This window comes from Carassius auratus, chromosome 3 (genome assembly GCF_003368295.1).
Source record: "Carassius auratus strain Wakin chromosome 3, ASM336829v1, whole genome shotgun sequence".
Lineage (NCBI taxonomy): Eukaryota > Metazoa > Chordata > Actinopteri > Cypriniformes > Cyprinidae > Carassius > Carassius auratus.
The window spans coordinates 14,318,649-14,390,737 of NC_039245.1; the positions used below are offsets into that span (position 1 = coordinate 14,318,649).

A 72,089-nucleotide genomic window follows, 5' to 3' on the forward strand; every position below is an offset into this window, starting at 1 on the left:
TTAAATACTGTTATTGTCTCCAGTTTGTCTAAAATGTAATAATATTTATCAAATATATCTTAAGAATGGGCTGACTTTGTACATATAAATGACCAACAGTAGGCCTATGTCTTAACTGAGTTACTATGCTGACTGTACTCGTTAAACCCTGTGCACGAGCGCCACGCGCAATGTCTCAACAGAGCCACGTGACGTGTTTACTGACACAGATCGGGAGCGCGCACTGCTGTAGCGCGGGTCTCTCCGCTCGCTCACGGATTTTCTTCGCGGACGCGCTTTGGCAATATCAACACATATGTGACTGTCCATATCTCTGTTCATATAGCATGCAAACACTCAGTTATAGTGCACTATAATGTAAAATAAATAATCCTGCTTGATTGATCAAGTTATGACATGTATGAGTAACATAAGCTATCTCTGTGTGCATCAATGTAAATATAGGTCTCTACAGTCATCTAGTGTTTACACGCGGTGTTACAGATGATAAATGTCCTCTTCTACAGCCAGTGTTTCTGTTTTCAGCTCCTGCTTCTCCGTCTCCTCTGTGTCTCTCCATTTAAACCAATAGACCCTGGCTTTAAAAGCAGAACGTTTTGGACACTTTGGTTTTTTTTAAGACGTGTTTTGTTTGTTTTGAAAGATGAGAGATTGATATTTGATATGTTTTTCCAGCTCTAGTTCTACATGTTGATTCATGCGAAGGGGAGGAGCGTTTTCATGTCAGAAGCAGAAGAAGAAAGAATCTGATCAAACCTGAACTGCAGCTGACTCCTGGTGACTTTATCATTCCTCAACCGCGTGTTTAATGCAAACCTGCTCCATTATTGTTCTTCTAAACCAGGACACGTATTAATGGAGATTGTGTTGATGCTGTGTTCTGTCAGAAGCATGTTGATGTTGATGTTGATGTGATCTGAGATGCAGTGAAGATGGCAGAAGCGACTAAAACTCTTCCTGGTGAGACGGTGTTTCTTTACTCTGTTTAAGAAAGACTCAGTGCATTCATTTGGTCTCAATGTCAGAATAAAATTCAGTTTGAAACCATGTTCCTCGTGAATCAGTTGTTTTCACTGAATATCATTATAAATGACTCAGAAGAGTGAAGATGTCGTCACATGGAGCTGACAGATGATTAGATCATATTTTCACTGACTGCTGTAATTGAAATCTGTTCATTTGCTGCTGTTACGAGTTCAGTTTTTGTGCTGTTTGTAGTGTTTCGTGTTGTTTTTTTTCCTTCGTTTAAAAGCCTTGTGTTTTTACACTCATATTTGATATTTTCTGTCACTTTCAGATATTTTCATTTTTGACTCCAGTCCAGATGATGCAGTGATCCGGATTCTTCTGATGGGCAGAAACACTTGTGGGAAAAGCTCGTCTGGGAACTTGATCCTGGGAGAAAAGAGGTTTAAAAGGCATGAGTCTGAAGTGTGTGAGGGTCAGACTCAGATCAGAGGGAAGCAGGTCTCTGTGATTGATTGTCCAGATCTACTGGATCCAGATCTGAATGAAGAGCAGCTGGAGAAGATGAAAGAGCAGCTGCTCTCTGGATGTTCAGCAGGTCTCAGTTCAGTTCTGCTCACCGTTCCTCTGGAGAAACCTCTGCAAAATGAAGAAGAGATCCTGGATTATATTGAGTGTTTGTTTGGTCCTGAAGTTCAGAAGTACATCATGATTCTGTTCACACATGGAGATGATCTGGAGGATCTGGATCAGACCACTGATGAACATCTGAAACCCAAAGATCATGAGGATCTGCAGCGACTCGTGACTGAATGTGGAGGAAAGTCTCACTGTTTCAGTAAGATGAAGAAAGTGAAGGCTCAAGTTGAAGATCTGCTGCAGAAGATTGAAGGAATGATGACGGAGAACGGAGGGAGATTCTTCATCAAACAGATGAAGAGGAGCGACAGCATGGACGTTCTTAATGTCAGCTGTACGTCTTGTTTCTGTTAATTACTTCTCAAATACACACAACACTGATCTTAAAGAGAGAGTTCTGCGATTGTATTAAACAGCTCATTTCTGTTGTAGTTTCAGGAAAGAGTTTACCATATCCAGTCTCCAGATGAAGCTGAGGCAGTTCCTGAGAGGAAAGACCAGATCAGACTGGCTCTGATGAGAAAAACTGGACTCTGTAATAGTGCTGCAAACACATCATGGATATCAAACAGTGTACGTGAGAAACTACAGTCTCAGTGATTACGAAACACAAGACTCCTAAAGCACTTCTGTTCTTATCAGCGATGTATTAAATCATTCAGCGATCACAGTAATACACGATCACTGCACGAGCTGCCAGTGACTCTGAACAACTGGAATAAACACACCCTTCTTTCTCATGATGTTCTCTGTTCATATAAAGTGCTTTCTGTGTCGCTATCCAGAGGAGTGAGTTTCCTTTCAGAGGGGAATCGGTCAAATATCAGAACACTGAAAGAATAAAGTGGATTTATTGTGATTCTGAGTGCTGTCTGTGTTTGCTGTTGAACTCAACTGTGTTCAAGACTCATCTGTCCATCAATCTCAGCACAAAGATATGAAGGCATGCATGTGTTGTTTCTGAGTTATTGTTTTCATCACACATCTTCACTCTTGCTCAGAGGAGCGTCTGAAGCTGTTCCCTGTTCTGGAGATGATCTGTCTTCAGAAGTCAAACGCTTCAGATGAACAGCAGTCAGAGCAGAGTCCAGCGTTATTTTCTGTCTGATATTCAGTCACCCGAGGGGCGTCACTCTGAGCCTGTCGCTGCGTGTTTGTTTGAAGAAGATCTTTTAGTAGTGATGGACCGAAACATCATGATTCACATCAACCTGTTAAACAAGTTTGTTAGACAGCCACACCTCTGATAAGAAATAGTAACATACTTTTTAAACGTTAAACTTCAGTCTAAAACACAGCACAGTGCAAACATTTATAATATCATATAGAAAATATTCTGAAGGTAAAGCATCTAACACTATCAAAGCAGTTTCATATAGATGAACATCTTCACAAGTGTTACTCTATACAAAAAGTTAATAATATTGAGCTGTAATGTAAACATGGAGCATGTAACAAACTGCAGTGAATTACAGAAAGTAAGGATGGGCGTTTTCCGCAAATATCACATTTTAATATTTGAGCTCACAAAAAAAGTTTTTTTTTTTTGAAGTTTAATGAGACAGACGTTATTTTTCAGCAACATTTATTGTTTCTGTCATTTTGAACAAGCACAATAAGCTCGAACATTACACATCGTGTTTTGTATCTGAAAACCTTTAACAATGCATGCAAACACAGATTAAAAGCAAAAAAAAAAAAAAAAAAGTGAACAAATAAAAAACGTAATGCAGCCTGCAGCAATTAGGCTATTGTAGAACTTAACTTTGAAACTTGTAAACTGTCAGCAAATCTTGTTTGCTTTTTTTTTTCTATTGTTTTACATGTTCTTGTTTAGAAACACGTGCGTGTAAACATGATCGGGGGAAAGTCGGCTCCTTAGTCTGTTAACAATAAGGCCCACCGCGGAGAAAACGCGCTCTGACGACACAGACGTCGGGACTCACAAATAACCCCTCGTTTACACTGAACACGTGTGCTGCGCATTACGGCTGCGACAAGGTTTTATTCCGTCCTCCACGCGGTGCCAACTCACACCGGGAGCATATCAGAAGCGGAGCGACTGGATGCGTGAGACCACGTGATTTGCCTGTCCGACGTGTTTTTCTGATTTGGGGGTTTCAAGTACCATGGATATATTGCCAATATACATGCAATACGTTTGGGAGTCTGCACAGGCTGTTTATTTTGAAATTGACAGGGATTTTTGACTTTTATTTTGTATTTCCTGTGGACGCGCGTCCGTCAAAAATAGACTAGGCGCCTGTATTTAGTGAAGCGGCGCGGAGAAGCTTCTGAAACGCGCCGCGTCACGGCCGGTGTAAACACAAGCATTGACTAGAATGGGCGCGATCAGCTCCGGTAGCCGTGTCGAAGCCGTAATGCGCCGCACACGTGTTCAGTGTAAACGAGGGGTGACGGTGTGCTTTTAGTGAATACGTTTTGTGAAGCACTTCGTACTGTATTTTCGTTTCACCACTGAATGGGATCCTCATCTGGTGGAATACATGGCTCCAGCAAGAACTGTCCCCACTCGTCTCGGCTGGACTCTCTGTAATCATCACTGAAGAACTGACTCAGCCTTTTCCGACGAGTGGGCATTGCATCCTCTTCATCATTGGTGACGCTCCACTCGCATCAAGGAAAATTTTCTGATAATGTTCAATAAAGTTTTTTTTTTTCTTACTTCTACATGTTTTCATCGAGAAACCTAAGATGTTTGTGCCGAGGCGGGTCTTGGGCAGACGCAAGAAGAGTTTTCACTGCATTCTCCAAGTTAGCGGTGTTTATTCGCTGCTTGAGGCCGGTGAGTGACACACTGGCTGCGTGGCTTGAGCGCCGCGTGTCTGAAGCGTCCCAGAAGCGTGGCGGATTCTGTGTCTTAACCCCTCGTTTACACTGAACACGTGTGCTGCGCATTACGGCTGCGACAAGGTTTTATTCCATCCTCCACGCGGTGCCAACTCACACCGGGAGCATATCAGAAGCGGAGCGACTGGATGCGTGAGACCACGTGATTTGCCTGTCCGACGTGTTTTTCTGATTCCAGAATGAATCTCTCGTCGTCCATTTCTTGTCTCCTACCAAGGATATATTGCCAATATACATGCAATACGTTTGGGAGTCTGCACAGGGTGTTTATTTTGAAATTGACAGGGATTTTTGACTTTTATTTTGTATTTCCGGTGCGACTTGGACGCGCGTCCATCAAAAATAGACTAGGCGCCTATATTTAGCGAAGTGGCGCGGAGTGCCGCTTTTGGGAAGCTTCTGAAACGCGCCGCGTTGCGGCCGGTGTAAACACAAGCATTGACTAGAATGGGCGCGATCAGCTCCGGTAGCCGTGTCGAAGCCGTAATGCGCCGCACACGTGTTCAGTGTAAATGAGGGGTTACACACCAGAAGCGTGCCTGACGCGGCGCTGGCGCGCTGCTGCTGTAGAGGGAGACTGTTGACAGACCAGGCTCTTGTCTTCATGACAACAATATCAACTTTTTTTTAAAAAAAAGAAATAGATTATGTTTGACAGGTGCAATATTTGAAAATCGATAATTATTTATATTTACATTTATATCTGAATTTATGTCAACCTATAGACTTTCAAATATCAAAATATCATGAATTCATATGTATTTGTGTACAAAATGACATAAAAACACATTTTCCGATTATATTTTGCCTGGAAACGCTTCCAACACACACGCGTGTCGCGGTAAAAATAGGCGTCGGTTCTATTTCTAGCAAGCAGGCGTTTTCCGCTCGTCTCACGCAGGCGGTCTGTAAGCTATAACCTGTTAACATAGGAGCCGAATTAAAAACGACACGCCATGCGGATGAGACGCTTGCGCCACGCATCCAGTGTGTCGCCGGCCTGAGAGATGCCGCAACACTGTTCTTGAATTCGGTCACTTTCTAATTCTCCACGGCATATTTGAAGTACTGTAGAAGACCACAGTTCTTACACACATATCGCGTCTTTTGCTTGCTCAGGTTCGTTATTTCCAATGTACGTGCGTGGTATGCGCGCTCATAATGGAAGTGATGCGGTCGTGATGCGTACGCGCTCGTTTTTTCCAGGCGCGTCCGCACCGCATCGAGTTTAAAAACATCTCAACTTTTCTGAATACCACAAGCGCACCGCAGATCATGTGACAAGAACTAAACATTCAGTTTCATCCTTTCCCGTAACAACGTTGAAAGCTCAGCTAAAATGAAAGGATTAGAGCAGTTCGAATGTTCGACTATCTGTGCACACCCCTAATATAAAACACTGTAAAACACCCACAGAAATCTTTTTCTCTGGTGGTATAAATATTGTAACAATTTACTGTTTTTAAACATTAAGATAATATACACTTTTCTTTCATAGTTCTTCAACAGGTATGCAAACAATGTCATCATTTTTCACTTTTTTCTCCTCAACAGGTAACCTTACAATAAAACACAACAGGTAAGTATCCACAAAAGTATTCAGCTAATCAACAAACAATGCTCAAAATATCAAAATCAGTTGTAATGGCAATTAACCCATAAATACACTGCTTAACAAATGGCAGTTTGTCCCCCCTCCTCGTCAATTCCCCGCCTTCTTCATCACAGTTATGTTATAAATTGCATGCCACATAACGTTACATAACCGAATTTAGTTATGCTGCTGAACAATATCCCAATAATAGCAATTAGCATTATGCTAAAAATGTAAATATAATACCTAAAACACTCGACATGTCAACAAAACGATAACAGAACATCTTCCCAAACACATATCAAGCTTATTTAAAACCTCCAAAGCATAAACACTCAAGGATTCAAAGTACCTGGAAAAGGGAGATGTAAATAACCATAAGCATAAGTTCCCGCCTCCTCAGCACAAGCAGACCGAGAACACCCCAAGAGAGGCGGGACTTAAGGCAGAACAGCCAATCATGATCCGGTCACACTCAAAGCCGGTGTCATGTCTGAGAGGGAGGGGGGAGGAGGCAGCCGCAGCGAGCGCAAGACACAGCTGTGTCCAAATTCAGGGTCTGCATCCTCCTTAGGATCCTTCCTACCCGGTTGAAGGAGGATGGGTCCTCCGACGACCGCAAAAACCGGAAGTCGGTGTTTGTGAATTTGGACAGCCTACACTTCTTTCAGTTCCCTCCCTTACCCGTTGCTCATATCCTGTCGCCTAGCAACCATGACAGCGCCAAACAAGACGCGGGTGAAGAGCTCATCGTTCTCTCCCCGGAGCTTTATAAACACTTCTGTCTGCTCTTTCGTCCTTAGAAGCGTTAAAACAGCTTCAATCATTAACAAATAAGCTGTGTATAAGGGGATATTCACACAGGCAGTAAGGAAGAAGCTAGTTTACGAAAGTAAACATTTTTTTTTTTTTTACATATACCCGTACAAATGTAAAACAAAACAAAAAATGCTAGAAAACCCACTGAAAATATATATTTTTGAAAAAAACAGTTTTTAAAAAACACCGAAAATAATACTCCTCCCCCACTCCGCTACCGCCCGCTTAGTCCTGCCGAAAAGAATTATGGGATAAGTAGGACGCAAAAGGATCCACCACACCCATCCTTCCAATTCGGGGAAAAGGAGGACGCATTTGTGGATCCTACGAATTTGGACAGCCTTCGTCGCGGCGCTGTGACGTAACATCCTTCGGAGGATTCATTTGACCTCACAGACACCGTAGTTACAGGAGGAGCGAAAGTGAAAGTAAAGCGGATCTTACAGTAACAGCTCCAATCCTTCATTAAAGCGCGTAGTTCATTCAAGTTTTGAGCACACAATGATTCAGTTGTACTTAAGTTAGTATTTAAGTTATTGTTCTGAGCTTCTGTCAAACAGAGGAATGAGCTCAGTTTAATGTAGTTTAAGTGAACTGTGGTTCTAGATGAGCGGAGAGCAGAGGAATAGACAGAATAAAGCCTGGGTACAAGTGTCTCGTGCTCCACAGACAGAGCTTTATATTATACTTTTGACAGATGCTTCATCCAAAGAGATTTCAAATACATTCACTTATTTAAGAAGTCTATGCACTGCCTTTGAATGAATCATTAATAGAGAGATATGAATCCTGCTTCAACTGACAGTCTTTGTTTAACTGAATTCTCCGTGGTTCAGGTGAAATATGGTGATTAATGGACGGTGTATAAATCAATCACCGGGGTGGAGTGTTTAAGTGAGTGAAATGGCATTCAGAGCACGTGACTGACATTCAGTAGTGTCTGTTTACAGCTGAACAGCTCGTGCGAACACCAGGATTCAGTCTGACTCACTTTAAACATCATCCTGACCGAGATCTGCTCTTTTGTTCCTGGCAGGAACACCAGTTCACATATCGTTGCTTTTTTCATGCTCTGAATGTCTTGCTGACACTAGCGATAATAATAATAATAATAATAATAATAATAATAATAATAATAATAAAACACCGCGTCATAGCTTTGTTCTAACTATTATATTGTATTGTCTTGTTTAAAGCATTATCTGTTGATTATTTATATTGCATATTATCTGTATATTTTGATATTAATTTAAAATAAAATGATAACTAAAATGTCTCGTGTAATGGATTAAGGGTTCAACCATTATATTAATAATATAAAACAGTTGTAATAATAGGTCTTCGTAATTAGAGGGCATAGTAAAACATTCAGTAAAGATTAAAATAAAATAATCTTGCTTTTAGTGATTATAAGATATTCAGGTGATTAGTTTTTCTAGTCACACACATCACACGCTTGTGTTTACACTCTTATCGCAGTTATCAGTCAAGAAAAGACGAGCGTCACAGTCTGTGAATGACTCATGACGTGTCATCGGTTTGTAGTCTTTCATCAACATCGCTGTTGCTATAGAAACCGCGGCACTAGTGATCGGAAGTCCGTTCCTCGTCACGTGTGTCATCAGATTCTGCAGAAACAGCAGCGGTGGGCGTGGCTGTTCACTCTTAACCCCGCCTCTCTTTGTGTGGAACATTATAAGAATCCTTCAGCTCACAGTGACCCATCACCTGCCTCAGACCCGCGTGCAGGTACGACTTTGATCTTATACCTTTGATTAACCTGATTATATTGTGAACATAGTTCTTAACAATTGGGGAGAAAGTGGGTTTGCAAATGTAAAATAGTGTATCAAATCTCTCACATGCATATTTTCTCTCAGTAAAGTTATGTAATTTACTTAAGAAAACGCGGAATGTAATTGAACCGGATGTTACTGTATTATTATTATTATTATTATTATTATTCAAGGAATGTAGATATGCTGTGGAATCAAGTGTGCACATATTTCCACACTCTTATTGTAGGCTACTGGTTTGGATTCATATTCACAAGTTTTCTACAGAGTGAATAAAGAGCTCCTCATCACTAACACAGAGAAAAGACATCAGTCGGTTTGATAACTCCGTTCGGCTCGTACGTGAAGATTTCAATAATTCATATATAGCCTGATTCTAGGTTTCCTTTGACTATGCATGGTATAAATATTATTAATAAACATTATTATCAATAATTAAAAGATGTCTTCTCTGCTCAGATGCCAAACGTCATGTGCATGAGTTTATTTGTGCACGTGTCTGTTAGTGTAATGTAGAGACTGATGCTTGTAGAAGAATTATAAGATCTGAAATGTAGAAAACAACAGTTTACACATAACTGCTTTCACTTCTTAATCAAATGTCTTATTAGAATATGCATTATTGAAGAAAAACATGAAACATGGGTGAACAGAACAGACACAAGGGTCAAGTCTCCTTTATTTATATAGCGCTTTAAACTAAATACATTGCGTCAAAGCAACTGAACAACATTCATTTGGAAAACAGTGTCAATAATGCAAAATGATAGTTAAAGGCAGTTCATCAAGAGAGCAAACTGTGTTCACAGTAAAGCCTGAATCTGATATAAACAATCATGTTCACTGGTCTGTGAGATGCTCAGTTTCATCTATGCACCTTCAGAAATGAAGAAGTATATTTGTGCATGATTAATTATAGAAGATGATCCTCTGAACATCTTCTCTGTGTCAGGTGACCTTTTGCAGAAATGTTGAAGTGTTTGTTGTAAGAGAACCCTTCCAATAATAATGATATACTGCAGTAATTTGTTCTGTGTTTTTAAAACAGGTTCTTCATCTGAGCTGAATCATGTTCAACGTCACAGTGTCGTGTTCAGAGATTCAGACTCCTGTGGGGTTTGTGTACGTGATTCTGTCTGTTTTACTGAATAAAACACACAATCCTGACTGTGATCAGAGCTGGTATTCACAGGTGAGTGTGTTTCTGTCCTCAGACTACACCATTATACACATACACACACACACACACTCTCTCTCTCTCTCTCCCTCTCTCTCTCTCTCACACACACACACACACACACACTCTCTGATCCTCGTGTGTTTGATTTCTCCAGGATGATCGTCTGATAGCAGATCCATCAGATCCTCAAACACTGATTGATCCTGTGACGTCTGTCTCTTCTGATCGTCTCGTCACGTCTCAGTGTGTGAATCTGAATCATGAGATCATCTGTCACGCTGCAGGAGTAAATGAACTCATTCACTCTCAACATTCTTCATATTTAAACACAGAAATGATGTTCATCTTGATTTGACTATGAATTATTAGAGCTGCAGTTCATCAGGACGTTAAACACGTACAGTAATGAAATGATCATGAACACTGTGAACGCTGCTCTAACGCTTCTGTCTTTCATCACAGTTCAGATGTGACACCGTGTTCAGAGGTGAGAGAAACACTTCAGCTCTCAGTGTGATGTTTGTGATGGACTTATGATCTCTAATATTAACAGTGAAACACATCCGGATGTCCTGATTCAGATCAAACTCTGTGTTTTTGATTGAATCTTCTGTGCTTCAAGTGAATCATGATGATTCTGAATGTGTTTTCAGTGTTTAATGACTCCATCAGTGAATCGACTCAAGCTCCAGAATCACGTGAGTTCAGCTGATGATCGACTGCATGAGATATAGTTCATTAATTCAGTCCATCTGATGATTTTATTGTGTTGTAGCTTGTGTAGATCAGCTGATTTTATATTGCATGGCTTGTTTAGATCAGTTGTGCTGGATTCCTGCTCTGATCTTCATTGTTCTTCTGGCTTTAATCTGTTTCTTGCTGCATAAAAGGATCTTCAGGTGAGTCACAAGTCTTTAGTTGAGTCAGTTAATTATGGCATTTCTGATATAAAGTCATATGTGATGATGGAATCAGTGGGCTAATCTAAAACATATCTCAATAGAGAGAAAATGAGAATAATAGTATTTAACAATCAGCTTCAATATGTTGTCAGATGTTTTCAGAGCATCTTTCAGTGCAACGATTCAGAAAACAGGTGAGTGAATCAAACTGACAGAAATAAAGACTTGAACTAAATCTGACTGAATCACATCAACATTTGTGCTTCATATGAGACTCTGACAATCTGAATCAATCTGAATCTGTTTCTCTCAGGGATCCTGAATCTGTTGTCCGCGTGAAGCTCAGATCTGATGAATCTGATTCGCTGAAACAATCTGAATCTGAGCTTATCAACAGCTCCATGTCCAGAGGATGATCTTCATTCATCATCATCATCATCATCATCATCACATATTATTGTTTTATTAATACAGCTACAGACTTGCTCTAAAAGCCTGTTGTGTTTAACATCGTGACACTCAGATCTCAGTAAAGCTGCTTTGAAATGATGTGTGTTATGAAAATAAAAATCAGATAATTTTTTTACATTCTGTTTCACATGATTTATTAATTCAGAGTGAAAAGGTTCAGAATCTGTGTCCAGATGATGAGCAGGAACATCCTTCATTTTTCATGTTCACTCTCACTGAACGGGTTTCACGTCTGTTTCTGGGTTTGAGCTGTTAGTTTTGCTCTGTTTCCAGATCAGTTTGATTTGTCCTCATGTGTGTCAAGTGAATTATTTTGCTTGTCCTTAGTGTTTCTCTGTGTCTGTTGTTTAGTTTGAATTGGTTAGTTCATTGTGATTCAAAGATGCAATATATTTATTTATTTTAGCTTTTATTTAATGCGAATTTAATGAGCTGATAAAATATTTCAACTCAAGCCACGTCTTTACTTATGAGAAAAGTAGAAGTGGGATGTTTTTTCAAAAAACTGTTTAAATGTCAATATTAATGGATTGTTTTCTTTATTGACATGGATGGTTTAGAAAGCTGATGTTATTCACATGCTCCATCACACACTTAACTGTTATAAATCAAAGCATAATAAAACACTGCAAATATTGAACTTGTGTAAATTGAAAGATCCTGTTTAGGGACGAGAGTTGTGCATTTTTATTTATTTTTTCTTATTAGAAGAACAAGATAATTTGTTGAGATTGAGTGCATGACAGCTTTCTGTTTAGAAACATTAAAAACGTCCAAAAGGTTGCTGACCCCTGCTGTAGGTATTTGGCTAAATTTTTAAATCTGAGAAAAGTTACTTCTTGGCCATTGCAAATGAAAGGGTTGTTTGCTAAATGCCATTCAGAGTTCGCATTATTGTCATACCGAAGTCACGCAGATGTTTAAAAATAAGAACAATACATCCAAGCCTGCAGTGTATTAAGATCATTGAATTTCAGCACAGGTGATGATTCATTCACTTTCAGCAGCTCATGTTCCTCTGATACTGAGCAAGAGATCCCATCATGTGACTTCTGATCATGGCAAGATAACAATGCGGTGAATCCCTATCATATTGGAAGTTCTTCCCCTTTTGTTTTTAATAAGCCAGTTTTTATGTTGGGTGCATACATAACCATTTGAATAGTGTATTTTTATTTTTTTTTCAGAAATATTCTGTTTATCAGTGTGGAGCAGAAAAAAGAAATTAAAAAGCACCAAGAACATTTGAAAGATAGTTGCTCAAAGGGTCTGTGGAGGAAGCTTAAGACTGTAAAAGGTGAATTAAATGGGTTGTTTGTTTTGCAGAAGTTTTAATTCAATTCAGTTCAATTCAAGTTTATTTGTAGTGCTTTTTACAATACAAATCATTGCAAAGCAACTTTACCAATAATTAAGTTTCTACAATATTTAGTAGTAGTTTATAAGTGGTGGCTGTCAGTTTGTGCACGTATGACAGGATTTTTCGGAAAAAAATATTAATACAAGACGTAGTCAGCCAGACGATGAACATTATTAATATTATTAATAATGAATAATTATTATATGATGCAGTCACACTTATAGCAATATTTGTTAGTTCTGTTTGTTGATTCAGGGTTAGCATCATCTGGGGTCCTCTGAGGGTCAGCATCATCTCTTCTCAGGTGTTCTGGATCCAGACTGGAGCTTGTGTAAATCCTAGTTACCACGGGATGAAGATCCAGCAGAAACAGAGAAACACATAGAGACATCATTAGCATAGCTGCTGATCCAACAAACTAAAATTAGTTTAACCCAAGCTAATGAATAATAGTGCACGTTTGATCAGATGCAACTACACTCACAATTAAAAAGATACATTATTTGTGTGCTTGGCGAAAGAGATGTGTTTTAATCTAGATTTAAACAGAGAGAGTGTGTCTGAACCCCGAACATTATCAGGAAGGCTATTCCAGAGTTTGGGAGCCAAATGTGAGAAAGCTCTACCTCCTTTAGTGGACTTTGCTATCCTAGGAACTACCAAAAGTCCAGCGTTTTGTGACCTTAGGGAGCGTGATGGGTTGTAGCGTGGTAGAAGGCTAGTTAGGTACACAGGAGCTAAACCATTTAGGGCCTTACAGGTAAGTAATGATAATTTGTAACTGATACGGAACTTAATAGGTAGCCAGTGCAGAGAATGTAAAATTGGGGTAATATGATCATATTTTCTTGACCTGGTAAGGACTCTAGCTGCTGCATTTTGGACGACCTGTAGCTTGTTTATTGACGAAGCAGGACAACCACCTAGAAGTGCCTTACAATAGTCCAGTCTAGAGCTCATGAATGCATGAACTAGCTTTTCTGCATCAGAAACAGATAACATGTTTCGTAGCTTGGCAATGTTTCTAAGATGGAAGAATGCAGTTTTTGTAACATTGGAAATATGATTTTCAAAAGACAAATTGCTGTCTAATATAACACCCAGATTTCTGACTGTAGAGGAAGTAACAGTACATCCGTCTAGTTGCAGATTGTAATCTACAAGATTCTGTGTAGTGTTTTTTGGTCCAATAATTAGTATCTCTGTCTTATCCGAATTTAATTGGAGAAAATTATTTGTCATCCAATCTTTTACATTTTTAACACACTCTATTAGCTTAGATAATTGGGAAGTTTCATCTGGTCTCGTTGAGATATATAGCTGAGTATCATCAGCATAACAGTGGAAGCTAATTCTGTGTTTTCTAATAATATTACCAAGGGGCAACATGTATATTGAAAATAAAAGGGGACCTAGAACAGATCCTTGATGCACTCCATATTTTTACTGGTAATAAATGAGATGATTCCCCATTTAAATAAACAAAATGGTAGCGATCGGACAGGTAGGATCTAAACCATCTTAGAGCCTGCCCTTGAATACCTGTATAGTTTTGTAATCGATCTATGAGTATGTCATGATCTATGGTGTCGAACGCAGCACTAAGATCAAGTAAGACTAGAAATGAGATGCAGCCTTGGTCTGACGCAAGGAGCAGGTCATTTGTAATTTTAACAAGTGCAGTTTCTGTGCTATGGTGGGGCCTAAAACCTGACTGAAATTCTTCATACAGATCATTTTTATGTAGGAAGGAGCTCAATTGAGCAGACACAAATTTGTAAAAGATTTTAGTCATAAATGGAAGATTTGAAATAGGCCTATAATTTGCCAGTTCACTAGGATCTAGTTTTGGTTTCTTAATAAGAGGCTTGATAACTGCCAGCTTGAATGGTTTTGGGACATGACCTAAAGATAACGACGAGTTAATGATATTGAGAAGCGGTTCTTCGGCTACTGTTGTGGCAAAAACAATTACAAACAAATAGCATCTCAGTGTAAGAGACAAGGAATCAAATTATATTTAAGGAAAGAAGTTTATTTTCCTTAAAGAGGTGCGGTTCACTGTTTCAGCAGCTACCCTGAAACACAACAGACCTGAATCACACTGAAAACAGACAGCCTTATTATACTGTTATCACCCCCACTTCTTACAGGGCTCCTTCTCTGTAAATTTCCAGTTAATCCCGTAAACCAAAACTAGCTGTTTTCAGAAAACACAATGGTCCTCCTAACCCCCTGGGCTTTTATTATCTCCACACCCGTGAGGTCAAAAGTCTTTATTTATGGATAACCCCTCTGATCTTTCCTGAGTAAATTACCCACACTAAAGACTTCAAAGGCTCTTTGTTTTACTGTGTGATGTCTTCGTTGCATTTCAGGTGACAAACATACATACTGAGAGAGAAACACAAGTTAAATCAAAAGGAAAAACAAAAATATATGAAAACCCACTAAATGTCTAAGAAAGTAAATAAGTAAGAGTAAAATATACATTTTTCTACAACACTACAGATAACAGCTCTTTCAGTAATTTAGTGGGTACAGGATCTACTAAACATGTTGTTGGTTTAGATACAGTGATAAGTTTATTTAGCTCTTCCTGTCCTATGGTTGTAAAGCACTGCAGTTTATCTTTGGGTGCGATGGATGAAACTGAAGTGTTAGACGCTGTAGAATCTACATTCGCTATTGTATTTCTAATGTTATCTATTTTATCAGTGAAGAAATTCATAAAGTCATTACTATTTAACGTTGGTGGAATATTTGAATCAGGTGGCGTCTGGTAATTTGTTAATTTAACCACTGTGCTAAATAAAAACCTTGGATTGTTTTAGTTATTTTCAATGAGTTTGTGTATATGCTCTGCCCTAGCAGTAGTTTTTCTCCATTTGCTTTTAATACTACGAGAATAATGACACACATTAACTGAGAGTTTCAAAAAAAAAAGTACTGTACTTGTTATTGTAGTTTGCTTAATGTTGGGGATTCTGTCCCCTTTAGTTTACATTGTCTTCATTTGGCTTTTAATTAAACTTGAGTTAAACTTCATGTTCACATCGCTAATGACCCGACTTGGCTTGACTTTTCTCCTTGTGCTCTGGAGCTTCATGTGATCTGGATGATATTTGATATGGCGATGCACATGATTATCAAAGGTTTTTATCATGGTAAGTTTAATTCTGACATCTAAACATTCTCACATGAAGATACATTTACTAGAAAAACAAAATGACAGAAGATATTTGGTTTCTGAAAGGAGCATAAATATTTAAGTGCTAAATTTAAGCATTTAAAAAAATAAGCATTTTTGTTCTGACCCACACAGGCAGATTGTTTTGCATTTTGCTTTTCTAATAAATGGATTATTAAATATTTGAACTGGTGAACAAAAATACTTTATTTATTTATTGCAATGCAACCTGTTTGGTGAAAATTCCTGTATTTTGTGTTCATATTACATAAAAGCATATGTCCCACCTACAACTCCTGCCAGCACCGAGACTTGAACTGGTAACCTTCCAGTAACTAGTCCAAGTCTCTAACCATTAGGCCACAGCTGCCCAAACAAAACCATGGAAGTCTTCAGTCAACAAGACAGCTGCTGTCCAATGCTAGACCTAGCAGAAAGAAAACTCTAGCATCCTCAGAAACGACACATGACACCTCAGCACTACCATTACTTTGAGATAAAACTGTTATATATAATATATGTAAACTGTTATTATATAATTAATATAACTGAATCATGCCTAACCATTGTTTTGAGGACATTTACCTCAAGAGGAAGTATTGCTCGACGAGGATTCATTGTGACTTCAGTCTTGAGGAGACATACGCCGCGAAGCTCTCTCACGGAGTGAAGAAGAGGCGGAAGTTACGAGACTTCTCAGACAGTTCAAGTGTCCAATGGAGTTAAGACATATGCTCTCAAGCTATTTTTAAGACTTTAGATTGGTTACTAATTTATCGAATTAACAGACCCATGCGGGGACTGACCAATAGCATTGATTTGTCCAAAAATATTAAATTGATAAAAATTTGGACATAGAAGGTTTCCAACTGACAATGACGATATGCATTGTGTCTCTAAATACAGCTATATGAGAACATGACTCAGTCTGTAGATCAGAGGAAGTGAACAAACACAGGAAGAGCTGGAGTGTTTAAAGAAAGAGATGAGATCATATACTGAAGAGAAAGACTGAGAGAAAGAGAGAATGTCTGATAATAATCATCTGTGTCTGCTGGGACTGATCTTTCTCTCTTCACTTCTCACAGGTGAACACACTTCTACACACTCTTTAAACTCATGTGAAAGAGTTCAGTGTAAAGTTTCATTTATTAATATATAACATAATGATCAGATGTTCTTGTGTTTCAGGTGTCAGTGGAGTGGATTATGATCATGTGTTCATCAGTTCTGGTGAAGATGTCCATCTGTCCTGTAATAATACTCTTCAGGACTGTACATCAACTATATGGCTCTATAATAACAGATTCAGTCATTCAGCAGCAGTTGAACTGATTGCTTTAGGAATAAAGAAGAAAGACACAGAGAGACATGAGAGACTGAGTCTGGGGTCTGACTGCTCTCTGAACATCAGGAACATCTCAACAGAAGATTATGGATCTTACATCTGCCAACAATGGACTGGTGTGGGTGGAGAACGACTAAGACCTGATGCTGGTGTTTATCTGCATGTTCTTCATGGTAATTTATGATTCAGATATTATACTCAATATAAATATACTCCAGATATCAGATATCATCCTCATCAGATCACTGTATCATCTCTCTGAATAAAACACTCCTGAATGAAGATGACAACAGAGAGTGGAGATGTGAAGTTACTCAGAGAGATCAAGTCAAGGCCTCAGTCACATTCACTGTCAAGAGTTCAGGTGAGAAAACATCTCATCAATCAGTCTCTGTTAGATGTGCTAACATAATACTAATGCTAAAGTTATCTTGTGTGATTAAAATATGATTCTCATAATCTACAGTCGTCATAATCTAATCTGATTTTGTGTATACAGGAGCTGAAAAAATACTACAGTAAAAGTAAAGAAGATTGCGTTCATAGAAAATGAGCAAACACACTACAGCATTTTTAAATGTTTCCAAGAAAGTACCTTTGTATATCTGCTAAAATCTGCTGATCTTTACATTACAGTTACAAAAAAAAAAAAAAAAAAGCTTCCACACTGTTTTTGAAACTATGGCTCCATTTCTCTAAACTCTTCACACAAAACACACTCAAACGTGCAAAAGCAAACACTTCTTTCAAAACTATTTTAACTCTTCTAATAATGGTAGTTTTTCTTAGCAACTGTACACACAAACATAATTAGCAGTGTTTCAGTTCCTGCTTAAGAGATCTGAGCTCATTATGTCTGCAAGCGCACATGATCCTGAACACCACACACACACACACACACACACACGCACACACACACACACACACACACACACACACACACACACACACACACGTACATATGTGTACATGATCCTGAACACTAAATGTCTGAACTGTACTCTATATTATACAGAACAATAGTAGCTAAAGGAGTAAACAGTACTTTTGCCTTGTTTTCAATAAACACTACATTTAAATGTAAGACTGACTTTATTAGGACATTTTTTAATATGGTTAAATAAATGTTTAAAGATTGTCAAACATTTACATTTCTCTCCTCTAAATATAGTGACAAGTAAATACAGTTTGGTCAGGCTAGTCTGTGTGGAAACTTTTAAACTGTGTTTCAGCTAAGCAGGTGTTAGTTTCTGCTTTTATCTTCACTAATTCACATACTGTAGATTTATGGAAATCTGAATCGAATTGATTTCAGAGGACTGTTAGAAACTGTAAGTTGTTTGGCTGATTTAATTAAAACTGGGTTTGAATTCATTTTATTAAACCGGCTGAACATATTACGATGTTAACTGTAAAGATCAAGTTTAATGGTGTCCAGCAGAAGAAAAGAGGAAGTGACATCTGAATGTGTGAGAGTTCACATCATTATCATCATCATCATCATCATCATCATCATCATCATCATCATCATCATGTCTAATCTGTGTTCAGAGATGATCTCTGCTCTTTTTATGCAACATATAAATGGAGCAACTCATGTCCATGGTCACACTCTGGACCTTATTTTGTCAAATGGTGTTGCTGTAGAAGATGTCTCCTTCTCTGATCACAGTCCTATTGTTTTTACTGTCCATGCTGAGAATTCTGCAGTTCTGGAAAAACATCTGGGCCATTACCCTTGTTGTATAAATTCATCTATTCCTCCTCAGTTTAGTGAAATCTGTCATGTATCTTGAGTCCCACACACAGCAGAAACATGTCTCCAAACCTCAACAGTGAGATCTCTGCTCTGAAAACACCACAACTGCGATCATTAATAACTACTTTACTAATGAAGGTCTAGAATGTCTGTCAACTGTCTCAATACTGTGAGAACAAAAATTATTTCCAATAAATCATCAAGATCTAAACCTCTGTAATTCTCAATAAGATCTTCATCTGACAGAAATAAAGTCAGTCTGGTCAGTAATGAGTGAAGCTGTTTGTGGAGATGTTTAATCAGATCTTGAGAGATTTAATGTCTTTTATCGTCAGTTGATTTAATCTAAGACTGTGTCTGAAGTCAGGTTAAACTAATGATATTTGCCTTGTGTATAAGGAGCGTCCAGATTCTCATTGAGACGTGCTTCTTGATCATTTGAGGAGTCTTGGAGTACGAGCAGAAGAAGAGTGTATTATTCTCTCTTCTAGGAGTGCATTTACATATGAGACACTTTCATTTATTAATCTAGCTCACACAGGTCTGGCACATATTTATCATCTTTGTGACGTGTAGGTAAAGTATTAAGATGTTTATTTCTGTTCATTATGTTTGAACAGTACGAGATCACATGATCACAGATCCAGGAGAAACTGAAATCTGTAGTTCTGCTGGATCATTATTCAGAGGTACATCAGTTCATTAATGCTGAAACAGTCAATCTGAAGAACTGATCATCATTTTACACCTTTGATTTCATTCACAAAGTCTTGATTCTGTTCATCTCTCCATCTTTCCTGCAGTGATTGTGATTATTGTTGAGTTTGCAGTGTTTGCTGCTCCTACTGTGATTCTTCTTCAGATCATCTGTGCAAGAAGAGCTGGTGAGTTTTTCAGATGATTCACATTGATCTGAAACAATCTTCACTCATGAGAGCTCGGTAAATGATTTTGTGTTCAATTATTTTGCAGAGAGGAAGGACTCGCAGCAGCCAGAGGAAATAGATATTAATACAATAATAGAATAAAATACTCTACAAATAACAGCCCAGATTACAGCAAGATATATCTTCATCTCAATGAATTTAATTCATATTTGCATACAGTTTTGAAGGATATTTTCCAGTGCTCCATACTGTACTGAATACATTAAATATAATATGAAATCCTTACTTATGAACATTATATGAATGATTTATTTCCACCTACATCATGCTGCAACATGTTTTTTATGTCAAATATAGATTCAGAATGTGTTCTTCAAATATTTGCTGAATACATATTTGTGTCTTTTTCAGTCAAAAAGTGTCAAAGTAGGGTTTTACAGATGAAAAAAAAAAGGCTGGATAACTTTAGCTATAATAAGCTTTTTTTACTGCAAGCTAATATATGTTACTGCAAAATGTAAAATCTATAACAAAACAGTAACTGTATGTCCATGTTCTGCTGCCTGGATTCAGTTTCTGTGTATTGCAGAGATCCATTTGGTACCATTTTCGATTGTAGCTTTACATTTACATTTAATCATTTAGCAGATGCTTTTATCCAAAGCAACTTACAAATCGTCAACAAGAGAACAACAACAATATACAAGTGCCATGACAAGTCTCAGTTAGTCTAATATAGAACACGTAGCTATGTTTTGTTCTTCTTCTTCAAGAATAGGATAGACAAGAAAATGAAGTCATAGCATTAGTTGGTTAAGTGCAGGCGAAAAAGATGAGTCTTTAGATGTCTCTTGAAAATGAGTAAAGACTCCGCTGTACGAATTGAGATTGGGAGGTCATTCCACCAGCTGGACACAGTCCAGGAAAAGGTCTGTGAGAGTGATTTTGAACCTCTTTGGGATGGCACCACAAGGCGTCGTTCACTTGAAGAGTGCAAACTTCTGGAGGGCACATAGGATTTAACCAGTGAGTTTAGGTAAGTTGGTGCCGTGCCAGTGGTCGTCTTGTAGGCAAGCATCAGTACCTTGAATTTAATGCGAGCAGCTACTGGTAGCCAGTGTAACCTGATGAGGAGGGGAGTAACATGAGCTTTTTTGGCTCATTGAAGACAACCCTCGCTGCTGCATTCTGGATCATTTGCAGAGGCTTGACAGTACATGCAGGAAGAGCCAGGAGAGCATTACAATAGTCCAGTCTGGAGAGAACAAGAGCTTGGATAAGAAGTTGGGTTGCTTGCTCTGACAGGAAGGGTCTAATCTTCCTAATGTTGTATAAGGCAAACCTGCAGGACCGGGTCGTTGTAGCAATGTGGTCTGTGAAGCTTAACTGATGATCCATCACAACTCCTAGGTTTCTGGCTGTCCTGGAAGGAGTTATGGTTGACGAGCCCAGCTGTATAGAGAAGTTGTGATGAATCAATGGTTTAGCTGGAATCACCAGTAGTTCAGTCTTTGTAAGGTTAAGCTGAAGGTGATGGTCATTCATCCAGCTAGAGATGTAACTCAGACAGGCTGAAATACGAGCAGCTACTGTCGGGTCATCTGGTTGGAATGAGAAGTAGAGTTGGGTGTCATCAGCATAGCAGTGATAAGAAAAGCCATGCTTCTGAATGACAGATCCTAATGATGTCATGTAGATAGAGAAGAGAAGTGGTCCAAGCACTGAGCTTTGAGGAACCTGTGGGAGGTAGCTGTGGTCAAAGTATAAATTAATCCGGTCCAGTTTCTTGTCTAGTTATATAGTGAATCACGAAACAGCTCTGAACTCTTAATGCTGTCGCTCATGCAGAGTCTCAGTCAGCTCTGTAGTTCCTGAGTGTCTGAGTCACACAGCACCGATGTGTCTAGAATAAGCATATAGACCCTTTACACATGACATCATGCAATGTCTGTTCTGACTCGAAGCAGTGTATTCTTACTCCACCAGCACAGCAAACCCCTACAGCTTTACAGTTATACATCTGCCACAAACACGATCAGAGGATGACTGCAGCTGTCTACTCTCGTCCTCTTTCAAGGAGAAGTGTATGGCATTTCACATGAACTTACGGAATACTGATCATAGAGATTTGCTGCTTGAAGTCAAGGAGGTTACAAATGGAGCAGTCATACAGTATTGTTCAAAATAATAGCAGTACAATGTGACTAACCAGAATAATCAAGGTTTTTCGTATTTTTTTTATTGCTACGTGGCAAACAAGTTACCAGTAGGTTCAGTAGATTCTCAGAAAACAAACAAGACCCAGCATTCATGATATGCACGCTCTTAAGGCTGTGCAATTGGGCAATTAGTTGAATTAGTTGAAAGGGGTGTGTTCAAAAAAATAGCAGTGTGGCATTCAATCACTGAGGTCATCAATTTTGTGAAGAAACCGGTGTGAATCAGGTGGCCCCTATTTAAGGATGAAGCCAACACTTGTTGAACATGCATTTGAAAGCTGAGGAAAATGGGTCGTTCAAGACATTGTTCAGAAGAACAGCGTACTTTGATTAAAAAGTTGATTAGAGAGGGGAAAACCTATAAAGAGGTGCAAAAAATGATAGGCTGTTCAGCTAAAATGATCTCCAATGCCTTAAAATGGAGAGCAAAACCAGAGAGACGTGGAAGAAAACGGAAGACAACCATCAAAATGGATAGAAGAATAACCAGAATGGCAAAGGCTCAGCCAATGATCACCTCCAGGATGATCAAAGACAGTCTGGAGTTACCTGTAAGTACTGTGACAGTTAGAAGACGTCTGTGTGAAGCTAATCTATTTTCAAGAATCCCCCGCAAAGTCCCTCTGTTAAAAAAAAGGCATGTGCAGAAGAGGTTACAATTTGCCAAAGAACACATCAACTGGCCTAAAGAGAAATGGAGGAACATTTTGTGGACTGATGAGAGTAAAATTGTTCTTTTTGGGTCCAAGGGCCACAGGCAGTTTGTGAGACGACCCCCAAACTCTGAATTCAAGCCACAGTACACAGTGAAGACAGTGAAGCATGGAGGTGCAAGCATCATGATATGGGCATGTTTCTCCTACTATGGTGTTGGGCCTATTTATCGCATACCAGGGATCATGGATCAGTTTGCATATGTTAAAATACTTGAAGAGGTCATGTTGCCCTATGCTGAAGAGGACATGCCCTTGAAATGGTTGTTTCAACAAGACAATGACCCAAAACACACTAGTAAACGGGCAAAGTCTTGGTTCCAAACCAACAAAATTAATGTTATGGAGTGGCCAGCCCAATCTCCAGACCTTAATCCAATTGAGAACTTGTGGGGTGATATCAAAAATGCTGTTTCTGAAGCAAAACCAAGAAATGTGAATGAATTGTGGAATGTTGTTAAAGAATCATGGAGTGGAATAACAGCTGAGAGGTGCCACAAGTTGGTTGACTCCATGCCACACAGATGTCAAGCAGTTTTAAAAAACTGTGGTCATACAACTAAATATTAGTTTAGTGATTCACAGGATTGCTAAATCCCAGAAAAAAAAATGTTTGTACAAAATAGTTTTGAGTTTGTACAGTCAAAGGTAGACACTGCTATTTTTTTGAACACACCCCTTTCAACTAATTGCCCAATTGCACAGCCTTAAGAGCGTGCATATCATGAATGCTGGGTCTTGTTTGTTTTCTGACAATCTACTGAACCTACTGGTAACTTGTTTGCCACATAGCAATAAAAAATATACTAAAAACCTTGATTATTCTGGTTAGTCACATTGTACTGCTATTATTTTGAACAATACTGTACTTTCTGATTGTGCAGTGTTTGCAATCCTTATTATAGATAAAGTTAAATAAACAAACATTTTAGTTTTTACATATGGTAAAAGAAAGCTTTTTCATTCAGTAATTTATGCACTGCTCAAAACAGAGTCTGAACAAGAATAGAGTACAGTAAAACAAGCTTGTGCTTAAGTTTACATTAAAAAAAACGTTTACTGTTAAAAGCAGATTTGTGAGCATGTGTGTAAATAAATAGCCTATAAAACGCACATTTGCTATTTTTGTTAGATCACACTTCATGTAGCTACTACAACAAATGCTGTCACTATGTCCTTCGTATCCAAAAACCTTCATATGTTCTGTTCAACTGAAGTTAGTGTCAGCTGCTGACAGCCTCTCTTGGTTCACTGTTGACCTGAGGTAGGATTTTATCAGCTTTACTAGTTTTATTAGTTGACAACTAATTATCTTAACTCATCTAGTTTAAAGCAGAAGAGCTAAATAAATAATATCAACTAAGTACATGTAATGAGATGTGTTTATATTGATGTGTTGGGGACAAGTCAAGTCACCTTTATTTATATAGCACTTTTAACAATACAGATTGTGTCAAAGCAACTGAACAACATTAATTAGGAAAACAGTGTGTCAGGGCATGAGATGTTTATAGCTATAAAATCATGTTCAATAAGTCTCATTCAGCACACATCAGTTTACAAGTGCCACAGGTTGTGTGAGCAGTCCTAAAAATGCTCTTTTAATGCCTGTTATAAAAGGTATTCTGTCGTCTTTATTAATCAGATTAGTGCTGTATGATTACTCGCTGTATTATATCGCTCATCCGAGGCTGTCTTTGAGTTTCATTGTGTTTAACTAAATGAACACAGCTGGTGAGGAGTAACATCTGCAGTCAAGCATGGTGGAGGTAGCATCATGGTCTGGAGCTTCATGAGAGTGGTTAGTGCTGGAGAGCTGCGCTTCATTGAGGGAAACATGGACTACAGCTTGTACTGTGACATTCTGAAGCAGAACACATTTGGCGTCATAAAAGTGACGCTAGGGGCGCTTGACCATGCTTCGGTTTTTGACGCCTTTGGAGTGAGAATGGGTTGAGATGTGACAAACCGCGGCTCTGCGCTTAGCACAGAAAACATTCTGTGCATAGCACTTAGGTTTTTTGGGTCTGGCCATTTTTTGTACAGTGTGGGCGATTCAGAGCATGTGGGAAAGGCAACTGTGTGTAGAGCCGTTCGTACAGTGTGTCTGGCACTTAAACAGTTGTTACCCACGTTTGTACAGTTCCCTGGCCATAAACCTCTGCTTGTTATTAAAGACGAATTCCACAGAGTGGCAGGTTTGTCCTTTGTAGTAAAATATATGACGCATATTTAATATTTAGTCATATTATTAATATCTATACATGTATTCCTTATGCACACACTTCATACTTCCAAAACTTTCTGTTTCAGGGTTTCCAAATGTAATTGGGTGCATTGATGGCACTCACATTCCTATTAAAGCTCCATCCATAAATGAGGGAGACTATGTTAATAGGAAATCTATTCATAGTATCAATGTGCAGGTAACAACTTAATTTTTTCCCCTTCTTAAAATCATCAAAGTCATTACTTTTTCCACTAACTATAGGTAATATGTGAGGCAACCCAAATCATCACCAATGTCGAGGCAAAATGGCCAGGATCTGTGCATGATGCCAGAATTTTCCGCGAGTCATCATTATGCCAGACATTTCAGCAGGGTATGATTTGCTTTATACAATTTTTGTTTTTTCGTTTTTACTATATTTGTGTTGTACACTTCAATCATTACAGGACAGTACAATGGTTACTTGCTGGGGGACAGAGGATACCCTTGTCTGCCCTATTTAATGACACCCTACCCTGAACCTGAGCCTGGACCACAGACACGGTTTAACCTGGCTCACAGCCGAACACGGGCCAAGGTGGAGATGACTATAGGGATCCTCAAATCTCGGTTTCAGTGTCTGCGTGGGCTCCGGGTTAGTCCAGAGAGGGCATGCGACATTATTGTGGCTTGTGTTGTGCTTCACAATATTGCCACTATAAGAGGAGAGAGCCACCCTCCTTGTATTGAGGAAGATGGCCCAGAGGAACACCCACAGATTTTAGAGGCCAACAGAGACGGAAGACTTTTGAGAGACAGGATTTGTCAAAATTACTTTTATTAGTTTTTTTCTTGCACTGGTCTGCCAGGCAGTTTATTTCTTCATTTCCTGAAAAACAATAAAAGTAAAATTCATTAAAATGTTTTTTTTTTTTATATTGCTTTACACATACATACATACATACATACATACATACAGATAGATAGATAGCTAGATAGATAGATAGATAGATAGATAGATAGAGACAGACAGACCACTTTTAACATGCAACAGATTAATATTCAGACCAAGTTCTCACCTTAAGGCGATTCTCAAGTAATTCTATTTCAAGTGCTGCTTTTTTAATGAGGAGCCTTTTCTCTTCCATTTGAAGCTGTATAAGGTCCATCTCCATGTCACTTTTTCTTATTTGTTTTTGAAGATGGACCTTATACAGCTCCTTTGCTGGCAACTAAGGTGGAAAAATGTAATAAATGAGATTGTTTGGTCAGACAATAAAATTAAAATATGGACACATGGACACAAATTCTTACCCTGCTTAGATTGTGTGCTGAGGCTGAAGGACCCTCATCTGTGGGCAGATCCCTAGGTATGTACTATGAAAGGACAATGACAGTTTGTTACTCTAATGCAAAAAGGGGCCATACATCATAATGGTATGCATCATACCTCAGTGGATCTACCAGCACTGTCCACTTCTGTCACAGCAGATGTGGTCTCTTCATCGTCATCATCATCTTCATCCTACAAGACAAATATTCAAGTATACATTATTTGGCAAAAAAAAAAAAAAAAAACCTAAAAGTACCTGACAACAAATCATTTACAACTGTGACAGACTGTGTTCTTTCTGGAGAGTCCAATAATACAATCCGTCCATCAGTATCTATAAGAACACACAACCCGTTAAATTCTCAATATTATCAAAGAAAATAATACATCATATGCAGTTAAATAAAATAAGCCTACATAAATTAATCTTGTTCAAAAAGCCTTTAAGTGACAGAGATAGTAATTTATCAGGATAAAAAATGAAAACAAATCATAGAGGTAAACTTACATGTCACCCTTTTTTCACCATCACTTGTGGTGCATAGTATGTGTGATGAACTGCCCCCTGGAATGCCAGCAACCACTGGTCGCCCTTTATTAAGGGACAGAGCCAGCTCCTCAGATGGGGTGAGGGGAGGTGGTGGTGGCCCCCCGCCAGTTAGACGGGCTTCAGTCTTCTTTCTGTTAGCTGCATGACAGAATGAATATACTAAATCCTGTTATAATAATAGTTCAGTAATTGTGTAATCAAATATTACCTTTTTGCAGAATGTTTTTGTGTTTCATTTTGACTTGGCTTAAAGTTCTTGTGGCTCCAGAAGGATTACACCTTATTAAATAAGAAATATACATTATTATTTCAAGCTAAAGAAATAAAATGGCAGGAAAAGTAAATGCTTTCATAGTGATTTAACATATTCAAAAGTATGTATAAGTCATACTTCATTATTTTGCATTTCAATAAAACGGGAGCCAATACCAAATTTGTAATTTAATACACTCACGCATTTACTCTGTCCGTTATTTTTTGCCAAGCCAACTCTCTTGCTTTAGCCGATGCAGCTGTATTGCTTCTTTTTAATATTATTGGCTTAAACTCCTCATAAGCATGCATTAAAACTTCCAACTCCGCCTCTGTGAAATACGCGGCTCTCTTTTTTTTCGCTTTGAGTTTCCATGGTGACTCGTGAAATCGGCGATCCATTGAAAATGTCTTTATACATGCACCGTGCACGCGCATTAACTCCGGGTAACCAGTCAGAGGTTGATTAAGCTAACTCTTCTCAGGTGTTTTGGAACCGACATACTCATGGTATGCCTGTTTGGGGTAAATCAATAGTTTATCAAATGGTAAGTTAACCAAGCTTTCTGGAATACCCCCCAGATGATTTTATTGTGTTGTTGTTGTTTGTGTACATATGTTGATTTTATATCGTATCACTTCTGTATAGATCCGCCGAGGTGGGTTTTGGCTCTTTTCATAGTGTTTTTGTCTCTATCTGGAGTGTGGAGATTTCCCTGTGGGCAGCTGTACAATGTGGGCCGGGCATTTGCGTTAATATATATATATAGGCTAAAGAATGAGTTACAGTAAATTACAGCGTCATCCCTCCATTGGCCCAGAGGAGTTTCCCGCGCAGCTCACTTGAGTCAAACCTCCTCATTAATTAAGCGCGCGCTGGATCAAAAGCCTCGTACATTTCTGAAAGAGCCAATCAAATCGAAGAATGTTCACAGACACAGACGCTGAGGTGTCACCTGAAGGCGAGCTGAGGTCAATTAAGAAATATTTGTCAAAAAATAAATTAAATAAAACTGTTAAACGACAGATATTACTTTTCAGGGATTACTTTTAGAATTTCTTGATGAATTTTACGTTACTCGTCACAATATAGGAGTGAATGTTTGTAAATGCTTTCTTCTGTAATTTCACGTGTCTGAAATATGTACAAATAAATAAATAAATAAATAATTAAATCTATATAATCACATGAAGACTTGTTTTAGTTAATAAACCACAGGACACAGAGCTGCAGCTTCACCATCAGAGTCTCTGTTTTTCTGCTAAACATTAAAACCATTGCAACACATCATCAAGGTTTTATTTATTTATTTATTTATTTATTTATTGTCATATACTCCACCAGGAAAGAAGTAAGTCAGTTCTTCAGAAAGTACTCTCCAGTCGACCGGAGTCGTGGGCGGAGCACCGGATGATATTTAGTTTAGCTTTGAACTAAACAGAGCCGGAAGTGTGTTATCCATCCGCTGTAACGGTTCATTGGGTGAAGACGGCATTCAGAGATTCTGATGGATCTTCGTGTCTGAGCAGGCTGAGAAATATATTAACAAACCCCTCTCCTTCAGTTCATCTGCATCGCTCTCTGAAGCAGAATTTCGGAGTTTCTTCTATCTTCTCACGATCTGGAAACCCCAAACCCCAACGAGGGACTTCCCCAAGTGAGTTAAGTTGCTCATTATGCTGACTCATTATGTATGATGAAAACCCCAGGACTTCTTTGAAATCATTACAGTCTGAAATCACTAGAGTTTGTGGAAATTCTGTCATCTGTAAATGTAAACCCGGATGATTGTAACACAGATTAAGGTCCGGAAATCTCACACTCGTCCAGGCCACACAGAAAACAAAATGGCCAAAATTGGTACTTTAGAGTATAATGTGTACCCTTAAGGTACTAATTTGTAGGCCTACCTTTTAGGAGTTAAAAAAAGAACAAATATATCCGTTTATGGGTACTGTTTCAGTGACAAGCTGTTCCCCTTATTTCCTGTGTGTAGCCTATATATCCACAACAGTTTCTGAAACTAGAAAACCTGTATTATGTGTGTTATTTGTATAGCCATCATATAAATAAAGGTCTAAAATCTTGGTCTGGGGCCGTGGAAAATAATTAAAGTTTCTCTCTTGGACTGCACCTCCACTTCACTATTACTTTTATTTTGCAAGGATGCTTTAAATTGATCAAAAGTGATGATAAAGACAGTGTTACAAAAGATTCTTATTTCAGATAAATGCTGTTCTTCTGAACTTTCTTACAATTTTTGCTGTATTTTAGATCCAATAAACGAAGGCTTGGTGAATAGAAGAGACTTCTTTAAAAAACAAAAAAATCTTACTGATCCAAATCCTTTGACTGCTAGTGTATTAAAACACAATCTATAAAGTGCCTAAATGTCAAAACTAGTATAATAATGACACCAATACCTAATATAATTCAGTTTCTAATTTCAGAGCAATTAAAGTGTGCAAAGAACGAATTATTTAGCTCTTCAAATTAAAATGGTCTTTCTCTATTGTGTATCGATACGAGCAGAGCTCTATTAAAGCCTTGCTCCAGGAGCACCTTTTATACTCAGCAGCTGCCAATATAAAGGTGTCTGCACGGGCCAAATATCAGAATAAGACTATTTATTACAATCAATTAGAAAAAAATGTCCTGCATGAGTCTCTGCTGGTCATCTGGTGACCGCTGGAGAACAGAGAACATGCTGCCAGCAAACACGGTTTAATATCACAATACAATCTTCACATATTAATTTATTCAGTAAAAACGACATAGCTATATTTAAAAGAAATCGGCCGATCCATAAAGTCACTAATTTAAATGAAATTCATCAGAAGCGAATTAATTTCCTTCTTTAAGACTATCGACTGGAAATCATAGGCTCACGGTTAGGTCAAGTTTATGCGTACTCACAGCACGCCCAGATATCACCCCCCCCCCCCCCCCCCCCCGCCACGCCACGGCACCCATCCAGTCCCATTTAGTCACTGTCCTGAGCAGCCCGTGGCTCTCGAGCACTCGTGTCACACACCGTTATTCCACCGGATTCCGCGAGACACACGCTCGTCTGCGGGACTCCAGATCCGACCGCACGGTGTTTCCCCCGCCGACTCCTTCTTCTTCTTCTTCTTCTTCTTCTTCTTCTTCTTCTTCTTCTTCTTCTTCTTCTTCTTCTTCTTACCGTGCGAAAAAATCGCTCTTGCCGCTCTGATCACGACGCTGCGGAAAGATTCATGAGAGCTCAGACGCTCTTTACCCACAATGAGGGTAAAGTTATAATAACCTCATTAAATATTGTTGTGGACGAAGTATTAAGATCCTTTACCTAATAATAAAGCACTGTAAAAAATACTCTGATGCAAGAAAAGTTTTGCATTGAAGATGCTACTTAAGTAAATATAATCAAGTATAAACATTAATTAATGCAAATATAATCAAGGAAAATTGTTTAAAAGTAATCTGGGACTACAGTACTATTATTTATTATATCAATATATTATTATTCTTATATCGTTAATGCACATCAGCAACTCACCAGGAAAATGAACAATCTCAGACACCTTGGTCCACGTATCACTTTTAATTTATTTTTATGCCGTGTACGCTAACAGGGACACATCATAGATTATTGCAAACCCGAAACAGAAATAATCAACCTGTTCTATATTGTGCTTGAGAACTAATGTGGAGCGGTGTTCTCTGGAGTCCCCTCTTCTACGTTCCGATTGGTTGCTGCCCAACCGCGTCATAGCTCATTACCATAAAGTTGCCTTGATTTCAACTCTCCTCGCCGCTGCTCAAGGGGCAAGGAACTCGACCGGAAGTTGAAGTCGGGTGGGGGCTGCCATCTTTTAGCAGAACTTCACTTGCGTTAGCACTCCCATTGACTCCCATTCATTTTGGCGTCACTTTGACAGCGAATAACTTTACATCGGAGGCGTTTAAAGACTCTGTTTGTCCATTATTTATTTCTAAAGATACACGACAATGTATAAAGGGCTCCATTACCTTCTATGTTACATTATGGCCCCGTATAAACAGTTTTTGTAAAAAATAGGCTAACGATTGCGTCATAACCACTCGGCTCTCTGTCGCATTACCGTACAGACAGGTGGAGAAGCTCGCAGGCAATTAACTTAATATGGCGTACTGGCGTTACATTTTAAAATACTATACAAAATAATTAATCAGAATACTTACTCCTGCTCACTCACGCCAAAGAACTCCCCGCTCAAGCTCGCCGTCTCTGCAAGATTAACGATGGCAGTTTGCACGCACAGCCACTAGAAGGTTTACATCTGTCAGACAGGTTGCTGACGTCGTCAAGCTTCGTTTGAGTCTGCGCGTCAGAAACGGAAGTGCTAAAAAACGCTAAAACTGGGCTTCATTTGTCTCAATTGAGTTCCAATGGGGTCGCTGTGTCCATTTCTTTTACTGTCTATGCCGCTGCTCGACGCAAGCTTACATTGAAAATGAATGACTTCCGGCCACTTTTACGCTCTCGACGCCGGCGGTGTGAACACAGTGAGTTTTATGGCGAGTTGCAATAAGAATGTATTTTTTTATGTTAGTATACCCGGTTCGTCTAACCGCCACAACATATCGTGTGAACATATTACTGACCATTTGATAATTAAATGTATAGCCTATATTCTACTGATAACTTAAACTATGTTAAAATAAATGTTACTGTAATAATATGGGAATGTTTCATTTGCATAGAACGTGTTGTCTTTCTTAACGCTGTATTGCTCCTTCGCGTGAAGAGGAAAATCGATTCCTGAGCAATCGATGCCAACTAATTCAGCACCTTCACTTTGGACAGCGCTCTTGTGACGTCAGACGAAAGAGGCAGCGTGTTAGGAAGCTTCCTAAGGGACACTTCGGGGAACACACTTAGGAACACAAACAACTTTGGTAAGATATATCTTTTAAGGTCTTCGTAGAGCGCTAAGAGTGAGCGTTATCGGGAAACCGGGCCCAGATCAAAGCTGATACACTTTCATCATTGAAGATCTTTCTGTTCTCCATTCTTTACCAGCTATTGCCCTCATAACAGTTAGCTTTCCTACACTTTTCCTCCACTTCTCCTATAGGATTTTTCTAAGTGTGCCTACTATCTAGCCAGATACCTAAATATGTGAATTGTTTCACTTGTTCTAGCGGTTTGCTAAATATTTGTAATACAATATCATTAGGATTTTTTTTTTTTTTTTTTTTTTACTAAATGTCATATATCTTACTAGCTGATATGTTAAATCCCCAGTCTATACTCCATCTTTAAACCATCTTAATAGCAGATTAAATACTTGACATAACTTGGGTCATGTTGTGTCCTCTCTTCCAAATAGCTCCGTCATCAGCATAAAGTGCTCTACCTATCCCGGGTCCTAAATTACCAAAAATATAATTTGTAATAACATTACCTATAATAGCTTCCATGTGGGATGCAATTCGCTGAATTAAAAAAATAATTAATCTTCTATACCCATCTTTATATAGCAATCCTTCTAGCCTAATGCATCATCATATTCTACTCAATCAACACTGGAGTTTAATTTCTCTTTTTCCCTCTTCCATCCGTATTCTGAACCATTTTTCATTCTTGATTGATAGTGGAGTATTTGGAGCAAAATGTCATCCAACCTTCCCTCTTAGCAGTTTTAATAATTTTTCTCATATTGGCTCTTGCTCGCTTGTATTTCAACATATAATCCATATTCATATTTTTCCTAAATTGCTTAAATCTCTTATTTATTAATTTTACCACCAAGGAATAAATAAACCATAAAAACCAATCAAAACAAATAAACAAACTATAAATTAAAACAAAACAAATAAATAAATCAGGGCTTGAAAACGAAAAAAAAATTCAATCGGTTCACTCCGAGCAGAATCTATATTTTAATGTTTCTGTTCTGCGTTCCTCTGATATTATCACCGTTCCGAAACCGGTTCGGGAGGAAAAAATACCGATTAATAACGTTATTAAAAAAAAAAAAAAAAAAAAAAAAATTATTTGCCTGTAATTTGCCTAATAATAGTTAATAATAATAATAAAGTATAGCGTTTTCCTTACTCAGAAAAAAGGAAAAAATAGAGATCTAACGCTTACAGTTTACAGTGGCAGCCGGCACACCTAAAAATAGATGCACAATTATTTTTTTTAGTCTTAACTTGACTTAACTTAACTTAACTTGGGCTATTGTTGTTTACTTAGAATATATATATATATATATATATATATATATATATATATATATAATTTTTTTTTTTTTTTTTTTTTTTTTCGCTACACTTCGGAGCATGTTCGCTACTCGGTTGATTCAGATCGGCACTTCGGAGCATGTTCGCGACTCCGTTGATTCAGATCGGCACTTCGGAGCTTGTTCGCGATTCCGTTGATTCAGATCGGCACTTCGGAGCATGTTCGCGACTCCATTGATTCAGATCGGCACTTCGGAGCATGTTTGCGACTCGATTTCGCGACTCGGTTGATTCAGATCGGGACTTCGGAGCCTGTTCGCGACTCGGTTGATTCAGATCGGCACTTCGGAGCATGTTCGTGACTCGGTTGATTCAGATCGGCACTTCGGAGCATGTTTGCGACTCGATTTCGCGACTCGGTTGATTCAGATCTAATGAATTTTAATGAAAAATAAACAAAATGAAATAGCTAAAGTTCAAAATTATCGTATTTGGAAGAAAATTATTATATTTAACAATTGACTACATTTTGACACGACCTGCAAATTAACACTAGGAGTATGGTTGGACGGAAGCAGTGCGACAAAAACACTATCCCATAATTGTGCACAGTAATCTGACAATAAATGTGGCGCACCCAGATTTTCATATGCACACCCAGAGTCTCTTTTCTGGCTACACTACTGTTTAAAAGTATTTTTAAGATATTTAAAAATGTTTGTTGCATTGGTAAAAAAAAAAAACACTTGTATAAGATTGCGTTTTGAGAGTAAAAAAAAAAAAAAAAAACGTCGTGGCTCATTGCATTTTATTAGCCCTATTGCTTCCCGAAATAATGAAGGCTAAAATGCCTGTAGTCTAAATCAAAGTGTTTAAAAACATTCTAAAAACAGTTATTAGTTTCTCATCAAATCCTCTAAAGTTTAGGCTATAAAAACCTCAATCCAAAAACAAATGAATGTAAACTGAAGCTGACCTCTCTCATGCGGCACGAATCCAAATGTTTCCATGTTCCCGGCGTATCTGGATGCTAAAATGTTATTTAATATAAAGAATATAGAATATTAGTAAATGTATAATAAGTAACGCTGTATATGCGTCCCACAGTTGGACTCCAAAGTTCATTCAATTATTATTTTGAGGTTAATATCAAATGAAAACTGTTCAGCTTCTGGGAAATTTGTGAAGCTCCTCTATTTCAGTTCCCCTCACTCCACAACAAAATAATTTTAATTAACAGTATTTAGAAAAGAACAAGAATTACAAATAATAAGAAGCTATAAAAAATAGCCTAATGTTTGTAAACATTTTATTTCTGCATTATGTCTATTTCTGAATGAAATATGAAATATATATATATATATATATATATATATATATATATATATATATATATATATATATATATATATATATATATATTAACCATGCAGGAAAACCTTTTTAAACATTTTGATAATTTACTGAAAATAAATAAATGACTTTTTAAACCGTTTAACTGATTATTAATCAGTCAAAATCATCTGATCTGAGTTTGCTGCACTCAGAAACCGGTGACTCAGCAGAGCTTGTTTGAGCTTTTGTCATCGTTAAATCTAGAGTTGGGTCCGAGTCCACCTGTGTCGAGTACGAGTCAAGACCAAGTCCACAAGACCAAGTCCGAGTCCGAGTCCAAAAGGGGCCGAGTTGGACTCAAGTCCGAGTTCTTAAAGGCCGAGTCCGAGTCGAGTCCGCCCGAGTCCAGAAAGTAATTAAATTAAAAAAGATTATAAATTGGTATTGTACATTTTTACATTCTATTAATATTTTAACCTTTCAACCCATTAAACCAATGGCAATATAAAAATTTAATAAAAAAAATACCACTGTTACATCTAGTCATTGCCATTGAACATTTTTATTTTATGTCAACAGAACTAGTTTCCTATCAAAAAAGGTTTCAAAGGTTTTATTGTATTACAAGTGCATGAAAATACAAATGAACCTATTTTATTATTGTATCACACTATATTGTCCTCCAGTTAAAGATGACATTTCAGTTATTTAATGCCTCTCCCCCACATTTGACAGAGGTAAAGTGCAGCCAATGAGGAGATCCTTAATGATGACATTATGAATTTATTGTTGTCTTGGAGAACTTCCATCATAAAGTTGCATTGCTTGTTTGGTCAGTTCTGGTCTTGCAAATCCTGCAATGCTGAGCTGTGCAGCATCTGTTGGTTGCTGCTGCTGTCTCTGGTAGTCGGTTGCATTGGTTTTCGGATCATCGGTACACTGAACCGAAAACCGTTTCTTTCGGAGGCGTCCGATTTGAGAACCGATGAACTGATGATACTGCGCATGCGTGTAATTTTTCAAGTATTTTGTTAAACATCGGAAAGTGTGATAAAACTATATCTATATATCTATCTATCTATCTATATATATATATATATATATATATATATATATATATATATATATATATATATATATATATATATATATATATATATATATATATACGTTTTTTTTTTAGGGTAGGGGCTACATGTTTCTAATCTGTATATTGTATATTATGTATGGGCCAAAGGGGTTTTCAGGGAAGTTAGACAATAATTAAGACTCTAAAGACTCCATGTTTAATATGAATAAGGGATGATTTATGAAATATCTGTACTGTATTTATAGTTAATGATGAAAGATTCACAAACTGAAATTGTAGTAAACAGAACATGAACACGAGTAGAGCAGCTGATGATACTGAACTGCAGCATATGTGCCGGTGTCCTGACATTTTATCCTACCCTGTCAGATTTTCCTACCCGGGTTTTGAGCGATTCTCGTTCTCGAGTCAAGAACCGGTTGTATCAGTTTTCAGATCATCAGTAAACTGAACCGAAAACCGTTTCTTTCGGACGCGTCCGATTCGAGAACCGAGGAGCTGATGATACTGCGCATGCGTGATTCAGAATGAAGCCGACTGACTCGCAGCGCATCTGAACCGAACTGATTCTTTTGGTGATTGATTCTGAACTGATTTTGTGCTAATGTAATGAGTGCGGGTAAACCGAGGGTTTGAATGAAGGGCAATCTGACGAAATGTAAGTTCATTTAATAACAAATACATCGCAATGGATTATGTATCCGGTGAACTGTTTTTTTTCGACCGGTTTATTGAATCAAACCGTCCGAAAGAACCGGTTCGCGGAAAAGAATCGAACTTCCCATCACTAATCCACATTGATATCCAGTGAGTGGTGCGTGTGTTTCGTCTGCAAGCAGGAGACTTCTGCCTGCCGGTGTGGTGCAGTAAAATGACAGAAGGGGAGACATTCATTAATTTATCATTTCAATTTTATGCTGGTTTTACATGACGTGGACTCGACTGTACTCGGAATATTTTCCGAGTCCAAAATGTTCAAGTCCGTGTCAAGTCCGAGTACAAATTCACCCGATTCACATTCATCAAAATTGGACTCGAGTCCGGACTCGAGTCCGAGTCCAAGTTCGAGTACCCCAACTCTAGTTAAATCTTTCTCAGACGTTTCCATATGTCGAAATTGGTTAGCGCATCTATCTGTGCATGATGGTGTCCAATGCCCCGGCGAGCGAAGCTTCTCAGAGTTAGGAATAATCAAAGGAGAGCTGCGGTCCTCGGTTGGGCAGGAAAGGCTGATGCTGGCGCTGGAGTGTAGAGACCTGCGCGGGATGGATTTTTCCCGCAAGATTTTATCTCGCTCCCGCAAAATATATGTTATTTTATCCCGCTCCCGCCCGCGAACGATCAAGTTTCGTCCCGCTACCGCCTGCAAAATCCCGCGGGTAAACTATAATTTTTTTTTTTTTTTTTACTAAATAAATTGCATATTCTGTCTGCTACTCTGTTCTTTTTTCAGTTGCTCCACTGTTGAACATAAATGTAAAAAAGAAACAAGTGTTTCGTTTTATTTGCGTTTAATTAAATGGATGAAAGGAACGAACAAGGAACATAGAACATAGAAATACAGAAAAAAAAAGATATGAAAATCAAAAATATATTACATAGTACTATAGTATATCCTAATGAATTATATACTAATAATAAACCTGGATTTATTTCATGTTCAAACGAAAATTAGCCTGTACTGCTTAAGAATACCTTATTTTCTTCAAACATTACACAAACAACAACAACAACAAAAAAATCATTTTTCCTCAATAACAAAATAGACCAAATGTAAATGTTTAGCTAAATAAAAAATAAAAAACAGAATTAAAATATATTGGGCCCGGTTTCCTGATAACGCTCACTCTTAGCGTGCTAAGAAGACCTCGAAAGATATATCTTACCAAAGTTGTTTATGTTCCTAAGTGTGTTCCCCGAAGTGTCTCTTAGGAAGCTTCTTAGCACGCTGCCTCTTACGTCTGACGTCACATGAGCGCTGTCCCGAGTGAGGGTGCTGAATTAGTTTGCATCGATTGCTCAGGAATCGATTTTCCACTTCACGCGAAGGTGCAATACCGCGTTAAGAAAGACAACACGTTCTATGCAAATGAAACATTCCTCAAATTATTACACTAACATTTATTTTAACATAGTTTAACTTATCAGTAGAATATAGACTATAAATTAAATTGTCAAATGGTCAGTAAAATGTTCACACAATATTTTGTGACGGATAGACGAACCGGGTCTCCCTCGCTAATCATCCACCCTCCTTATCCCGTTGTGCCACTTGTGCCGCTTCTTGACATGGGTTTAACGACTTCTAAAAATTATATAATACACTTTTATATTAATGGTAAGGTACTTTACAATCTGAATTGATTGGCAAGCAGCTGCAGTTACTTCTGTTTAATGCAGTATTGATTGCAATTGGTTTATGTTTTTAATAAAAATCTACCTATCTACAATGAACAGAGAGAGAGAGAGTTAGATACAGAATATGATGGGGAAGCAACGTAAAAAAGGGCACCAAGCCTCTTGTCAGAGGAAGTTGAAGTTTTGCTCGACATTGCCATGAGGTCAGAGATCACACCCCAATGGTCCATTATAGCCTGCATGTTTATGGCCGTGTATCACTTTCGGGATATGTACGCCTGATCAATGACTGAAGGATTGGTGATAGGGATGAGTGTCATCCACCAGGATGTAATCCCCGGCATGGCGCAGAAGGGCGTTGGTGACAGTGTGGACACACCTCCACACCGAAGTCTTGATTAGACCGTAGCCCTCTCCCACGACCTCGATGAAGCTCCCTGTAGCGGAAAAAAAAAGGGGGAAAAAAACTTGCGTTTATTTGAGTCTTTTTTATTTTATTTTAGTCTATTATAAATAAAGGTTAATCTGTTTTTAATTTAATAAGTAATTTAGTAATAAGTAATTTTATTTTGCTAGATATTTCCACTTTGCTGGAGTCCCGCAAATAACTTTATTTTCGAATAAATGAATAATTCAAGAAAAGATAATTATACTTATTTACCAACAACTGCTTTTGTGTCGAGACTTAGGTCTCTGCAGTGTCTGCTTAGACTCCTCGCGTGCATTGACAATTCGCGCTGGCACTGTAATAAATTATAATTCATGTCACAAAAAGGATGTATCCCTCTGGTTCCGAAAAGACAAAGAAGAAAAGGACATAAAGTTGGCTTGACGTTGGACGTTCGAGAGAATTTAGGGACCGTCTCTAAAGTTACATGAGATATTGGGATACACTTTTCTAACGTCAGTAGAGTTTGAAGAGGATGACTTATAGTCATAAAAAACAACTGTAATTGTTCATGTAGGTGTCAGCTATAATGCACAATTGAATTAAATGTTTGATATTTATTAAAATAAACTGTAAATCATATGTAAATTATGCTACTCTTTCACATGGGCTCAAACGCAAATTTGAAGCTCAATAGCATTTGAGGAGAAAGACTTGTAGTCATAAAACAATTGTAATGTGTTCATTTGGGTGTCAGCTACGATGCACACCTCATACATTTTTAATATATATTAAAATAAATTATAAATCATTTAGGTAAAAATGATGCCCATTTATCACTTTCAGGAACATTCATGTGAAAGTTTTTTTTTTTTTCTTTTTTTTTTTTAGGTTCCCTTACAAAAAATACCCATGGTTTTAACAATAACACCACAAATCATTGTTCTTGTAGCCATGGTAACTGCAAATTAACCATGGTTTTGATACTTCAAATAATAATTTACAAAGAAGCATTCATACACTCTAATATTTTGTTGTTGTTGTTGCTATAAAAACAGACCTAAGCCATCAATAGCTTTTAAAATGACTTAAAATGCATTATATAAAAAAAACTATGAGGCAATGATGATTTGTTAATAATAACACTGTTACAATACATAATGTAGGCACATACAAAATAAACAAGTTATGTACATGTTATTACAAATCCCTGCACAGGGAGATAAATGCCATGTAATTGCTGCTGTTACATTTTTGCTATAGATGACACAGGCTTTATAATTTCTTCAACAAAAAACTTGCATATCACAACCCTTACAAAAATAAACCATGGTTTTATCATAGTAAAACTGCTTAGTTTCCTTTTGCATGATTTCTGAATGCTTGAGACTATGAAATAAATTAGAGTCATAATAAAGTTATAGCCACAGGTAAATGTGGAGAGCTACAATTGTAATCAGTAAATAATACAATTTATTCATTTAGTTTTTTATTTGATTAAAGTTCTATTTTCACCCCATAGTAGGTGTTTATTTTCCATCATCATATTTGAGGAAGGGGGGCACAACAATCCTGCTGTCCTGATGTCATCAGTGACTTTGCCTCCTGAAAAGCTAGGAAGGAACAATTTTGAGGTCATTGTTGTACAGTTGTCATTGTTGAATCCTTGCTGTTCTTATGTTTGCTTTCATTATTTAAGTTTTTAACTATTTTTTTGTAACATTATATTTTTTATTACATTAATGTTTGTCTATTTTGGTTTCATTTAAAAGGTTGCACATGCACATTTGCATTTGGACATTTGCTAATTATTTATTTCATGTTTTGTGACAGTTTGTATTCAGAAGTTTAATAGTAAAGTATGTTATTTAAGTATTGATTTTTATTTATTTATTTTGTATTAATATATAATATATTAATATATACTGTATTCATTTATAATGTAACATTATAGTGTGACATTTGTGTCAATAATCTTGAAGCACAGGTGACTCCACGTGGAGGGAGGGGGCCCCCAAATCAAATTCTGCTTAGGGCCCCCAAGAGGCTCGGGCCAGCACTGTTGAGACTTGACTGAGTTCACAGCTGAGCAGACATTTCACTCGCTGCTTCAGAGTCACATTTGCATACGCTGTACAGCTGGAATTCTGATTGGTTGACAGCAAATTTCAAATATTGAACTGAACGATAAAATAACGTTATTAACCGGTTAATGTCTATTTCAAACTTTTGATTCTGTTCTGAACTAAAAAAATAATTTCTCGTGTGACTCCTGTCAGAGCTTTAAACATGAGTCTAAAGAGAATTAGTGGTGTATTCTGTAGGTTTACTCAGTCCTTCTAGTGTATCATGCTCCATTTGTTCTGACTGCTAGGTGCTGCATTATTTCAGAAAGAGGTTTCTTTTAGTTTTCAACAAATATCTGGATTTAGTTTTAGTTGTTCTGGCTGCCAGCTTCATGTGTTTGTTTCTTTTAATTTAAGTAGGTAAAGATGGTCCAGACAGTTTTCTTCTAGAAAGACAAAAACGTTCAGGTGGAGAAAAAAAAGCTTTTTCTTTACCTTGACATGTTTCGACTGCAACCTGCAGTCATCCTCAGAAGCCTCATCTGACAGCTGCCGGGTTGGCAGAAAATAACAGCTGATAAATGACACGTCTGTCAGATGAGGCTTCTGAGGATGACTGCACAAATAAATAAATAAATAAAAGGAACATGCAAATGAAACACTTTCCAACAGGGGCCACTGGTACAACCTTCCCCGGGTCTGGAACACATCATATCCAAATACAGAGCAATAAAATAAAGTGATTCACATGTTGTAGAAACTGAAACTCTGAACAGGAAAATTACCATGACACAAACTTGTAATGTTTTCAGAGCCTATATTATATATCTGTTAGTCTGCTGAAGGTAGTATACGTCTGAAATTCATCAGATATTCTTTCCCCTGTCTCTTATATAGAGATAACAGACCGATATAAAGTTGGTTTGACGTTATGTCAGAGGTTCAGCCTCAGAAATCTTCAATAGTTCTTTAATGATTTAGCACAATGACAAGAAACATACAAGTTCAAGTTCAAGTTCCAGTCTGCTTTATTGTCAATTTCCACATGTACAGTACATACACACAGATAATCGAAATTGCGTTACTCTCAGACCCCGGTGCATACAGTTAACATTAACATTAAAGCCTAAAAAAAATAACTAGATCAAATATAAAATGTAGATACAAATATACAATAAGGGAATGATAAAAAAAGACATATAATAAAATTAGAATAAAGTTAAATAAAGCAGCGCAAGGCAAATGACAGATATAGTGCAAATCAATGAAGTGAACAACAGTGCAGGTAAAAGATTTTTTAGTGCAAAAAAATCACTTATTAAAAATATCTTATTAAGTCTGGTTAAAGTGACAAGTGACAAGTGACTAAGAGCAGTTATTTAACTGACTGATGAGGTAGTGGAATGACGTCAGTTCCATGCCGAATGAGGTAGTGAGCGGTGAGTGAGCAGACCAATGCTGCACAAGTGACTAGTGCATGCCATCATATAATAATAATTAGTGTGTGTGGAGGGGAGTGAGTTCAGCTTCCTGACAGTCTGGTGGATGAAGCTGTCCTTCAGTCTGCTGGTCCTGGCCTGGAGACTCCGCAGTCTCCTCCCTGATTGCAGCAGGCTGAAGAAGCTGTGTGATGGGTGGGTGGGATCACCTGTGATGCAGAGGGCTTTGCGGGTGAGACGGGTTCCATAAATAATGGAACATAATTTCCATTAATAATGCTGTGTTTTAATTGTTTTCTAATGTAGAAGAGAACACACATTGTGTTTTATTGGTTTTAATCTGCCTTAAGGAATTATAACTGCTAGACCTTATAGTGTAAAAGTGCAGGACAGGGACCGTCTGCAAAGTGCAAAACCAAGAGAACATTTAGCTGTTGGTTTCATTCACAGAACTATAGCACAACTAAAGTTATTGAAATGTACTGACTGAGAAAAAGCTTGCAAAGCATGAGAAAGATTGTGCAGTTTAGCGCCACCTAGAGGAACATACTACACTTGTCTCGACCTAGTCTGACATTCAGAAGTTTAAATTAATTAATTTAGAATGCATACAGTTTGATATGTAAGAAGCATCTTAACTACCTCGGTGACTTCAGCTTGTGTGATGGTCATCTCTGAGCCCTCAGCCTCCGCTTCCTCGACGGATGACATGTCAGTGGGGTTGAGGAGATCCTCGAAGTATTCCTTCCACCGTCCAGCGATATCCCCAGTGGAGGTCAACAGCTGTCCACCTGCACCTCCATTAGCAGAGCACTGCTCCCTAGAAATCACAGTCTTCAACACTGAGCTGTGGCCTGTTCTTCATTCTGTTCACCGTCACGAGCGTCTGGACACAGTGTACTTTAACTAGGAAACACATGAACAATAGTTTTACACAACCGTTTCTGGATCGATCGGCATCACGGCACGCGCCTGAGAGCGATGATTTCACTGAAGACACCTGCTCTCTATAAAAGACTGAAGTGATGATGAAATCAGATGCTGCTCTCCGGCTCCAGAACCATCACTGATATATATCCTTGAGCAGAGATCTTTTTCAGATTTAGGCTTATATTTAGTACTTATATTTGTACTGCTTACTAACTGTAATGAGGAGCTGAGGCTATAACCATATGATATAAATATAATAAAGCCAAGTTATCATAATACATCCTCAAAAGCAAGTCACCTCGCCTCATATCCGTGCACGCAAACAGCATTTATACCCTCCTGCTTACGTGAAATTAAACAAATAGTACAGAAAGGTCACAATAAGAGGCTAAATTTAAATTTATGCTTTTAGCAGACGCTTTTATCCAAAGCGACTTACAGTGCATTCAGGCTAACATTTAAATTTATAATGTAATTTACATTTAATAAGAGACTAATAAACAGATGATAATGAGAATACAATTTAGAGAAGGTAGACTAATGAGATTACTAAACAGGAGAATGAGAATAAGAGACGTTTTAAAATCAGACGCCTAAAAACTGGGAAGAAGTCTGACAGAGAGCAGAAAAACAGAGACATTAAGATTCATGATAAGTCCATGAGACACTAGGAGTCAGAAACTCAGCGAGAGAAGGATAAAGAACAGAAAAACATGAAGAGATCATATTATAAAATAAAAAGAGTTCCTGGTGCAGTTTTTGACCTGTTAGGAGAACAAGCATTAGAAGAAATAGAGAATACATGTGAACAGCTAGAAGAGTCCGGGATCAGTCAGAAATGCCAGCAGAGAGCCTCAGTGGAGCTTTATAACACACACCGTGATGACATTATAGAGGGGAGTTCTGTACTATTAAACACTTTGAGTTAGAAGCTGAGACATTCATGACATACTGAGTTCAAATTAGAATCAGTCAAAGGGTTAAAATAATTCATTTAACCTTAACGACAGGACGGTAAGAACATTGTGTGACAGCTGATAAACATTCACAGGAATATTCATGAATTCAGAAGAGCAGTTTCCTCTGAAATTATATTTGTTAATGTATAATAGTGATGTAAATGTAAATTAAGTTCCATTAAAAGAGAAAGAACGACAGAACCCTGCAGGACAACAGTTTCTGCTCCAGAGAGAGAAGGATCAGTCAGAAAGAAGACGTTTTACAGATAGTTCAGAAGAAGAGAAAATAGTCATTAATACTGAACACAGAAAGTGCAGGTAAAGAGACGTAATTATAAACACAGAGGGATACAGGACTGTGACATACAGTAAGAAAGGAGAAATACTGCTGCCAAGGACAGTACCTGAACAAATTCAGAATGACTGGCCAAAAGCTGAAATTAGAGGAATCTGATATAAATGTCCCAGAAGAGAGGAAGAGAGCTGATGAGATGTTGAGATAGAAGATTGTTAATATTTGAAGTATTGGGTAAATGAGATCGACTAGACAAAGCACCTGCTGCATGAAGTACTAAACAAGACAGAATCAAATCAGATCATGTTCCAGGAAAGTTATGAATGTAATATAAATTAATAGTTAGGTAGCTGGAGAAAGATATAAAGTATATACTCTTTTGATGAAGAAGAAGTACACACTTGAGTGTATATTAGAAGAGTCGGAAAGCTTTGGGACAAGCTATAACATCGTACAGTTGTGTGTGTAACAGTCCGCTCTGTCACATAATTACACACATCCTGGCACTGATAAACTGTCCTGTCAGTCATCTAGTCACAGTTCACATCCTCCATATTTCATTTAGTTTAACTTCCTACCGTACTGGAGAGAAAAGAAGAAGCTTGTTGATCTGTGAGCCGCGGGTCTTTATGAGGAAAACTCTTATAGAGGTGAATCAGTATAAATTCAAGAGCTTGTTGATCTGAATGTGAGAACTTGTCATGATAACATTAGTATTTATGTTGAAATTTACACTCACAGCTCTGATGTGAACAGCTGAATTTTTCGATTTGCACACACACACAATGATAAAAATACCTGTGTTCTGAATAGGAAGTTGTAGATTAATAGTCACAAATGTGTAAAATTTTTACGGCATATTTATACTTTTTCAAAGTTAAAATCCTAGAGCTCTGACTTCTGCTGCTCCTGTTGCAGTTTTCCTGTTGAAAAACTCACTTGTGCACTTGTATAGGCAGATGTGAGAGAGCAGAGCCGGGGGCGGGGTTTTGGTACGAATGAAGACATTTTATTGGTCGATGCCCGACCAATGAACAAGGCCAGCCACTGTGACCCTCCAAGAAAGACATTTGTGTTTTATACACATGTATCAGTTATTTGTAAAACACTGCAAACTATTTTCACTGATTACTCTTAGCTTTTACAGGATTTTAAGACACTAGATTCATCTTGTGATTCAGGTATATCCCACTGCATCTCGCTGTATCAGAGTTGCAATATCTGTTTTTATTATTACTTTTATGTTTTGTAAAAATAATAATAAAAAAATAATTTAAACTTCTTCACTGGGTTAAATTCCTAATTTGCTGGCCAGTAATGAATTTTAAATGCAAAATTAAAAAGAAAATCGTTATGAGCTTTTATAAAAAGCTTATAAAAATCGAGTGTTTGATAATGTCTAATGTACATTAAAAAGCAAAACCTAAAAAAAAGCAGTTATGACCAGCAATACTGTTTTGAGCAACTAAAGTAGAGCTAAATATATGTATTTATTAAACATCAGCAATGCCATCTAGTGGTTAAACAACGGTATTACATATGAATATTATCTTTCTGGCCTCCAAATACCTCAAATTTGCCTCTTTGCACTAGAATAAAAAAAAAAGATATATATATTAACTCTAAATATTACACTTATTGTAATATAAATAATAAGCATATCAGAAAATGTTATATTTTAAATGGTCATACATGGATCATAATTATTGCTCATATTATTTAGTCCCACAATCTCTTCAGATGAACTAAACAGGACTGAGCGTACATGTAGTGCAGGTATTTATTGGTTAAAAGTTACACTTAAGGTGTTTGATCACATTTGCTCAGGAGGAGTATGAGTAAATAATGCATAAGATTGTTAAGCTTAGTCAGCGTAGATTTACATGCACAATCAATCAATCAATCAATCAATCAATCAATCAATCAATCACCTTTATTTATATAGTGCTTTAAACAAAATACATTGCAAGCACTGAACAACATTCATTAGGAAAACAGTGTGTCAATAATGCAAAATGATAGTTAAAGGCAGTTCATCATTGAATTCAGTGATGTCATCTCTGTTCAGTTTAAATAGTGTCTGTGCATTTATTTGAAATCAAGTCAACGATATCACTGTAGATGAAGTGACCCCACTCAATCAATGCATATAATGTGTTTATAATTTGACGTTGTGCAGCGAAACTGAAGTGAAGTGCAAAAGTAAATATGGTGTAAACATTTGTGTCTGTCATTTTGTTTGTGTAAATGTAATTTTACACATTTGTGACTATTAATCTATAACTTCCAGTTCAGAACACAGGTGTTTTTATCATTGTCTGTGTGTGCAAATTGAAAGATTCAGCTTTTCACGTCAGAGCTGTGAGTGTAAATTTCAACTTATAAATACGAATGTTATCATGACAAGTTCTCACATTCAGATCAACAAGCTCTCGAGTTAAGCTACTGTTTTACCTTAATAAACTCTCATATTTTCTGCATAATGATGAATTAAAAAGTTAACGACCAAACAGATGTTTATAAAAGTTTACATTGCTGTAGCAGATGAAATATAATTTTAATAATATTATTTATTTGCACGCATCCATCATGTCTCGTTCTGACTGAAGGAAGGAACTCATTGATAGTGAATATCTTTTCACTAACAGAGCAGTTTAATTGTTAATAACTACGATGACTTTGTTTTTAAAAAGTAACACCATGAAGAGGAACTGCTGAAAGAAAGAAGTGAAACAGTGATGCAGATGTGGTCTGAGTCTGTGTGGTTAACAATACACAGATCTCACACTGAAGAACATGTTTCATCGTCTCAGAGTCTTGTGTTTCCACAGGTCAGTGCTTATGGTTAGAGTAAAAAAGTAAGGATAAGGATCATAAGATAAGTAAAATATTGATTTAATATTTACAGATAAAAGTGAAGCAGCACTTCTTTATAACTGTCTCTAAAGCTCCATCAGAATATGACTCAGTCTGTAGATCAGAGGAAATGAACAAACACAGGAAGAGCTGATAGTGTTTAAAGAAAGAGATAAGATCATATACTGAAGAGAAAGACTGAGAGAAAGAGAGAATGTCTGATAATAATCATCTGTGTCTGCTGGGACTGATCTTTCTCTCTTCACTTCTCACAGGTGAACACACTTCTACACACTCTTTATACTCCTGTGAAAGAGTTCAGTGTAAAGTTTCATTTATTAATATATAACATAATGATCAGATGTTCTTGTGTTTCAGGTGTCAGTGGAGTGGATGATGCTCATGTGTTCATCAGTTCTGGTGAAGATGTCCGTCTGCCGTGTAATAATGCTCTTCAGGACTGTACATCAACTACATGGCTCTATAACAGATATTCAACATTCGCTGAACTGATTCGTTTAGGGAGAAAGAGGAAAGACACAGAGAGTCATGAGAGACTGAGTCTGGAGTCTGACTGCTCTCTGAACATCAGGAACATCTCAACAGAAGATTCTGGATCTTACATCTGTCAACAATGGACTGGTGAGGGTGGAGAACGACTAAGACCTGATGCTCGTGTTTATCTGCATGTTCTTCATGGTAATTTATGATTATGTGCTCAATTTAAAAAGGGTACATTTTTGATTTAATCTCTGATGATGATTGAAGAGTGTGTGATGTGTGTGTTATTCTGTGTTTCAGTCTCATCCTCACACACTGAGATCAGTTCAGGTCTCTCTGTGACTCTCTTCTGTCGGCTGTTTTCATATACTGGAGTCTCTTGTGATGATTGGATCCGTTCTGAGAGTATTCATCTGTTCTGGGTGAATCAGGCTGGTGTTAAATCAGACTCCAGATATCAGATATCATCCTCATCAGATCACTGTATCATCTCTCTGAATAAAACACTCCTGAATGAAGATCACAACAGAGAGTGGAGATGTGAAGTTACTCAGAGAGATCAAGTCAAGACCTCAGTCACATACACTGTCAAGAGTTCAGGTGAGAAAACATCTCATCAATCAGTCTGTTAGATGTGCTAGCAGAATACTAATACAGTTGTCATAATCTACAGTTGTCATTATCTAAGCTGAACTAATATTGACCCTTCACAGCTGAAGCTGGTTCAACAACATCAGTGATTCCAGTCCACAGCACACACTCTCAGGATCCTTCAACTACAAACACACACACAATTAAAGGTGCATCATCACTGTCTTCATCACACCAGTGCTTAACAGCAGATCTCAGATACTGTTTTCTTCTTAAATCACTCTCTAGATATAATCAATTCCTCTCTGAAGACATTAAGAGATGGAGTAAAGGGAATCACTAACTGTTCACTGTTTGAGAAAAACGGTTTATTTGCTGGTTCATTCCGAGCTCAAAAGAGTGTGAGAGACATTAACACACTGATGCTGTCAGACAATTTGATTTTGTGCCTACAGTGAGATTGTGTCAGGAGCTAACTTAAAAAATACTACAGTAAAAGTAAAGACGTTTGTGTTCATAGTCAATGAGCAAACACACTACAGCATTTTTAAATGTTTCCAGAAAAATACCTCTGTATATCTGCTAAATTCTACACACTGTTTTTGAAATTATGGCTCCATTTCTCTAAACTCTTCACACAAATCACACTCACAACAAGCAAAAGTAAACACTTCTTTCAAAACTATTTTAACTCTTCTAATAATGGTGTTTTTGCCCAGTAACTCTACACACAAACATAAGGTAATTAGCCACACACACTCTCTCTCTCTCTCTCGGTTTCAGTTCCTGTTCAAGGGTCTTAGCTCAGTCGTGGTGTTGAGGGAGGAAGAGAGCGCTGTACAGATCTGATCTCTTTATGTCTGCAAGCTCACTTGTACAGATGTGAACATGAACATGATCCTGAACACCACACACACACACACACACACACACACACACACACACACACACACACACACACACACACACGTACATATGTGAACATGAACATGATCCTGAACACCACACACACACACACACACACACACACACACACACACACACACACGTACATATGTGAACATGAACATGATAAACATGATCCTGAACACTACACACACACACACACACACACACACACACACATACATATGTGAACATGAACATGATGAACATGATCCTGGACACTACACACACGCACAGACACACACACACACACACACACACACACACACACACACACACACACACACACACACACACACATACATATGTGAACATGAACATGATGAACATGATCCTGGACACTACACACACGCACAGACACACACACACACACACACACACACACACACACACACACACACAAGTACATATGTGAACATGAACATGATAAACATGATCCTGAACACTACACACACACACACACACACACACACACACACACATGTACATATGTGAACATGAACATGATGAACATGATCCTGGACACTACACACACACACACACACACACACACACACACACACACACACACACATGTACATATGTGAACATGAACATGATGAACATGATCCTGGACACTACACACACGCACACACACACACACACACACACACACACACACACACACACACACACACACACACACACACACACGTACATATGTGAACATGAACATGATGAACATGATCCTGGACACTACACACACACACACACACACACACACACACACACACACACACATGTACATATGTGAACATGAACATGATGAACATGATCCTGGACACTACACACACACACACACACACACACACACACACACACACACACACACGTACATATGTGAACATGAACATGATAAACATGATCCTGGACACTACACACACACACACACACACATGTACATATGTGAACATGAACATGATGAACATGATCCTGGACACTACACACACACACACACACACACACACACACACACACACACACACACACACATGTACATATGTGAACATGAACATGATAAACATGATCCTGGACACTACACACACACACACACACACACACATGTACATATGTGAACATGAACATGATGAACATGATCCTGGACACTACACACACACACATACACACACACACACACACACACACACATGTACATATGTGAACATGAACATGATAAACATGATCCTGGACACTACACACACACACACACACACACACGTACATATGTGAACATGAACATGATCCTGGACACTACACACACACACACACACACACACAAGAACATGATAAACATGATCCTGGACACTGAATGTTTGAGCTGTATATCAGGAACTATCATCTGAATGTATGAGAGTTCATCATCAGTCTATTCTGGGTTCAGAGATGATCTCTGCTCGACTGAGTCCCACACACAGCAGAAACATGTCTCCAAACCTCAACAGTGAGATCTCCGCTCTCTGAAAACACTACAACTGTTATCATTAATTCACTACTTGGGGGGCAGCCGTGGCCTGATGGTTAGAGACTTGTAGTAATTACCCGAAGGTCATCAGTTTGAGTCTCGGTGCTGGCAGGAGTTGAAGGTGGAGGGAGTGAATGAAGAGCACTCTCTTCCTCCCTCAATACTCATGACTGAAGTGTCCTTGAGCAAGACACTGAACCACCAGTTACTCCCCGGGCGCTGGATCTATAGCTGCCTGCTGCTCCAGGTGTGTGTTCATAGTGTGTGTGTGTGTGTGTGTGTTCACTGCTCCAGGTGTGTGTTCACAGTGTGTGTGTGTGTTCACTGCTCCAGGTGTGTGTTTACGGTGTGTTCACTTCTCACTGATGTGTGTGTGTGTGTGTGAACTTGGATGGGTTAAATGCAGAGCACCAATTCAGAGTATAGGCTACCATACTTGGCAAATGTCACAACTTTCACTTACTTTACTAATGAAGGTCTAGAATAGCTGTCAACTCTCTCAATATTGTAAGAACAAATATTATTTCCAATAAATCATCAACAACATAATGATGACTACGCCACCCTGGGCTTTACACCCAAGGAAATATAGTAAAAAGGACACAGGTTTGGTGGTGCAATAAAAAGAGAGACGTATTGTCCAATTTAAATCAACAAACTTTTATTAACAAAGAAAATGAAGAAAAAAAAAACAACCCAGAATCATCAAAACCATCATATACAATGATAAATTTATCATAACAATATTTAAAACTCACAAGGATAAAAGAACATTTCTCTGAACATCTGCAAAGGGCCTACTTACAACCAATGAGAAAAACTAAAGAAAAATTGGACCTTGCCCACCAAAATATATTATTTAAAAAACAAATTAATTACCAAAATAACTACAAGGCTAAAGCTTACCTTAGGGGTGGCAGACTAGCAGAAAGAAAGTGTGCTCTCAACCACACTTGCACAAAGCAAACAATAGGAAGACGTGCTCACAACCTGGTGCTCCAAACTCACAATCGTGTGCTCCACCCAGGTGACTAGTCCATCTGTTGTTGTTTACACCACTAACCTGGTGTAAACAAGGCAAGTTTTTTGAGTTGTTAGGCTCTTGTTTGAGCCTCCTCTGAGCCTCCTCATTCTCTCAGCCCAGGTTGTGAGGCTCTCTGTGATCTCATGATCAGCTGTCCTGGAGGATTGCTAGGCTGAGATCACAGTTCCTGGTGCTCTCTGTGGAGCTGCTTAGACAGAACTATTAGTATGAAGGCTCTATTGTGAGCCTCACTACGGTGTCTAGCGTAAAGTAGTCAGGTCTCCTCTCATTTTAGAGAGACGTTATGTTGAGACCTCTACTCTTAAGAGCTCCTCAACGAGGTTGGGTGTCGTAGGCTTCCTATCATTTTAGAGTCATCCCACTGAACCCTTCATTTTTCAGAGCTACGTCATGGGCGGTGGTATGAGTTCATTTTATGGATATTTGCATACAGTTTTGAAGGATCTTTTCCAGTGTTCCATACTGTACTGAATACATAAAATATAATATAAATAATATAAATAAAATTATATGAATGATTGTCTTTCCACCTACATCATGCTGCAACATGTTTTTATGAGTAATGAGTCCCGGGCCGGCAGGAATTGTAGGTGGGTGGAGTGCATGTACAGTGCATTCACGGTGAGTGTGTGTGTTCACTGCTTTGTGTGTGTGTGTGCATGCACTTTGGCGGGGTTAAAAGCAGAGCATGAATTCTGAGTATGGGTCACCATACTTGGCTGTATGTCATGTCACTCACTTCACTTTGAGTTTGGCCTCCTCTTACCTGAGCTCAAGCTAAACTTCGAATCAAGTGTTCGGACCTCTGTGGGGCTGGCTTGATAGACAGCCTTTATGTCGAGTAGGTTTGGCCTCCTCTCGCTTGAGAAAGTAATTCTGCTGAGGCCTCCGCTCACCTGAGCTCTAGCTAAACTTTGATTTGAGTGTTCACCTTGACTGACAGCCTTTATGTTGAGTCGGTTTGGCCTCGTCTAACTTGAGAGAGTCATTCTGCTTAAGCCTCCATTCATCAGAGCTAGTTAGATAGCGTGATCAAGTGTTCGGCCTCTCGAGGCCACCTTGATAAACCACAATATGGGCTGAGTGTTGTTAGGCTTCCTCTTGTAAAGAGGCTTTTCTGGTGAAGCCTTCGCTCCGCAGAGCTCCACTGAGGCAGTAGGAGTGCAGGCTCTTTTATTTGTAGCTAGGTCTCCTCTCGTTTTAGAGAGTCATTATGCCGAGACCTCCACTCTTTGAGACTTTGGAGTCTTTGAGAGCTTCAGACTTTGGCAGGTGAGTTGGTCTATGATATTTGGAGCTTGAGCCTGCCATAAATCCAAGCAGTTTCGCTGGTAGGGATGCTGTTCCTCAAGTCCTGCCTTGGGGAAACAGTTACCTAGGCACTTATCCCTCAACATGGCGGCGTTGGTATACAGTTCCCAAAGCGCCCTCTAGAGGAAGCACTGTGGAGTTCCCTTTCGAAAGGGAATGCCTCAGGTTACGCATGTAACCATGGTTCCCTGAGAATAGAGAACGAGATGCTGCGTCTCTTTGCCATGCTTTGGTATCATGCCCGTGTCTTCTCAGACAAAAAAAGAGGATGATGTGTTTGACAAGTGCCCTTTTATATTCACAGTTGCTCATTTGCTTATGTCATAGGCTTCCGCCTGCCAATGTCATTGTCTTTATTTCATTCATGCTTCAGCCACCAGTTATGCTGACAGTGTTCCCAAAGCACCCTCTAGAAGACGCAGCATCTCGTTCCCTATTCACAGGGAACCATGGTTACATGCCTAACCTGAGACATTCTGCTGGATCATTGTTCAGAGGAACCACAGTTCATTAATGCTGAAACAGTCAGTCTGAAGAACTGATCATCATTTTACACCTTTGATTTCATTCACAAAGTCTTGATTCTGTTCATCTGTCCATCTTTCCTGTAGAGATTTTGACCATTCTTAAGACTGCAGTGTTTACGGCTCCTACTGTGATTCTTCTTCAGATCATCTGTGCAAGAAGAGCTGGTGAGTTTTTCAGATGATTCACATTAATCTGGAACAATCTGCACTCATGAGAGCTCAGTAAATGCTTTTGGGTTCAATTATTTTGCAGGGAGGAAGGACTCGCAGCAGCCAGGGGAAATAGAGATTAATACAATAATATAATAAAATATTCTACAAATAACAGGACATATTTCAGATTTATATTCATCTCTATGAACATTATGGATATTTGCATACAGTTTTTAAGTATATTTCAAGTGTTCCATACTGTACTGAATACATAAAATATAATATAAATAATATAAATAAAATGTTATGAATGATTGTCTTTCCACCTACATCATGCTGCAACATGTTTTTATCTCAGGCATGCACAAATAGACATTCACAATGTGCTCTTCAAACATTGCTGAACACATTCTAAAAGTGTCAAAGTAGGGTTTTTACATATGAAAACCCTTACAAAACCAATACAAAGAACATAATTATTTTAGCGTAGGCCCCATCTGTAGCTTGAATCAGACATTGTAGATTCCAGCTAATCCTGCTGAAGATGAAGGCAGGGCGGAGCATACCCCCACATGGACTGGGCCAACCTGGTGGTGGTGGGGAGGATGGAGGGAAACTTTACGGCAGAATCTGCAAAGACAATGAAGGGTGAGTAGAGGGCTTTTATAATCTTCGTGTTGAGTGCCGATTAGCTAGGTCTAACTGTAATATGTGACATGGCATTAAGTCTTTCTAGAAGAACTTCAAAGTTCAGACATTCATCAGTGGACCACTCCAAGCAAGGGGAACAAATATGTTTTCACGGTTGCTTGGGCTAAACACATGGCTACAAAGATCTTGTAATATAAAAGGACTGAATTTAATCGAAAACTTGCAAAATGATAGTTAAAGGCAGTTCATCATTGAATTCAGTGATGTCATCTCTGTTCAGTTTAAATAGTGTCTGTGCATTTATTTGCAGTCAAGTCAACGATATCACTGTAGATGAAGTGACCCCAACTAAGCAAGCCAGAGGCGACAGCGGCAAGGAACCGAAACTCCATCGGTGACAGAATGGAGAAAAAAACCTTGGGAGAAACCAGGCTCAGTTGGGGTCAGTTCTCCTCTGACCAGACGAAACCAGTAGTTCAATTCCACCCTCTGATCTGGACACAGACTGGATCTGGTGGCCACGGTGACCTCGGAACAAGAGAGAAACAGACAAATATTAGCGTAGATGCCATTCTTCTAATGATGTAGCAAGTACATAAGGTGTTTTGTGAAGTGTTTCCGGTTCCGGTTAACCTAATTAAGGCAGCCTAAAAATCACTCCGCCCAAGTAGCCACTCCGCCCAAGTAAGGTTAGCTGTGCTCCTACCCCTGGTGAGAATATAGTTCCCAGTATTTATACGATTAAAAATGGTCTCTGTCTCATATAGCCTTGTTATTTGTACACGCTGTGACTATACAGATCACAACATGTAAATAGGACAATGTTTGCATTATTTTGCACTTAGTGGGATTACTATGCTACCATTATCCATTTACATCCAATCTTTGTGCTAAGCTAGGCTAGCGGTCGGTGTGTCGAATAACACTTACAGAACGCACAGAAATGAAAAAGGTATGTATGGACTTATCTAACTCTGGGGGATACTGTGAATAAGCTAAAGTCCCAAAAAGTCGGAGTGTTCCTTTAATCTAGATTTAAACTGCAAGAGTGTGTCTGACTCCCGAACAATGTCAGGTAGGTTATTCCAGAGTTTAGGTGCCAAATAGGAAAAGGATCTGCCGCTCGCAGTTGATTTTGATATTCTAGGTATTATCAAATTGCCTGAGTTTTGAGAATGTAGCGGACGTAGAGGAGTATAATGTAAAAGGAGCTCATTCAAATACTGAGGTGCTAAACCATTCAGGGCTTTATAAGTAATAAGCAATATTTTAAAATCTATACAATGTTTGATAGGGAGCCAGTGCAGCAATGACAGGACCGGGCTAATATGGTCATACTTCCTGGTTCTAGTAAGAACTCTTGCTGCTGCATTTTGGACTAGCTGTAGTTTGTTTACTAAGCGTGCAGAAAAACCACCCAATAAAGCATTACAATAATCTAACCTTGAGGTCATAAATGCATGGATTAACATTTCTGCATTTGACATTGAGAGCATAGGCCGTAATTTAGATATATTTTTGAGATGGAATAATGCAGTTTTACAAATGCTAGAAACGTGGCTTTCTAAGGAAAGATTGCGATCAAATAGCACACCTAGGTTCCTAACTGATGACGAAGAATTGACAGAGGAACCATCAAGTCTTAGGCAGTGTTCTAGGTTATTACAAGCAGAGTTTTTAGGTCCTATAATTAACACCTCTGTTTTTTTTTCAGAATTTAGCAGTAAGAAATTACTCGTCATCCAGTTTTTTATATCGACTATGCATTCCATTAGTTTTTCAAATTGGTGTGTTTCCGCGAAGAAATATAGAGCTGAGTATCATCAGCATAACAGTGAAAGCTAACACAATGTTTCCTGATGATATCTCCCAAGGGTAACATATAAAGCGTGAATAGTAGCGGCCCTAGTACTGAGCCTTGAGGTACTCCATACTGCTCTTGTGATTGATATGATACATCTTCATTTACTGCTACGAACTGATGGCTGTCATATAAGTAAGATTTTAGCCATGCTAATGCACTTCCACTGATGCCAACAAAGTGTTCAAGTTTATGCAAAAGAATGTTGTGGACAATTGTGTCAAACGCAGCACTAAGATCCAATAAAACTAATAGAGAGATACACCCACGATCAGATGATAAGAGCCGATCATTTGTAACTCTATGGAGAGCAGTCTCAGTACTATGATACGGTCTAAAGCCTGACTGGAGATACTCACATATACCATTTTTCTCTAAGAAGGAATATAATTGTGAGGATACCACCTTTTCTAGTATCTTTCAGCACAATCCCTAGATATTCGAAAAACAAGTACTGACCAAATGACACTTGATTGCATTGATAGACAACTTTAAATAGAGCAGCTACACCTCCACATCTCCTAACAGTCCTGCAGACACTCATGAAAGTAAAGGGCACTTCTGCCGGAAGAGCGTGCGCTCCCGTAGAGCAGAGCACAGACATTCACTGATCAGAGCGAGAGACCGAATTGTCACAAAAGTAGTGTGTTTTTGGTTGCCAGGGCAAGACAACCCTGCACAGATTACCAAAAAAAAAAAAAAAACAGCATTAAGGGACCAGTGGATGGAGTTTATTTTTACAGAGCATCAACGGAGTTGTGCAAGTGTTTTTGTTTGTTCCCTGCATTTCGAAGATGCTTGTTTTACAAACAAGGCCCAGTTTGACTTTGCACATCGTCTATTTCTTAAGGATAATGCAGTCCCAACGAAATAGGGTCACGATCGTGTGTTGGAACCGCATGCTGTGAGTAAAACTGCTTCAAATATCTCTGTGTTGTTAACTTAGCGTAAGCACATCAAGTAAACAACATGAGATGTTGTCATCTAACTGCACTTTCCACATGTACAGCTTAAAAAAAAAAAAAATAAAAAAAAAAGACGACATAAAATGGAACTTAGTCATTTTCCAAAACCGCTAAGCATATATATACAGTTTCAGTACATACCACATAGAGACGCCGTTGCTGATGCTGCTCTTGTTAAATTTCAGCCTCTGGATCTGATTCTGGATCATAAATAAACAGCTGAATCTGACTGTTAGCCATGGTTTGTTTTGGATGTTTTTTTCCTCACGGTAAAGTCACAGCTTCCAAACGCTCTCAACGCAAAAGCCTACTGGCGCTCGTGATTCTTTAGCTCCGCCCACACGTCACGCCTCAAGCCGCTCGTGTTTTGGCGTGAAAAATCGGTACAGACTATCTTTCTCTTATGAATATAATAAAACTAAAGACTTTTTGGAGTTATGAAGGATGCCGTACTACTCTATAGGTACTCAAGATTACAACCTGGTCTCATGGGAAATACGTACCAGTATACTGAGTGAAAACGAGCATTCCCCCCCCCCTTTAAATAATATAAATAATCATTATTAGATGAAAATGTGACAATTAAAATTAAATGTAAATTACAAATGTTATTTTGGCAACTACAGATGCTGGTCATATAATTAGAATATCATCAAGAGGTTGATTTATTTCACCAATTCCATATTCATTCATTACACACAGACTGATATATTTCAAATGTTTATTTCTTTTAATTTTGATGATTCTAACTGACAGCTAAGGAAAATCCCAAATTTAGTATCTCAGAAAATTTGAATATTGTGTGAAAAAACTGCTGACTACTCTTGTCTAACTCAGGTTCGGATTTATAGAACGGCTACAGGGTGTCGGGTCAGAACATTAGGTCTCACACCAGGAATGTACTTCAGGGTGATTTATTGTGCAAAGATGTGTGTGGTTCTGTAAATATAAAACAGCATACAAATATGAATAAATGAATAAATACACATTAACAGATCTTTACAGCAGTACTTAAATACTCATAAGTAACAGCATTGTAAATTATCTACATATAATATATATACAAAGATGACTCAAAGTTCTATTAAATGATCGCAATACTGCAGTGTGCGTCTGGCTCACGTGCCTAGCTCCTCCGGTGAACAAGCCTGAACATGTTCTCTGAAATGCGTTTCAAGTCAATGCATTATAGCCTAATATGCAACATTAAATATTCTATCAAACAAAAAACACAGGAGAAATATAACATTTTGTCAACAAGAAAATGTGCAAATATAATAAACAAAAAACATTTAGGCGGAATGCCGCGGTAGCGGTCATTAATCTCGCTTAAGCTACTTATCATACATTTAATTATGTAAATGTACTTACGATTAGTTGCACGCACACATATATCCACACAATCCTTAAACGGGCCACTTCTAACTAATTTAACTATGAAATAGTAACTATAAACACATGAACGCATCCAGCCTCTATAATGTCTTGGTTCTCACTCCGCGGAAAGAACAGTCCAAATCACGAACACAGGAGGGAGGGTTCGGAAGAGTTCACTTTCAAGGGGTGGCCTTTTTTACATTGTGAAAAGGTTCAATATTGAAGACACCTGTTGCCACACTCTAATCAGCTAATTAACTCAAAACACCTGCAAAGCCTTTAAATGGTCTCTCAGTCTAGTTCTGTCTTCCAATCATGAGGAAGACTGCTGACTGCTGACAGTTGTCCAAAAGATGACCATTGACACCTTGCACAAGGAGAGCAAGACACAAAAGGTCATTGCAAAAGAGGCTGGCTGTTCACAGAGCTCTGTGTCCAAGCACATTAACAGAGAGGCAAAGGGAAGAAAAACATGTGGTAGAAAAAAAGTATACAAGCAGTAGGGATAACTGCACCCTGGAGTGGATTGTGAAACAAAACCCAAAAATGTGGGGGAGATTCACAAAGAGTGGACTGCAGCTGGAGTCAGTGCTTCAATAACCACTACACACAGACGTATACAAGACATGGGTTTCAGCTTCGCATTCCTTGTGTCAAGCCACTCTTGAACAACAGACAGCATCACAAGCATCTCGCTTCAAAAAGGACTGGACTGCTGCTGAGTGGTCCACAGTTATGTTCTCTGATGAAAGTACATTTAGCATTTCCTTTGGAAATCAGGGTCCCAGAGTCTGGTGGAGAGGAGAGGCACACAATCCACGTTGCTTGAGGTCCAGTGTAAAGTTTCCACAGTCAGTGATGGTTTGGAGTGCCATGTCATCTGCTGGTGTTGGTCCACTGTGTTTTCTGAGGTCAAAGGTCAACACAGATAGATAGAGAGATAGCGACCAACAGCACTCAATTCCCTACAGCACAAGCTTTCTAACGCAGTTTACATGGGACAGCACCCTCACAAGCTCCTGTCAAACACAGCGACACACACGTGGCTACGTTTGCAAAAACATTTTCACCGGAGGACGAGATAAACGCTTAGAAACGTCCATATAGCTAGCATGATGCCTTTTATTTCTAGATGACAAAGACAAAATTTACCAGTTCTACGACACTATGACAAAGGTTACCGGTTCTTCTCTGAACTAACGTCATGATCACTAGCTGCCACTGGATATAAAGAAAACATTTATTTTTCACTCGGTGCTATTCAATGACAGTAATAAATAAAATTATATATATGTATGTGTGTGTGTGTGTGTGTGTGTGTGTGCGTGTGTGTGTGCGTGTGCGTGTGTGTGTGTGTGTGTGTCTGTGTGAGTGTGTGTGTCGTTATTGCGCACTGCTGCTCGTAAACTAGCTCCAGTGCTCATTGCTGCGATGCTAAATGATAGCAACTCACCAGGACACTTCACCAACTCTCCACTCATTCTCCTCGGACCATGCATAGGCTTTGACGCACATCAGTTCTTGGCAATTCCTCATTTGCCCTCTCACGGCTGGCTCGATCGAAATTACACAGCTGCGGGCCATCATACATGTTTGCTCTCGCCACCTCTTCCTCATCCCAGTCGTTCGTTCTGATGCTGCGTTCCAGGCAGGTTTTTCAGCTCGCAAACACTATTTAATACCACTACTAACGACTTTGTACCGTTCCAGGCAAGTTATGCCAAACTTTCTGAGCGCAAGGAATTGCAACTAGATTATTTATTTTATTGCAACGTTGCATTGACCTAAAATCGTTTTTTCAACGTGTACTACTTGCATAAACACTGCATGAGCAGGCAGTATTATTCTTATGGGCTGTCATCATTGTTTTGCGTGCTCTGTGACCTCAGAACTCTGAGTACATCGATCTAGTATGAGACACAAGTTCACGGGTGGGAAGTCACAGATTTGATTGCCGTTCCAGTGCACTTTCATGGGTTTAAGGTTTGAAAAACACGGGTTACGGGTTGCCTGGAACGCTGCATCATACTAGACTGAGGCTACCTTTCCTCGACTTCTCCCCAACATGACGTCATCACCGAGTTGCGTAAAAAATAACGTTAATATCAAAAACTTAAAAAATAGGTCTTTAAGACCATTTTTGAGACATTTACAAAATGATATACATATCTTGAGTGATTTATGTACCCATTAATCCAAATTGGTGTTTAACCTGCAACATGGCCTTTAAGGACCATGGTATCCCTGTTCTTAATTGGCCAGCAAACTCACCTGACCTTAACCCCATAGAAAATCTATGGGGTATTGTGAAGAGGAAGATGTGATATGCCAGACCCAAGAATGCAGAAGAGCTGAAGGCCACTATCAGAGACACCTGGGCTCTCATAACACCTGAGCATTGTCACAGACTGATCCACTCCACGCCACGCCGCATTGCTGCAGTCATTCAGACAAAAGAGTCACAACTAAGTATTGAGTGCTGTACATACTCATACTTTTCATGTTCATACTTTTTTTAGTTGGCCAAGATTTCTAAAAACCCTTTCTTTGTATTGGTCTTAAGTAATATTCTAATTTTCTGAGATACTGAATTTGGAATTTTCCTTAGTTGTCAGTTGTAATCATCAAAACTAAAAGAAATAAACATTTGAAATATATATATCAGTCTGTGTGTAAAGAATGAATATATTATACAAGTTTGACTTGAAGAATTGAATTAGCAATACACTTTTTGATGATATTCTAATTATATGACCAGCACCTGTAAGTGAAATAATTTAACTTGAAGCATTAAAGGGGCAGTGTGTAAATCTTAGCGACATCTAGCGGTGAGCTTGTGAATTGCAACCAACGGCTCAGTCCCCTGCTTACCCCTCCCTTTAGAGAAACTATGGTGGCCCACACAGGTACAGATGTTATCTGTAAACACAGCAGAGAGCAATGAAATTTCTTAACAAAAGGTAAATCAAGGAATTACATTTACTTAATTATTCAATAAATCGATGGCATTGTGAATGTTGATGTACTTGTTCATTATTGTGTCAGTGTTTTATTTGCAACAACAACGAAGTTACAAAACGTGCTCAGTAGAGCAGTTTGTCCGTTTAGGACTACTGTAGAAACATGATGGTGACTTCCATGTGAGGGGACCCGCAGTGTATGTAGATAGAAATAACTCAATCTAATGCAATAAAAAACATAACAGTCCATTAAGTAAGTTCTTTATACACCTCTGAAAACAGTTATGTTTATTATATTGCATTTCTTTTTAATAGATCGCTGTAAATATTACACATTGCACCTTTAAAATGACTAAAATTAAAACTGAAATAAAATTATTTAAATTATGCATATAAAAATTTAAGCTAAATACAATTTTTAAGTAATTAAAATGATGAAAGCATATACATTATTTAAAGTTAAATCTAAAAATAGGAATATACATATAAATAAACAAATTAAGAAGTATATAATCAGCAGTCATCATCTGAGGAATAAAAACTCCTGAAATCACTTCTGTGTTTTTCATGAGACTGAAGATGATATTCAAGCCCACTGAATTCTGGGATTGATTTCTGAAAAATTTCTGAAACTGAGCAGCTGATTTTGGTGCAGTAGATGATCTGGTTATTGACTCATATAGCTGAAATCTGCCAATATTGCATAATATTGTTTCCATTGTGTGTCTGTGTTCTCACGTTCAGACTCACTGTTCTGGACGATGTCCTGCATCTTCTTCCAGACTCTGAAAGACAGGTTGGTTAAGTAATGCGTCACATGAAATTTGACAGTGTCACTTTTTATCCTTTTAGCAGCTAACGGAGTGATTGATGTCATCTTAATTTCGTTTTGTAGAGATATGCAATGACAATAAAACTAAAGTAAACTATGAATCAGAGTTCCAGAAGGAGACTGGAAACTTCTGCAAAACAAACACACCAAACTCATCAACATTAATCAATTAATCTCTATGACACTGATGAAGCTTCTCAAACTGCTGTTTGATCTGATGCTCTGTGTGCTCAGCTTGAGACTGAAATCAAACCACATTCACTTCAGTCGTCTTCATCATCAACACAATCACATCATTTAGATCCCAGAGAAAATCAACCTTACTAAGACAGAACAACCTTACTAACCCATTGCTTCATCACAACTTCTCTATACAGCTGGGTTCATCAACCATTACTCCTTCGAGGACAGACAGAAACCTAGGAGTTGTGATGGATCCTCAGTTAAGCTTCACAGACCACATTGCTACAACGACCCGCTCCTGCAGGTTTGCCTTATACAACATTAGGAAGATTAGACCCTTCCTGTCAGAGCAAGCAACCCATCTTCTTGTCCAAGCTCTTGTTCTCTCCAGACTGGACTATTGTAATGCTCTCCTGGCTCTTCCTGCACGTACTGTTAAGCCTCTGCAAATGATCCAGAATGCAACAGCGAGGGTTATCTTTTCCTAGGCTGTGTCCAGGTGGTGGAATGACCTCCCAATCTCAATTCGTACAGCTGAGTCTTTACTCATTTTCAAGAAACATCTAAAGACTCATCTTTTTCGCCTGCACTTAACCTACTAACACCAGTACTTTTCCTTTTCTTGTCTTTTCATTTATAAAAAAAAAAAAAAACCTGTCTATGTGTTCTGTACTAGACTAACTGAGACTTGTCATGGCACTTGTATACTGTTGTTGTTCTCTTGTTGATCTGACTGCTTCTATTGTTCTCATTTGTAAGTTGCTTTGGATAAAAGCATCTGCTAAATGTGCATGTGGACAACATTAAATGAGTGTATTTTCATCAGATGAGAAATGATTATTTCTCCCAGGGTGTATGTGAGGTAAGTTACACGCTGAAGTCTCTGGTGAATCAGTAGGTCACAGACTCAGATGTGTGCTCATGGTTCTGACGATGATCTGAGGACAATCAAGCTGCTTTCATCGACTCATCACAGATCCACTAATAGATGACAAATATCTTATGCAGCTATACGTTTGATTGACAGGTTTATTGTTCTGAAGCTTTCTTGAGCTATTAAAAGCAGACATTTCCATACCCAAAATCTTTTTTTTCTTTTTTAATCCTGATTTGATTGTATTTGATGTAATAAAAATGTATTTGAAAACCTGTTTTAGTGTCTGATGCTGTTCCAGAATGTGTGGACACGGCTGACTCTTTTACTGAAGAAACCAGGCCTTGATCAGTTAAACATCAATCAGTCAATCAGTCTCAGATTTCTGAAGTGAACTGCGTGAGAAAGTGGTGGCTCAGATGCTAATGGTGTTTTTGAATCTTTTCAGTCAGGATTTCTCATTGCATGAATCTGCTTTTCTTCATGTGTTTAATGTCATTCTTCTGTCTATGGATTCAGGGTTAATGCACATCTTGATTGCTCTCCAAGATCTGCATTTGACACAGTCCTAAAGTAATGTGCACAAGTCCCACAGCTCATTTGAGAGTGTTTCTTATGTCCAGTAGATGATATTCTAGCCCTGTTTAACTTCAGAATCACAATCAAACCGGGTTATAATGAACAGAAACACCAGATGGAGCAGATCAACATTAGCTGAAGCAGTTCAATTATTACCTTTATTCATACATGAGGGTAAACAGATAAATGTGTTCCCGTTTGGAAATACTATAATAATAATGAAAGCATCTAACTATACAAGTGTATGTCGTGACACTTTAAACCATTAATGGGTTGACCTGTAATCAATGCTGGATCAGGTTGAAAGGATTTAAAAATGTAATATAATCTAATTACAAGTTACTACCCAACACAACAAATTACAAGAAGTTTGAACTATGGTACATTTTTATAATGAATCAATTAAGCAGACTCAAGTCTATTTGATGATGGCATCACTGTTAATCTATTTATGGTGCATCCAAATCCAAATCCATACAAATTGCATATTACAGTGACAAATCTGCCTGTTTTCCTTGTTTTCTGCAGTAAATATTCAATGTTCTGTCACCTGTAAATTTTGGTTTGACACAGAAGATCCATTTCTTCATCTTTCATTACTGTGTAACATGTCAGATATTTTTAAAAGCTGAGGAAAAGTATTACTAATATTTTGCTCTTTGCACTCACTTTTTGCATTCAGTTTATTACAGGTTTTTGATTAGAAAGGTTTAATAAAAAAAATTGAAATGAATCAGAAGAGAATGAAAAACAATGGGAAGGCCTCAAACATGCAAATGTGTAACTTCTGCATGTTGTAGAGGAAATAAAGCAATTGTCCTGTTGCAAGTATGTCGTTACTTCTTATGTAATACCTTTGAGTTGTAACCAAATACAATCGCTAATGGTATTGTTTGGTTTATTAAGAAAGACACCATGCGTTATTGGATTTGCTTTATATTTGTTTTATTGAGAAAGTGGATTCAGTAAAACACCACAGTTGTTGTTTTAAGCATTTATTATGAAAATTTTTCTAACATGTATGAGCAAGAGCACAGCTAGAGAGGACACGTGTGTTAGCTAGAGCTTTGAAGAGAAAAGAAGCTGGGCATTACCTCAGCAGGTGTGTTTCAGATGAAGCGTAATACAGCAGAGCAAAGCATCCAATAGAAATAATCTGACAAGTAAAAGTAGGGAAAAGAAGAAAGGAGATGAGCAGCCAGGATTTACAACAGTCACAATGAGAGAGATGTAGAAGTTAGAGCTTGAATCACTGTTTATACCATGAATAGAACAAAACATAGTGACAGTCACTTAAATCTGAACTCATGCAGTATTTACAAAGACTGAGTGTAAAGAATATTGTATATATAAAATAAAATAGTTAAAACAGAAAAGAGAAAATGTATCAAGTTAAACATTAAACCCAAATAAAGACAAACATACAGGTAAGGAAAATGGAAAATGTTGGGACAAGAAAGTTGTTCTGAATAGAAATCTATAAATTACTAAAAGATGAAGTTAGGTACAGAGAGTTGTGCAGTTTGAAAAAGGATTTAAAAGTTAAACACATTTTAGTACAGAAAGGTGACAATTAAAGACTAATAAACAAATGAGAATGAGAATACAATTTATAAAAGGTAGACTAATGAGATTACTAAACAGGAGAATGAGAATAAGAGACGTTTTATGATGAAAAAGCCTAAGAGTGCAGAAAAACAGAGAAAAACAGAGACATTAAGATTCATGATAACTCCATCAGACACTAGGAGTCAGAAACTCAGCGAGAGAAGGATAAAGAACAGAAAAACATGAAGAGATCATATTACAAAATAAAAAGAGTTCCTGGTGCAGTTTTTGACCTGTTAGGAGAACAAGCATTAGAAGAAATAGAGAATACATGTGAACAGCTAGAAGAGTCCGGGATCAGCTTTATAACACATGCTTACAGAGCAGTTTAATCACTAATAAATCAATGATTTTGTCTTTAAAATGTAACTGGTGTAAGACAGAAGTGAAACAACAGTAATGCAGATTGCGTTCAGAGTAAATGTATGTGAATCAGTGTACTTAACAATATACAGTTCTCACACTGAAGAACATGTTACACAACCACAAAAAAAATAAAAAACTCTTAACAAATGTCTTCTATAGGATAAATAAAATATTTATTCAATGTTTACAATAGGTAAAGGCATTGTGTCACTAAATACAGCTCCATCAGAATATGACTCAATCTGTAATTCAGAGGAAGTGACCAAACACAGGAAGAGCTGGGAGTGTTTGAAGAAAGAGTCGAGATCATATACTGAAGAGAAAGACTGAGAGACAGAGAGAATGTCTGATAATAATCATCTGTGTCTGCTGGGACTGATCTTTCTCTCTTCACTTCTCACAGGTGAACACACTTCTATACACTCTTTAAACTCCTGTGAAAGAGTTCAGTCTACATCTGCATACAATAACATTTCATTTATTAATATATAACATAATGATCAGATGTTCTTGTGTTTCAGGTGTCAGTGGAGTGGATGATGCTCATGTGTTCATCAGTTCTGGTGAAGATGTCCGTCTGCCGTGTAATAATGCTCTTCAGGACTGTACATCAACTGTATGGAATTATAATAACAGACTTTCAGCAGCAGTTCAACTGATTAAATTAGGGAAAAATAATAAAGACATAGAGAGACATGAGAGACTGAGTCTGGAGTCTGACTGCTCTCTGAACATCAGGAACATCTCAACAGAAGATTATGGATCTTACACCTGCAGACAATTTGTGAATTACAGACAACAAGGACCTGATGCTGGTGTTTATCTGCATGTTCTTCATGGTAATTTATGATTGTGTGATCAATTTAAAAAAGGTAAATTATTGATTTAATCTCTCCTGATGATTGAAGAGTGTGTGATGTGTGTGTTATTCTGTGTTTCAGTCTCATCCTCACACACTGAGATCAGTTCAGGTCTCTCTGTGACTCTCTTCTGTCAGCTGTATTCATATCCTCGAGTCTCTTGTGATGATTGGATCCGTTCTGAGAGAATTGATCTGTTCTGGGTGAATCAGGCTGGTGTTAAATCAGACTCCAGATATCAGATATCATCCTCATCAGATCACTGTATCATCTCTCTGAATAAAACACTCCTGAATGAAGATCACAACAGAGAGTGGAGATGTGAAGTTACTCAGGGAGATCAAGTCAAGACCTCAGTCACATACACTGTCAAGAGTTCAGGTGAGAAAACATCTCATCAATCAGTCTGTTAGATGTGCTAGCAGAATACTAATACAGTTGTCATAATCTACAGTTGTCATTATCTAAGCTGAACTAATATTGACCCTTCACAGCTGAAGCTGGTTCAACAACATCAGTGATTCCAGTCCACAGCACACACTCTCAGGATCCTTCAACTACAAACACACACACAATTAAAGGTGCATCATCACTGTCTTCATCACACCAGTGCTTAACAGCAGATCTCAGATACTGTTTTCTTCTTAAATCAGTCTCTAGATATAATGAATTCCTCTCTGAAGACATTAAGAGATGGAGTAAAAGGAATCACTAACTGTTCACTATCAGTTTGAGAAATGGTTTATTTGCTGGTTCATTCCGAGCTCAAAAGAGTGTGAGAGACATTAACACACTGATGCTGTCAGACAATTTGATTTTGTGCCTACAGTGAGATTTTGTCAGGAGCTAACTTGAAAAATACTACAGTAAAAGTAAAGACGTTTGTGTTCATAGTCAATGAGCAAACACACTACAGCATTTTTAAATGATTCCAGAAATGTACCTTTGTATATCTGCTAAATTCTGCTGATCTTTACATTACCGTTTTTGGTCCCACTTTATATTGTTCCTATTACCTGTGTACTTACATAAAAACTAGATGTTTACATATTATGTAACCAAAATGTAAGTACACATTGGTGCATATTATCTACAGCTTGTGCACCAATTCCAACTCAAAATCCAACTGCTACCACTTTACATATCCCCAAACCTACCCATCTCCTCCCTCTGGATCCTACTTCACCCCTAAACCTACCCATCTCCTCCCCCTGGATCCTACTTCACCCCTAAACCTACCCATCTCCTCCCCCTGGATCCTACTTTACCCCTAAACCTACCCATCTCCTCCCCCTGGATCCTTCTTCACCCCTAAACCTACCCATCTCCTCCCCCTGGATCCTACTTCACCCCTGAACCTACCCATTTCCTCCTCTTGGATCCTAATTCACCCCTGAACCAACCCATCTCCTCCCCCTGGATCCTACGTCACCCCTGAATCTACCCATCTCCTCCCCCAGGATCATACTTCACCCCTGAACCTACCCATCTCCTCCCCCTGGATCCTACTGCACCCCTGAACCTACCCATCTCCTCCCCCAGGATCCTACTTCACCCCTGAACCTACCCATCTCCTCCCCCAGGATCCTACTTCACCCCTGAACCTACCCATCTCCTCCTCTTGGATCCTAATTCACCCCTGAACCAACCCATCTCCTCCCCCTGGATCCTACTTCACCCCTGAACCAACCCATCTCCTCCCCCTGGATCCTACTTCACCCCTGAACCTACCCATCTCCTCCCCCAGGATCCTACTTCAACCCTGAACCTACCCATCTCCTCCCCCTGGATCCTACTTCACCCCTGAACCTACCCATCTCCTCCCCCTGGATCCTACTTCACCCCTGAACCTACCCATCTCCTCCCCCAGGATCCTACTTCACCCCTGAACCTACCCATCTCCTCCCCTTGGATCCTACTTCACCCCTGAAACTACCCATCTCCTCCCCCAGGATCCTACTTCACCCCTGAACCTACCCATCTCCTCCCCTTGGATCCTACTTTACCCCTAAACCTACCCATCTCCTCCCCTTGGACCCTACTTCACCCCTAAACCTACCCATCTCCTCCCCTTGGACCCTACTTCACCCCTAAACCTACCCATCTCCTCCGCTTGGATCCTACTTCACCCCTAAACCTACCCATCTCCTCCCCTTGGATCCTACTTCACCCCTGAAACTACCCATCTCCTCCCCCAGGATCCTACTTCACCCCTGAACCTACCCATCTCCTCCCCTTGGATCCTACTTTACCCCTAAACCTACCCATCTCCTCCCCTTGGACCCTACTTCACCCCTAAACCTACCCATCTCCTCCCCTTGGACCCTACTTCACCCCTAAACCTACCCATCTCCTCCGCTTGGATCCTACTTCACCCCTAAACCTACCCATCTCCTCCCCTTGGATCCTACTTCACCCCTAAACCTACCCATCTCCTCCCCCTGGATCCTACTTCACCCCTAAACCTACCCATCTCCTCCCCCTGGATCCTACTTCACCCCTGAACCTACCCATCTCCTCCCCCAGGATCCTACTTCACCCCTGAACCTACCCATCTCCTCCCCTTGGACCCTACTTCACCCCTAAACCTGCCCATCTCCTCCGCCTGGATCATACTTCACCCCTAAACCTACCCATCTCCTCCCCTTGGATCCTACTTCATCCCTAAACCTAACCACCCCCCACCCCCCTGGATCCTACTTCACCCCTGAACCTATCCCCCCCCCCCCCAAGCCATCATGTCTAATCATCATCTTGTCTAATCTGGGTTCAGAGATTATTTCAGCTCTACTGAGTCCCACACACAGCAGAAACATGTTTCCAAAGCTCAACTGTGAGATCTCCGCTCTGAAAACACTACTGTCTCAATATTGTGAGAACAAATATTATTTCCAATAAATCATCAGCATCTAAATCTCTGTAATTCTCAATAAGATCTTCATCTGACAGACATAAAGTCAGTCTGGTCAGTAATGAGTGAAGCTGGTGAAGCTGTCTGTGGAGATGTTTAATCAGATTTTGAGATTTTTTACGTCTTTTATTTTCAGTTGATTTCATATAAGGTTATATCTGGGAGTCAAGTTAAACAAATTATATTTTCCTTATAAATAAGGAAGAAGCCCCTTTTTGTCAGAAACTTTTTGTCACCCCAATCATCACCGGCACCTTACTCACATCCAGCATAATGGCAATCACTGGAGTACTGATCACCTGCACCTGCACCCAGTAATCACTCACCAGGTTAAAGACACCTCGAACTCAGTACTCCGGTGTCCAGTCTACCATTTAACCCTCCAAAGCTCTGGGATTGATTTCATTCATGCTCATCATATCATTGTCAGTCCTCTCACTTGTAAATAAACCATTTACTTGCACTAAACCCTCTGCCTCCATAGTGGATCATGACAGAAGACCAGACCTACAAAATTCAACCATAAGGATCCCTAGTCACCCACACCTGTCAGTCTGTTGCAGGAACCTGGGCTACCTCCTCCGGTCAGCATTCAGTGCTTCATCCATTCCTGATTCAATTCAATTCAATTCAAGTTTATTTGTATAGCGCTTTTTACAAAACAAATCGTTACAAAGCAACTTTACAGAAAATTATGTTTCTACAATATTTAGCAGTAGCTAGTAGTTTGTGCACATTTGACAGGATTTTAGAAAAAATAAAAAAAATAATAATAATACAAGACGTAGTCAGCTAGACGATGAACTATCAATATTATTAATTAAGTTATTATATGATTCAGTCACACATTTAGTAATAATTCTTAGTTCTGTTTTTTGATTCAGGGTTAGCATCATCTGAGGTCCTCTGAGGGTCAGCATCATCTCTTCTCAGGTGTTCTGGATCCAGACTGGAGCTTGTGTAAATCCTAGTTACCACGGGATGTAAATCCCGTGGCGAAACATAGAAACAAAATACAGACATCATTAGCATAGCTGCTGATCCAACAACGTAAAATTAGTTTAACCCAAGCTAATGAATAAAAATGCACCTTTGATCAGATGCAACTACACTCACAATTAAAAAGATATATTATTTGAATGCTTGGCGAAAGAGATGTGTTTTTAATCTAGATTTAAACAGAGAGAGTGTGTCAGAACCCCGAACATTATCAGGAAGGCTATTCCAGAGTTTGGGAGCCAAATGTGAGAAAGCTCTACCTCCTTTAGTGGACTTTGCTATCCTAGGAACGACCAAAAGTCCAGCGTTTTGTGACCTTAGGGTGCGTGATGGGTTGTAACGTGGTAGAAGGCTAGTTAGGTACGCAGGAGCTAAACCAATTAGGGCCTATTGGTAAGTAATGATAATTTGTAACTGATTCGGAACTTAATAGGTAGCCAGTGCAGAGACTGTAAAATTGGGGTAATATGATCATATTTTCTTGACCTCGTAAGGACTCTAGCTGCTGCATTTTGGACTACCTGTAGCTTGGACAACCACCTAGAAGTGCATTACAATAGTCCAGTCTAGAGGTCATGAATGCATGAACTAGCTTTTCTGCATCAGAAACAGATAACATGTTTCGTAGCTTGGCAATGTTTCTAAGATGGAAGAATGCAGTTTTTGTAACATTGGAAATATGATTTTCAAAAGACAAATTGCTGTCTAATATAACACACAGATTTCTGACTGTAGAGGAAGCAACAGTACATCTGATCTGCCTCCGCCAGTGCCATGTCGCTGCCTGCATCTGCATCAGCAGAAATTATCCACCAATCGTTCCAAGGTAGCCTTCTTAATTTATCTACTATCTGGGCACACCCTGCAATGGGCAAAGACAATATGTGATGCGAACAGTGCCATAAATAACTCTTTTGAAGCTTTTACAGCCCACTTTAAGGAAGTGAATGTAGAATGCTGTAGAAGTTATGCTGAAGGCCAATCGCATTTCGCAACATCTAGCCGCCTGCCCAATCGTTGATGCCACCCACCAGTCTTGTTCTCCTAATATCAGCCTTCTAGTACCAGAGCCCATGCAAGTGGAATCCATGGGTCTATCACTTAAAGAATGCAAATGCCTGCTCACAGCGGGACTCTGCCTTTTATGTGCCTCACCAGATCATTTCATCCGAGCCTGTCCAGTAAAACCCCCACATCCTTCAGTGAGTTCTATCCATTGGAACTCTGTAATTTCCAAGCTTACGTCCATGCCAGTCCAACTAGTCACCCCAGAATGCACTGTTTCTGTTTCAGCTCTGGTGGACTTTGGCTCCTTGGGCAACTTCATCTCACGATGCAGCTTAGGGCCTCCAGTTGCCGCTCTGTCGGCATGACTAGGAGCTCCGAGTTGAAACAATCCAAGGAAAACCATTAAGATGTAGGCTGGTTACGTTTCAGGCACCCCTGTAAATTCTCAAGGTTCTCCTGTTTCATTAAGAGGAGATCCACTTTTTTGTACTGAAGG

General features: G+C 38.6%; 5 protein-coding genes and 1 pseudogene across 6 annotated transcripts in view; 5 read left to right on the top strand and 1 right to left on the bottom strand.

Moving 5' to 3' along the window:
* The first annotated feature begins 155 nt into the window (after positions 1-155).
* Positions 156-2,443, top strand: LOC113055497 (immune-associated nucleotide-binding protein 1-like). The gene is made up of 4 exons (XM_026221861.1): positions 156-297; positions 676-960; positions 1,298-1,939; positions 2,038-2,443. The coding sequence occupies exons 2-4, from the start codon at positions 933-935 to the stop codon at positions 2,073-2,075; spliced, it is 708 nt and encodes a 235-aa protein (XP_026077646.1). The 5' UTR covers positions 156-297; positions 676-932; the 3' UTR covers positions 2,076-2,443.
* Positions 2,444-16,762: 14,319 nt separating this feature from the next.
* LOC113055461 (uncharacterized) lies at positions 16,763-19,923 on the top strand. The gene is given in 5 exon segments (XM_026221784.1): positions 16,763-16,876; positions 16,980-17,312; positions 17,315-17,536; positions 19,699-19,779; positions 19,868-19,923. Coding segments are annotated over 5 exon segments (753 nt in total). The 5' UTR covers positions 16,763-16,815.
* Positions 19,924-24,745: 4,822 nt separating this feature from the next.
* On the top strand, positions 24,746-25,767 carry LOC113054164 (putative nuclease HARBI1 pseudogene; annotated as a pseudogene).
* Positions 25,768-25,775: 8 nt separating this feature from the next.
* On the bottom strand, positions 25,776-27,507 carry LOC113055485 (uncharacterized). 2 transcript variants are annotated; one of them, XM_026221841.1, is made up of 7 exons: positions 27,261-27,507; positions 27,015-27,085; positions 26,765-26,944; positions 26,532-26,590; positions 26,374-26,448; positions 26,003-26,300; positions 25,776-25,812 (listed from the first exon to the last, which is right to left on the bottom strand). In XM_026221841.1, exons 1-6 carry the CDS (start codon positions 27,494-27,496, stop codon positions 26,205-26,207), a joined length of 717 nt encoding a protein of 238 aa, XP_026077626.1. In that variant the 5' UTR covers positions 27,497-27,507; the 3' UTR covers positions 25,776-25,812; positions 26,003-26,204. The 2 variants fall into 2 exon arrangements, with proteins under 2 accessions (XP_026077626.1, XP_026077633.1); XM_026221848.1 differs by having other exon boundaries at positions 26,003-26,448; positions 26,772-26,944.
* A 19,542-nt stretch (positions 27,508-47,049) lies between these two features.
* LOC113055319 (uncharacterized) lies at positions 47,050-53,810 on the top strand. The gene is made up of 6 exons (XM_026221548.1): positions 47,050-47,260; positions 47,364-47,684; positions 47,787-48,086; positions 48,200-48,286; positions 53,491-53,571; positions 53,660-53,810. Exons 1-6 carry the CDS (start codon positions 47,200-47,202, stop codon positions 53,710-53,712), a joined length of 903 nt encoding a protein of 300 aa, XP_026077333.1. The 5' UTR covers positions 47,050-47,199; the 3' UTR covers positions 53,713-53,810.
* A 12,291-nt stretch (positions 53,811-66,101) lies between these two features.
* LOC113055325 (uncharacterized) overlaps positions 66,102-72,089 on the top strand; it is an 8,714-nt gene continuing 2,726 nt past the window's right edge. The window contains exons 1-4 of the mRNA XM_026221561.1: positions 66,102-66,218; positions 66,337-66,654; positions 66,757-67,056; positions 67,170-67,256. Of these exons, the coding sequence (XP_026077346.1) occupies positions 66,158-66,218; positions 66,337-66,654; positions 66,757-67,056; positions 67,170-67,256 (766 nt within the window). The 5' untranslated portion in view covers positions 66,102-66,157. The remainder of the gene's footprint in view (positions 66,219-66,336; positions 66,655-66,756; positions 67,057-67,169; positions 67,257-72,089) is intronic.

Bases quoted from the DNA above. Each gene is read 5' to 3' on its own strand.
- LOC113055485 (XM_026221841.1), bottom strand. From the start codon at position 27,496: ATGCGCGTGCACGGTGCATGTATAAAGACATTTTCAATGGATCGCCGA. The intron at 26,945-27,014 runs GTAATATTTGAT...TCTGTCATGCAG, and splicing joins CAAAAACATTCTGCAAAAAG to CTAACAGAAAGAAGACTGAA. The intron at 26,301-26,373 runs GTATGATGCATA...GTCCTTTCATAG, and splicing joins GTGCTGGTAGATCCACTGAG to TACATACCTAGGGATCTGCC.
- LOC113055497 (XM_026221861.1), top strand. From the start codon at position 933: ATGGCAGAAGCGACTAAAACTCTTCCTG. The intron at 961-1,297 runs GTGAGACGGTGT...TGTCACTTTCAG, and splicing joins AGCGACTAAAACTCTTCCTG to ATATTTTCATTTTTGACTCC. The intron at 1,940-2,037 runs GTACGTCTTGTT...TTTCTGTTGTAG, and splicing joins GGACGTTCTTAATGTCAGCT to TTTCAGGAAAGAGTTTACCA.
- LOC113055319 (XM_026221548.1), top strand. From the start codon at position 47,200: ATGTCTGATAATAATCATCTGTGTCTGCTGGGACTGATCTTTCTCTCT. The intron at 47,261-47,363 runs GTGAACACACTT...CTTGTGTTTCAG, and splicing joins TCTCTCTTCACTTCTCACAG to GTGTCAGTGGAGTGGATGAT. The intron at 48,087-48,199 runs GTGAGAAAACAT...GACCCTTCACAG, and splicing joins ATACACTGTCAAGAGTTCAG to CTGAAGCTGGTTCAACAACA.